General features: G+C 38.9%; 1 protein-coding gene across 4 annotated transcripts; it reads right to left on the reverse strand.

Moving 5' to 3' along the window:
- Positions 1–20,653: 20,653 nt before the first annotated feature.
- Fam204a (family with sequence similarity 204 member A) lies at positions 20,654–52,863 on the reverse strand. 4 transcript variants are annotated; one of them, XM_026384291.1, is made up of 8 exons: positions 52,818–52,863; positions 46,827–47,060; positions 46,231–46,318; positions 46,051–46,081; positions 45,783–45,882; positions 35,682–35,771; positions 21,782–21,888; positions 20,654–21,468 (listed from the first exon to the last, which is right to left on the reverse strand). In XM_026384291.1, the coding sequence occupies exons 2-8, from the start codon at positions 47,058–47,060 to the stop codon at positions 21,417–21,419; spliced, it is 702 nt and encodes a 233-aa protein (XP_026240076.1). In that variant the 5' UTR covers positions 52,818–52,863; the 3' UTR covers positions 20,654–21,416. The 4 variants fall into 4 exon arrangements, with proteins under 4 accessions (XP_026240076.1, XP_026240075.1, XP_026240078.1 ...); XM_026384290.1 differs by having other exon boundaries at positions 46,827–47,063; XM_026384293.2 differs by lacking the exon at positions 52,818–52,863 and adding an exon at positions 52,375–52,716.
- Positions 52,864–72,089: the final 19,226 nt, after the last annotated feature.

Below are 72,089 nucleotides of genomic sequence, written 5' to 3' on the forward strand. Positions count from 1 at the left end.
TATAATCTGCCATTGGTTAAATACAAAGCTGTTCAAGGCATTGTAGAATTGTAAGCATGTTATTTAATTCATCAAGGAATACCTACTCAAAGCACCTGCAAGTCAAGAGGCCCCACGCTGAATGCTGTGGGCAGGGAAGGGCTCTGAGCACCGAGCACCGTACCATGACTCTGGGAAAATAGATTTCACCTTTACTTTCCACCTCTCCCTCTCCCAAAGATGCATGTGCACACGTTCTCACACACAGAGGCATATGAACACGCATACATGGACACACATAGAGCAGGACTGTCACTGAAGAGTCAGTCCAGGGCCTTTGAGCTAGATTTCTGTTGGAATAACCTCCACGGCTTTCTGGAGCATCCATAAATCACACATAAACCGATGTGCCTTTTTTAGATTATTACAACAAACCATGATTTCCCAAAGCTCAACTGTACTCAGAAAGTGACTTAAGATACCCTTCTCGATTTGGGGTGTGCTATAGTATAGTTGATGTCTGTTCTAACACTAAGGTGACAGGCAATGCTACAGTGCACAAATTAAAAAGAGGGAAGCAAGTCCTTTCTCTTACAGTGTCCTCTGAGCACCAATGAGGGTCGCTCATTTGACATCAGCTCTCAGGGGTTCAGAGTTGGATCTGCAGGCTCTAGACTGCTTTGGCATCAGGGTTGAACATTTCTGCCATAGAGTGGAAAAAAACAGGAACGAGGAACCAAATCTGAAGGCTGATTTCGCCACCTTCCACGAGCTGGGAGCTGTTCTCTAACTTAACCTCCCTCAGATCCCTTCATGCATCTTAGCATCTCGATTCACCTGTCTGCAAAATTAAAACACCTGCCTCACAGACCCCCTGTGAACACTAAATAAATCATGAAAAATGTTAAAGGTCTATCTAGAACAGCCCATGGTAAGTACTCAGTTGGTCTGGCACATTTAGCAGGTATCTAATTAGGTATTCTCTATTCCTCCACTTTTGTTTTTCATGTAGAAAAAAAACAATTTGCATACACTCCTAGAGGGATTTTTTAAAATTTATTTTCTTTTGTTTTTGTCTTTTAATTCAGAAGTAGTAAAAGCACAGAGGTGCTCCATGACATCTGTGTCACCCGTCTGCTTTCCCTGGCCTTTGACCAAAGCAAAAAGGGGCAACTACAGAAAAGGGGGAAAAAAAAATCCAGACTCAAACTGCAAGAAAAAAGCCCGAACCCCAATGTTTCATCAGCTGCCTTCATGTGGAGTTTGGCTAATTCAACAAGACTATTTCATTTTTTTTTTAAAACATTCTCATTCCTAGGAGCACAATTCCATTCAAAAGCACAGTTCACTTGGGAAGTTCACCAACCTGTCACTCAATCCATCTCACGCCTTCTTTTTGGAAGGGCCTTTGCAGCCAGGCTGTGAGGGCTGGAGCGACAGTCACACATCAAGCTCACCTGCATGCTCTTCTCCCAGGCGGGCTCTGCATACACCTTGAGGAGCCCCACCTGGACACCCTGCCTGCTACCAGGCTGGAGACCCAGAGCGGGCTGTCCTTCCAGAGCTGCATTCCAGTGAGTGGGACAGAGACCCAGCAAGGAACGATGGCAGAGATGCCAAGGTTTGTAACAGAGGGGTGCAAGACCATGAGGGTACCCAGAAGGGGACACCCAGTCAGGAGGTAAAATCAGGGATGGATTCCTGGAGGAAGATCAGCAGGAGCGGGCAAAGCCCCTGGGCCTCTTGTAAGAAGGTGTCTTCTTCGGCAGCCTTTTCACTGCTGCAACCAAAAGACCCACCAGAACAACTGTAGAGGAGGGAAAGGTTTTAGGAGCTCACGGTTTCAGAGGTCTCACTCCCCAGACAGCAGGCTCCATTCCTCAGGGCTTGAGGTGAGGCAGGACATCACGGGGGAAGAGTGGGAAGACAAGCAGCTCACGTGATGATCAGGAAGCAGAGCAACTCCCCTCTCTAGATACAAAATATATACCCCATGGCCATGCTCCCAGTGAACCACTCCTCCAGCCACACCCACCTGCCTCCAGTTACCACTCAGTTAATCCCACCAGGATCAATTCACTGATTAGGATGAGTCTATAACCCCATCATTTCTCCTCCAAACCTTCTTGCATTGTCTCACACGTGAGCTTTTGGGAGACGCCTCACATTCAAGCCATTATGGAAGGGGAAAAGCAGAGATGTCCACCAGGCGATGGGCTACAGGCCTGAGCTGGAGGAGCGGGGTCTGGGCTGGCGGGCAGGCTCCTGACGCAGAAAGCTGCTATTACTCTGCAGCTTCCTATCTGGCCAGTCCCCAGAGGATCTGGCAGGGCTCTCCCCACGCATGCCCACCAGCATCCAAGGTGGCATATCCAAGAGCCTTCTGGCTTGGGGACAGAGCCATGCTTAGAGACCCATATAGGCAAGTAGGGACCATGGTAGTAGCTGTTCTATAGGCCCCATAGCCCAGGAACCCCGGGTGTGGGAGGCCGCCTGCCCATGAGCTAAGCATCCCCTCTCAGTCTTGAGTAAAGGGGGTGTTGGTCTGGCATCACATGCCACATGCTGTGCAAAGCAGTGACCTTCACCTTTGCTCCGCAGAGAAGATTGATCTAGCCCTGGACTTGGGTGTTACTCGATGGGATTGGACAAACCCCTCTCCCCTGAAACCTTATCCCTGTCTTATTTGGTGAAGAACATCCTATGGAAACTCCTTTGTGTGTCCCCCTCCATAAAAATAAAGAGATTCCAGGTGCAGGCTCTCTTTTCCAGCGCCTTCCAGCATGGAAGCTGACCCTTAAGGTCGCAGAGCCATCAAGCCTTGATATGAAAATGACTTCTGTGTCCGGTGCTTTCTTAGCTTAATGTTGCAGCTAGCTCTTTTGAACCCAGTTCATCTTCAGCGTGGGTCCCTGGTGAGACCAGGGAGTTACAGAGAGTAGCAGGGTCACCTGATGAGACTCACACTGTCACTCCTACTCTAGGCACAGGTAGCGATGTTGGAAGTGCCCATAGCTCCAGAGGCCCGAGGAGGGAAGCATGTCCCCCAGCTGTGAGAGCAGGCCCCGAGCCAAGCCAGTCCTGACCAGCTGCAGAAGCCCTTGCACTCCTGACCCCAAACTTCCCATGAAGAGCGTCTGTCTCGGGGAGGAGGGGTCGGGGAGGTGCAGAGGGCTCTGCAGCATTCCCAGGTTGGAGTACTTGCCTCCAACAGCACTGGGAAAGGAAAGGCCCTGAGAGCTCTGTCCCTGGGGGGAAGTCAGCTTCTAGAGACACAGAACTGAAGAGAGCAGATGGGGAAAACCGGCCGGGGAAGATAGAGGAAATGCTTTGCTGAACCGTTTCTAGAAAATATACTAGAAACCACATGCTATGCTTTGTTAAATATAGTTTATTAAACATATATTTTAAAATAGGAGAACTCTTTTTTTTTTTTTTTTGGCGGGGGGTGGGGGTGGGTCTTGAACCCAGGGGTGTTCAACCACTGAGCCATTCCCTCGTCCTTTTTTATATTCAGAGAGGGTCTTGTTCAGTTGCTTAGGGTCTTGTTAAGTTCCTGAGGCTGGCTTTGAACTTGTGATCCTCCTGTCTCAGCCTCCTGAGCTGCTGGGATTACAGGCGTGCACCTCAGTGCCCAGCTAGGAGAACTCTGAATGTGATATATTTTTTTTCACAAGAGAAGATACTAGACCATACTTTGGGAGTTCTATTTGTAAAGTTAGATATTAGTCCATGGTTGGCAATATGTTGGGATCCCCCATGAGGGCTATTTCACTTTAAACTCTGTTCAGGAAGTCCCTAATTCCCAGGGTTAGTCTTTGAGATTCATAACTTCAATTTTGCATTCTGCTTTGGCTTAGCCCCTTGAACACAAGCCAGATTGTGCTGTACAGAGCCTGGACATCCTGTCTGTAGTCTTCTTCCCTAGTAACAACTCTCTGGCTGCCTGATTGAGGCTGCTTCTCTGAAGAGTGGAATTGACATATCTCTGACCCACAGCCTGCCAAGTGCACCCGTAGCATCTGCCCAGGAGTACAGAACTTCCCTTGGAAATCAGGCCCCTGCTCTCAAAGTCCATCTAATGAGAGCAAAATTTGTAGACTGTGCACCAAAAGAGACATTGTAACAAATTAATTGCAAAAAGCACTCTGAAAAGTAATTTGGGATGGTCTCTATTATACACCCTATCTTTAAAACTTTTCAAACAAGTATCTTTTTCGAAAGTTTCCAAGAATACCAGAAAACCTAGCCAATGCTGTTGCAAACCTACAAGGATCCATTTACTTCATGCAGCAAGCCGTCTAGAAGGAAATTCCTGGTGTGACCACCTAAAGAATGCAAAAAGGAGCCAGGGCGGTGATGCATGCCTGTAATCCCAGCATCTCAGGAGGCTGAGACAGGAGGATCGTGAGTTCAAAGCCAGCCTCAGCAAAAAGAGGGGCACTAAGTGAATCAGTTTGGGGATGTAGCTCAGTGGTCGAGTGCCTCTGCATTCAAATCCCAGTACTGCCCCGCCCCCCCCCAAAAAAATGCAAGAAGGACTTAGATCCTCTGAATTCTTGTGTCACATGTCCTGTGCAAGCCCAAACAGCCTCCACAGTCACAAGATGGGTACAGCAATTTCCAGACTTGCAAGAGGAGAAGGGTGAAGGGCAAAAGGGCCAAAATGCCTTTTCCACAGGAGCTGTACTTCCTAACACTTTATTTTCACAATATCTTAAATGTATAGTTGAAAGTAATTTATAGGAAACATTTGTATACCCAACACCTGGATTCTATTAATATTTCGACATATCTGTTGAATCACACATCTGTCCAGCTATCCATCATCAATTGTCAGAGACGTTTCAACATAAATTACAGAATCGGTACACTTTCCCCTTACTTAAGCATCCTCATGAGTTTTGCTCTGTCTGAGACACTCTCACATCTCATTGGTCAGAAATGTATCCAATGGCCATCTTGCTGCAAGGAAGGCTGTGAGATCATGTGTTTTAAGTCGTCTTGGCATTCCAAATAAAACCAGGGTTGTGTGAGTTAAGAAAGAGATGGGCAATGGACATTGGTTGGGCAGCCAGCAGGGTCTGCACAAAACGGGCAGCTCTTTATAAAGTTTAGCCTTACTGGAATTTTTATCGTTCTTAATCTGAAAATGTGCCTAGAGCAGAGAACCAACCCAGCAGCACTGGTATGCAGCTCTGGAGGCTGAGGCCACATTTGCGATGGCTTAGTTTCACTGGCTGACTTTTACTGGCTGGCTCCTCTGGGGACAGGAGCAAACCCGGAACTGGCCCTTTCTCCCTTCCTGCTGCTGGTATAGTTTTTGGTCTCTCTCAAAATTTCAACAGAAGACCCAGTTAATGAATATTTATATAGTAAAACATATCAATCTGTCAGCTATGCTTCCAGAAACTCAGGTGCTCAAAAGGTAGCCATGAACTGAGTACCACTGTGTGTTTCTACTTTCTGAAAATAAGTTTTTCGGGGAAAGGAAGTCCTGGGGTCCAGATTGGGGAATTTAGGTTCTGGTCTTTGTTCTGCTCCCAACTAGCTCACTCCTTTTTGGGGCCTTCTTTTCCTCATTTGGGATATAATCTTTGCACGCTAACAAACAGCCTTTGATGTGCAATTCTACACATGGAGTCTGAAATGATTTCATTAAATATTACATGGTCCCCACCTTTGAGAATGTGATGTCTACTCTCTCTATAGGGCAGGTGGCAGCAACCAGGCACCGTGCAGCAAGAACTGACAGCCCGAGGAGAAAGGAAATCAAAGTACATAAGCCCAGCTACAGAGGGGCATTTGGTGGGGTGGGGGGTGGGGTGGGGTAAAAGCTCTGCACCCTCAACAGCCCATGGACAGAGCACACCTATACTTGATGATTACGGTGAGTACCCTGACCCATGAAAAGGTCCAAATTAGCTTCAGGTAAGTCTGGGTAAGAAAGCAGAGGTATTTGAAACTCATTTTAGAAATATTTCATAAAATGGTTTAATATTTTAAATGCTATTACATTTATGTTACCGGATGACTCACACGTTTTATCGTATATACCAACATCACAGGGTCAGGCCGTGGTCTACTGAATGTGTCCCGGACACAGACTCATAACCACTCTGGCTCAACTATTTAACAGGAGGCGTGTCTCGTCTCCTCTGTGCAAAAGCACTGGGTCCATGAGGGGCACAAAGGGTGACAGGAAACTGGAGGAGGGTCAGAGGGCCACCTTGAACTTCAAGGAGAAAATGGCCCTTTTTCTACACCTTCTTAAACATCAGGTGCAGAGCATCCAATGGGGAGGCTTTCTAAAACAACAGGCAGAGGGTCCAGGAAAGGGCAACATGCAGGAGAGTGGGATTTGTGGAGACAGAGGAAAGGTGCCAAGTGTTTATTAAGTGATATAGAAAAAAACCTGGATGCTCTTGGCAACTAAGAATCTGACCTTTACTCACAGACTATGAACTACCACTGAAGGTCTGATAGGATCAGAGCTGTGCCTTTGGAAGAATGTTCTGGAAGCAATGTGTAGGCTGTATTAGTGCAGGGTGAGGCTAGAGACAGCAAGATCCAGCAAGAGGCTACCAAAATCGTCTCTTAAAATCACTAAAATGAGCCAGGTGCAGTGGCACACCCCTGTAATCCCAGTGGCTTGGGAGGCTGAGGAGAAAGGATCATAGGTTCAAGTTAAGCTTTGCCTGCTCGTAGCCTTTGCCCAATTTTCTGTTGGGGTGTTTGCAGTTTTTTTTTTTTTTTGATGCCCTATGTTTTATGTTCTATGTTTTTACATGTTCTGTGTACAAATAATTTATTAGTTTTATGCTGTACATGTGTCCTTGTAAAGACCACGACTGCTTCTAAGCTGCTTATGGTATCTTGTACAGAATTTTGATCTGGTCAAAATTACCAATATTTTCCTTTGTGAAAAAAAAACTAAAGTAAAAGATTAAATAATGAAAATATAATAAGGGCTGGGGTTGTGGCTCAGTGATTGAGCATCCCTGAGTTCAATTCCTGGTATTTTTTCAATAATAAAAAATTATTGAAATTAATAACTAATGAAAAGGTTCTTGTAAAGACTGATACACAAATGTTTACAACAACATTAGTCACAATAACCCAAACTGGATATGACCAAATGTGCTTCAAAAGAAGAATGGTTAAACAAATCGTGGTATATCTACACAACAGAATACTACTCAGTAATATAAAGAAATGAACTACCGGTACATGCAACAACATGTCTGAATATCAAGATCATTATGATGGTGTAATAAAGAGGCTAGGCCATTCCCCTCCCCGCCCCAAAAGTATATATTGTTTGATACCATTTGTGCAAAATTACAGAGTTACAAAGTAATCTGTAATGATTAAAAAGGATATCAGTGGTTGGAGAATAGGAGCGGGAGATGGATGGCCAATGGGGTCACAAGGAATCTTTTGGGGCTCATGGAAATTCTTAGGAGGTTTTACAGTATATAATTCTATCTAAACTAACCAAATTGCTTATTTTAAATGGATGTGTCTTGCTCTATATGAATTATACCAAAATAAAATTTATTTAAAAAGTTAGGATTTTTGGATAAAGATGGTGGGTAGAACTTAACTGTTCTATTCTTTCCTTGCAATAATAAAAGTGTTGTTTTTAAAAGGCACATATCTAAAAGGGCAATAAAATGGAAAGAGAGTCATTAGCAGCAAAGTTAGTAGAAGCTAGAAAGGAGCCCAAATAGAGCAGACCTGAGATGATGGGATCCAGATGAAATCTGGTGGAAGATTTTCTTTCCCATTAAGTCTCAGGTTTTCTTAATTTTTCTTTCTTTCTTTCTTTTTTTTTAAAGGCTAGTCATTTTACTACAATTTGTTTTACTGATGGGAAAGACCAATAATTGTCAGGCAGTATGTCCTGAAGCTGATGATTCTGGGTCAGTATTCTCAGCCACACAAGATAGGTCTTCAATATGTTTTCGAATATTTTTCTTTCCAGCTTTTGAAAACATTGCTTGAGTGCAGGGCTTTTAATAGTTATTTTGTTCCTTGTATTGATTTTCCTCTTCTATTATCTATATCTTGTGTCTTCTTCTCTTAATTTCCAAAATTTGTCACTTTTTTTCCTCACAAATTCTTTTGTCATCACTTGCAAAACTGTTTTGAAATTTTCTTCCTTTTCACTTCCTCTTCATTCCTTCTAGTTTACTCCTCATTTCTGAAATTGTCTTTTATTTCTAATTCCTTCTTGCTTTTTGTCACCTCATCCCTGAGTTTTTCTAACTTTGGGTTGGTTGTTTTCATATCATATGTCATTGTCTCTTATCTTTTAACCTGTCTTGAAATGGTACATTACAACTTTTGTGAGCTTTTATTTTTTGGGTAAAAGTTTCATTCTTTGTCATTACTTATAGGGATGTTATCCTGTTTCTTATTCTTAAAAAAAATTTTTTTTTTTAGTTGTTGATGGACCTTCATTTTATTTATTTATGTGTGGTGCTGAGAATCAAACCCAGTGCTTCTTACTCTTGCTGTTTTTTTAATAAGTTCAAACATTCGACCCCAATGTTTCTGATGTTTAATTATATATAACTTTAGTTTTCCTAAACTTTTAGAGAAAAGATTGAGTCAAAGTGTTTTTCTAACTTGATAGCACCAATAACGTGTGTGTGTGTGTGTGTGTTAAAAAATATGGTGGCTTGGGCTGGGACATAGTTTAGTGGTAGAGTGCTTATTTGTGCCAGGAATGAGTGAAGCCCTGGTTTCCATCCCTGCTGCATTTTACACACACACACACACACACACACACAATTAATATATACAACATATATAGCATTACATATATAATCTCACACACACACACATTAATATATACAGCATATATAATCTCACACATACACACACACATGCACGTGCATGCATATGGTGGCTTGCTTTCCAAGATTTCCAGGCTCTGCCCCCTCAGCAACTTTAATCTGAACCTTCTCTTTCCCTCTTCGTCCCTATTGCCCCTGCCTACCCACCTGGATTTCAGCCCCAACACTTTTCCTCTGCTGGGCCCTGACTTGACAGGGAGCCTCACAGGTTCAGTTTTGAGTTCACAGTGGCCAGACTGCAGTGGCCCCTTCAGTGTTATTGCAGTCTCCTGGCTTCCACCTTCCCTGTCCCACCTGTTCAAAATGTCTTGCTGTGCTTTCCTGTGCACACCTGGTGACTCTGTCAAGCTGACTTGGGTCCCTCAGATGCTCTATTGATTTCCGCTGTGAAGATGCTAATAGCATTCAGGTCTTGAAGTTGTTGAGTTTCCCCAACCTTTTGAATGTTGGAGTTCATGGTTTAGCTATCTAGTTGCTGGGGAGTTTTGTTTTTGTTTTGTTTCATCTGAGAAGTATGTTGCCCAAATCACAATCGCCTTGTGGATTTCACTAACTTAATGGGTAGTTTAGGGAGATAACAAATACAGCTAAGGAGAGAAGGAGTAGGACAGACACAATGAACAAATTGGTCAACTCTTTCTTTTAACATTTTTTAGTTGTTGATAGACCTTTATTTTATTTATTTATACGCAGTGCTGAGAATTGAACCCAGTACCTCACACATGCCAGGTGAGTGCTCTACCACTGAGCCCCAGCCCCAGCCCCAGCTTTGCTGACTCTTTACGTGTGACAGCAAACGAAAAATATTAGTCCTCTAATTTTTTTTTCTATGTAATCCTCACCTCAAGGTCAAATCTGTCAAAATTTAAAAAGTGAGAATTCTTTTGTACAAAGCTAGGTCTTTGGTTCTTAAAATAAAACATCTGTCAAGACTAGACCTCCACACCAACTCTCCCTACTCCACCCTTGTTATCAGCCTGAAGTTCAGAACCCTACAGTCCAGAGAGAGACAGAGACAGGGTCAAAGAGACAGAGAGGAGCTGGGGACAAAATATAATCCCCAAGGGCACAGATGAATTAATCCCCTGATGAGATTACAGCTCATCTATAATCATCTCACTTTGAACACTGCTGTGTTGGATAGCATGTCTCCCACACATGAGCTCTTTGGAGGGCATTTCACAACCAAACCATAGCCCAGGTTCTTTTCATGTGCCAAAAAGCGTTCCTTATACAAATAGGTGTTAATTCCATGGGTTTATGCTCCAGTTCTGTGAATGATTTGCTATTAGGTATCTGCAAAATTAACCAGAGTCAGAACTCCATTGTTACCTCCCCTTGACCACCATTGCTTGCCAATAGAGGCACCCCATTAGGACAAGCTCCAGCTTGGGGCAATGAACAGCAGAGGACAGAGATTATTCAAACTATATCAATGTGAAGATTGCAAGCTTTACATTTTACAACATCAGATACTGTCATTATTTCACCAGGGACATTATTTTTGGCATCATGAAACATGAAGATAAGTGATGAAATGCATGGGGAAGAGGTTTCAGTAAACAGTCACTATCTTTAACATCCCGCACAAGAGTGATCTAACCTTTGCAAAGCATTCACTGATTTGAGAAGCTCGAACACATTTTCATTGTTAGGTCTCACTGGTAATTCTCTGTTGCATTACCTTTTCTGTTTAAAAAATAAATTAAAACAATCTAAGAAGGCAGATAATGTTTAATGGAAAAGGGCAGAGATGGACTAATGGTTGCTTAGCAACCACTAGACATTGTTTTGCTGCTTCACTTTACAGAAGCCAAAATGGCGGCTGTAATCCTTCTGCAGCCCCCTGGATTGTGTATGTGTGATAATTCCCTCTGGGTCAAAATCATTTTATTTTTTTGTCTTGGGCTCTGGATCTTTCCTTTTTTCAACCTCCAAATGGAGAAAACTCACTGCCTAATATTTGGACATGCTAATGCTTTCATGAACTTCTTTGGGTGACAGTGTTGTTTTCAGACCTTCCCCACTTGTTGAGTCCCCCTTCCTGCCACTCTTGATGGGTGATTGGATGAATAACCGGACCCTGGTTACATATATTTTGAGGTGAAGAAAGTTACTTGGTATGGTTTAGTTTTGGAAAGTACCCTCTTGTCTCACCCTCCCTTCTGTTTCCAGAGAGTCTTGACTGCTCAGTTCCCAAAGGCCAAGGAAAGATGCTAATTCTTTGACAATGGGATTTTTTCTCACAACTAGAGGATGGAAGGGTGGACAAATATGGCTACAAAAAGTATATTTAGGATTTTCAGGATTATAATTATGTCCAATAAGACTTAATGAACCTATTTTTAAAAAATAACATTTCTATTAGCTTGTCTTGAAATACAATAAGAAAACCCAAAATACCTGAATTTCTTTAACTTTTTGCTATCCTTATCTCACAAGTAGACTGGAAGTAGGTCTTTTGTGGCCTTGGCTATTATGAAATAGCAACCATGTTGGGGGTTGTTCATGTTGGCTTGCTGATTTGGGGCAGATACAGGGGAGGTGATTTCTCAGCCACCTCATGGTGGGAATTGTAGTAAAGCAGGCTGGAAATTGGAGTATTTAAGAGGTAGGAAAGTTTTAAGAGGTTTGTGGCCTACTGAAACTGTGCTTAGAATGCAGTGTATATGTTCACATGTACATCTTTCTAGAAAGAGGGTCTGTAACCTTCAACAGTTAAAAACCAGGAGCAGAGAGGGAGATGAGGAAATGAAGAGTTTTGTGAAGAATCTTTGCTCTCAGAACAATACGTTGAGGACAAGCTAGAGCAGAAATATCTTCAAAGGAAAGATGAGAGAAAAGGAGGAATTGTCTAGTTTTTTAGTTCATTAATTTAGTCAACAGACACCTTTTGGACATTTACCATGTATGAGTCATTGAGAAAGGTCCCAGGAACACATCATGAAAGACAAGGCCTATGGTATGCAGCCTAGGGCACTGAACATTGGCTGAACACATACTGTATGCTGGAGCGTTTGTGCACATTAATAAAATCTTCATGAACAACCATATAAACTTCAAATTATTATATGACCATATTAAACCTCAAAGTGTATATGAACAAAGATCTGACTCCAAAGCCAGTCCTTTACTAACCCCACCCATAGACTCTTAGCTTTGGGGAATTCTTTGGGCAAAATCCAGGAATATATCAAGCTGGGATTTGGGTGATTCCAAAGACAGCAGCTTCCACCTGGAATGTGCACTGTATTGGGGCCTGACTTCCCTAAAGGTCCAGGAAGAGAACAGAAATGTTCCGACTGTGTGCTAAGCACCAAAGGAAAACCAGTGCTAATAACTGAGGCCCTGACTGCATGCCTGGCCCCTTGCTAAACTCTCCACCTGCGTCATTGGAACATCCACCATACGTTGAGGCTTAAAGGGTTTCTGTCACTCTGAAATTCTTTGAAAACGGGAGTTAATCAATTACACTTTTGTTTCTTCACACAGACTATAGTAATAACTCCAGTCAAGCCAACATTTACACGGACACGGGACGCTCAAGAATTGTGAAGGAGCTTAGATTTCGCCCTCCTTGCAAGTTATCCTGCACTGTTACATGGATGCTGGTAGAAGCCCCTAGATTCTTGGGTCCAAGAGATAAAGGACAGTTTACTACTCACCATGGTAGAAGTAGCTAAGGTTTCAGTGTTTTGCACTGATTCCCAAAGTGTGATCTTAGGAGGGCCGATGTCACACTGGAGAAGGGCTCTGACATTAGGGAATATCCTGGTGGAAGCACTGCTGCTCTTGCCCGAGTGAGACACCATCTCAATCTTCCAAGGTTGTTTATTTACAAACACCCTTGCAAAGATAGTTTGGAACAAAAGGGTAAAGCGCTTCCTGCTTTGCTTTTCAAGATGTGAAAAAAGTCCAAGAATTGTCTGGAGAATCATCTCCTAACAGGCATTTTGTGTGCTCCATGTCACAGTCTATTGTAAGTACTTTCATGTTCATTAATTTCTTTAATTCTCACAACCCTATTATCATCTTCATTTTTTTCAGAATAACCTAAGGTACAGGAAGATTAAGCCATCTGCCTGATATTACACATTCTGCAAGTGTCAGGGCTGAGATTTAAATCTGGGTTGTCCCATAGCCCACTGTGATGCGACTTCACCACTTGCATATCTTCTGGAGTTGGCAACATGTCCCTCTGGGCCCCTTGTTATCCATAGCTTATCACCATTGAGAGCACAGTGCTTCTCAACCTGGAGTGCACATCAGAATCCCCGGGGTCTTGTTACAACAGTTCCCGATTCAGGTCCCGTGTGGGGCCTGAGCACTTGCATTTGTCTTTCCCAGGTGATGTCACAATTTTATTATCTGTTCTCCCCACTATAATACAAGCTCTACAAAGTCCAGTATTTTTGTTTTATGCACAGTATCCTCAGTGCTTGCCACAGTACCCAGAACATCACAAGCCTTCAAAATGTATTTATTCAAAGAATGAGGAAAGAAAATGGGTATGTGTGTGTGGCGTTTCTTCCAGATTCTGTTATCTGACCTTGAGTTTGGAAAATCTTCTAGTGCCATCCTGGCAGACCATGGAGCAGTCCTCATTGCCTCAAGGCTACAGAGGTAAAGGGACCAGGGCACTGAATCTTGAAGAAGGCAGCCTGCTCCTGAGAGCTGTACAACTGACAAGGTTTTAGACAGCAAGGATTGTTGAAGCTACTTTGGGTAATATATGAATTTCACAAACACACCTTCTGAGGTGCAGAGAAACATCTGAGGACTTTAATTAAGCCCTCCACCGTTGGGAATGGAACTTTCATGTGTGTGGACTTTGGATTTTCTTTTTGAACACTGCTGGCAAGAAAGCAAGTATCAAGCAAGGATTCCAATTGAGTTCTTTGACACAGACCCTTTCTTTTCTGCTCTTTTTTGAAAATGAAAAGTGGTTTACCAAGTAGAGCCAGCCTGTTTGGGGCTGTGAGCATTATATTAATGCAGTTACTCAGTATTCATACTATACGGTACTCCACCTCCCTATGGTTCGTGGAAAGATGTATGAGTCTCGTTAGCTTGCCTTTCTTTCCTTCTCCATATAGGAAGGAGGTGTTACTCTACAACAACATGCCATTGTTAGGATGCACTAACCACAAAGAAGTGTATTAAAATACAGACTCCCAGGCCCAGTTCCCCAAGTGGGACCACGAAGTTTATATTTTAGCAAATGATTCTGCTTGCAGGTGGGCATTAATCACACTTTGAGAATCACTTGTGTCTTACTCAATTTTATGTTACTATAACAAACTATCAGAGACCAGGTTATTAACAAAGCACAGAAGTTTATTTGGCACACAGTTCAGGAGCTGAGAAGTCCCAGAACATGGCACCAGTGATTGCTTGGCATTTGGTGAGGGCTTTCTTGCTACAGCCTAACATGGAAGGTATCACATGATGAGACACAGCAAGTGTTAGCCAGTGTGGGTCTCTCTTCCTACAAAGCCACTAATGCCATCATGAGGATTCACCCTCATGAATCCTAATACCTCTCAAAGGTCCCACCTTCAAATATCATTAACATAAGACTTTGGGGATTAAGTTCCCAATACAGGAACTTTCAGGGGACACTTCATAGCAGAATAGGGGGAAAGGGCAAAGGCCTAGCCTTGGTTCTAATGCTGGAGCTTTAATGCTCGATGTATAGCTCTTAAATCTCCTAGCACCTCACTGTCCTCATTTTACAGAACAAAATATAATGCTTGTTGGGCCTCCTTAGAGAGGTGGTGCAAGAGCACTGTATGCAAACAGTAAAAAAAGAGTCTTCAATTTTTGATTACTAGACATTTACACAATGTTTGTATAAGTAAGGTGTCTCTTTAAGGCAGGAGCATAAATAACAATAAACTCTCAGTGTTTAAAAAATTTTCAGTTGAGGGGCTGGGGTTGTGGCTCAGTGGTAGAACGCCTGCCTACTACTGAGGCACTGGATTCGATCCATAGCACCGAATTAAAAAATAAATGTCCATCCATCCATCCTTTCATCCCATGTAAAACACTGGCCTGCGATCCTGTACTGGGTAGCTGAATAGGAATCACTCAAGAGGTAGAAAGCAAAGAAGAACAAATCAAGATGGCATGCTTGGAGGCTCAGCAGATCTGGCTGGGTTGGGCTCAGAAATCTGTATGAGGGTTTTGAGGATGTGATTTCCAACCTAAAGGTCAAGAAAAACCTAGAGGAGTAGGGGATTGTAAATGATCCTTGAATAGTTTCATTTATCCTGGAAGTCAGTAGTCACAATACTTATGACTTCAGCTCCAGCATGCTTCATCCAGCGTATGATTCCACTGAATCATAACCACCAGCTAGAGTGTGCACTATTTAATCCCTTTGACTTCAATTCCCCACCCCATGCTGCCTTGTTTAAACAGATCTCAGCAGAAGAACAGCGACGAGGATGGCTTGTCCTGGCGCACACTGCACTGCCCTCTTCTGTAGTAGGTGCCCAGCTCATGGCTGCCAACTGTTCCCAGCTGTCCCTTTTCTGGATAACTACCCTCCACTGGAGAAAGTCTCTAGGTAGAGGCCCCCTTGCTCTAGGCACTGACAGACTGATTCTAGGTGTAAGGATTGTTCCCTCCATGCAAACAGGAGCCCCCCCACCCCCATGCACTGGCTTTATCCTGTTCTGCTATTCCCTTCCCTTGCGGGTTTTTCCTGAAGTGCATTCCTTTATAAATTACTTTCACAAGAGATCTGAGGCACTGCTTCTAGGAAACCCATCTAAGGCATCCTCTACTGTGATTCTGGCTTACATGTTGATTTGGCCATGATCCCCAGCACCGCTGGGTGCTCACGGTCACCTCTCTGCCATTCTCTTGCTTGACATCTCAGATATTGCTGTTGAAGTGTCACCTTTTAAAACTCTCCTCTTCAACCTGTCTTCTGCACAATCTTCCCTTCTGGAAGATTTTGACTCAGCTTTGTCAACACATGCGAGTAAGTCTGACTACACCAAGTTACAAGAAGCAGTTTCTGCTAGTTAAAATCAGAAAAACTTACAGGTACTACTTCAAGGTCATATGTGATTAAGGCACTGTGGCAGGTTTGCTGTTTACTAAAGCTTACTTCCTCTTCTTTCTGGAAGCAGCCAGTCTACATTTCCCAGCCTCCCCTGCAGTTAGGTGTAAAGTGATGGAAGTTCTAGCCAGCGCAGTAAGGAGTACCGAGTTCCACTTCTAGGCCAGGCCTGTAACTTCCAGGAGTACTCTTTCCCCGCCAGTGTACTGGAGCAGGGACACCTGGCACAACTAGGAAAAGGTGGCCACAGTGCCAACAGCCCAGGTCTGAATGAGTGTCCAGGGCAAAGGCTCCAGTTGGTAGGATCATCCCTTGTCCCCTGTCTCATAAGCAAGCAACAAACTTCTGTGCTTGAGTCATTATATTTTGGGGACACACATTTGGCAGGAGCTAGCATTACGCTAACATGGGCAGGCACTGACACCACCTACCTGAAGGACATATTGACACAGTCTAACAAAAGCTCCAGCTTAAGTTACTAGGTGGTGAACAGAACCCAATGTTAATGTTCATTCCTGAGTCACACTCCACCGGCAATCCTCACCTCTAGAGTGAGCACAGGAAGTGAGGCAGAAGTCAGGGTGTCATCCACCCACTCTAACACAAGCACCATGGATCAGTCCCAAGCTTGAGAACAACTGCAGGCAACGGCTCAGCTAGGCAATTCAACATCCTGCACGCACACGTGCAGGTGACTAAAGCTGTTAATTTACTGCATGTGAATTATTTCTTTGTATTCAGCAAAGAAAAACTCACTGATTTTCTTAATAACCCATCTAAAAATCCAGTTGTCCAAAACTTGGTTTATATATATTTTCCATTAGACTGTGCTTATTTATCTTTGGGTGTGCCAGAGTTAGCTCAGTAAATACCACATGGTTAAAGCTGTTCAGTAAACGCTCCTCAGATATCATGTGGGGAGGAATTCAAAGAAACTCAAAGCTTCATTGTTGTTTCATTATTTCTTGTGACATTCATAATTACTTCTCCTGGTATCACCCACTTTACAAATGAAAACACCTTTTTTCCTGGGCAGTCATAATTGTATGCTATCCATCAAACAATAAAATTTTGATAGCTGAGACACATTCAGCCTGAAGATGAAGTGATATATTAACTTCTTGACCAAATGCCAGAACTTACAGATGAATATGAAACAGACATCAATAATTACAGCTTGTACTGTAGCTGTTGGTTTCTAAAGCTCTCGGTTCAATGAACAAGTAATGACTGGATGGACACACCCTTCAGAAATGAGAGGTGGGAAAAGATTACCTCATTCCATACCTGTCACCAAGCAGGCCCCCTGCAGCAATTCAGCAAGAAGCAGCCCACGGGCCCATGAGGTGGCACTGGCTGCAGCTGCTAGGGTGGTGCTCAGGAATGGGCACAGAAGGCAAGCTGGCATAGGACCAATAGGAGCCAAGTTTCTCTCAGGCACTGCCCTCCCTCCTTTTTGTTCCTGGGCATTTGTTTCCTTAAAAAACAGTCCTGGGCATAAAACTAAAAATCGATTTCTTAAAAATGTCATCTCATTTGGGATATTTTTCATGTTTTTCTACTTGAATTTAGAAAAGGATTACTAATACCAATAAAAATATAATTATGCCTCAGATAATTCTTGATTTTACAAGCAGCTCTAGAAACACAGTATACTGCAATGGCATTTCATAAACTGTTCCACCAGAGCCTGTCGCTGTGTTCCAGGGATCAAAATCACCAGAGCCAGCGTAACAGGAAGCTTTCCAGAAGGCACCACTGTACTTGAAGACATCCTGGCAAAATGAACACCCACCAAAGAGCAGGAGGAAGTGCCACTAAGGAAACACTCCACTCCACTCCCACACCATGGCAAAACTGTGACTCCTTTCTAAGTTCCCTTACAGCCACCCTGAGCTGCCACACGCTGCTCTGTTCCTGACCAAAGAAGCCCTTCCCCTAAGTGGGTGCTGATGATTGCCACCATGCTAAAGTGTGTGTGTGGGGGTGGGTGGGGGGAGTAGTGTGGAGAGAAAAATAAAATAATAAAGTAAAAAAAACCGCAGTTCTGCTCACTTGATTAAAAATCTACAGAGAACCTCAACCTCAGAAATATAAAATGGGTCTCACTAAGTGTGCTACAACGGCCAAGAACCACATATCTTCATAAAATGTATCTTGACAGTTCACTGAAAATTATTCTATTGTATTCTGCTTTACAGCATAAGTCTCTCACTTAAGTTTGAAAACTTGGAAACACGTTCTGATTGTTTCACAATAAAACTACTTGAACTGTGTTGCTATGAGTTTTACCTTCAACCTTTAAAAGTACTTTCAAGATCTGTTACCAGGTTAGAAGGCACCGATGCCATAGATACCAACCTATGCTCGGTTTGAGAAAAAGATTTTCATATACACATTTTGTCCAAATATTACTATTTGTTTCATGAAAGTCAGAGCTAAGACTTTAGTAGAGTGTAAATTTTAAGCCAATGAATAAACAGTTGGCTTGACAAAATATTAAATTGACATGCAAAGCACTTGCAACCCTGCCAGATACTAAAAATAAAAGTGACTTCTGCCAACACTGAAAAACTTCAATCGTCCCAGTTGGTTCTGAGTTAGATGACTAGGTTTCACTGAGTTAATTTTCCAAAATGGTACTAAACAAAACATCGGCTTGTTTCCCCAAACTTTATTCTCTCTTAAAAAAAATGTTTAATGGGCATTTTATTGAAATATCAGATTCATACAATATTTTTTATAAAACTAAAAAAGTAATAATCTTTAACAAATGAGAATTTAGACATTCTGTAAATTACATCTTCATATTTTGAGTTAAATTCAAACTTCTCTAAGTTGTTAATAAGCTGAGTTATTAAAATATTTTAAAAAGAACACTTTAGACAAAAGGCATAAAGGAAATCAGTAGATTTCAACTGTGAGGTTCTAAGTTGTTAACTTGAGATAACATTTTATTCCTGTCCTTGGTCTGCCCCTCCTTAATCTGTCTGCCCCCAAAAATAAGTGTTTAAAATATGGAGTCTGAGATTTATGATCAGTTGCAGAAACCTGTTTAACTACTGATTTACAGTCTTGGCTGAGGTATTTAACTCTGTCATCAGAACTAATTATAGCAAGCCTGAGATTATATATTCAAACTCTCCTTTTGGTGAAGGAAGTAGAATGTTCTGCTGAAAATCAGAAACATCCTGAGGGCTCCTACACAAGAATGCACTACCAACTTTACTTCTCAAAACCAGGGCTGTAAAGCTCCAAATTACTGTTCTTTAGTAAGCTGTTTTAGCCTAAAGTACTTAAACAATAAATCATAGTTACATTAATGCCATACCAATGGCTTAAAACATATTAATCTCAGTTAACAATAACTGACATTTACATTACTAATCTAATTCAAGCATTCTGGTAGTAGTACATGCACATGTTGAAGCTTCAGGAACTGAAGTTATTACTGATCCATAAAGAATCCTTATTTTAATGTGATCGAAATGGAGAGCCCTTGGGCAATGGGGGTACTCTAGGAATAATGCTCCCATTTCACTTTATAATGAGTAAAATGTCTAATTTGTATCAAGGCTGATCAAACAAAACTGGTCCCAAATAAGGTGCAGGCAGGGCCAACATAAGACACCAGTTCCTTCCTCTCTTGAAAATCCTTCCTTTCCACCCACTCTTTGGCTGAACCAGTGTTTTGAAGCTTTTCACAGCTCATACCCTTAAACGAGTAGGGACATCATAGGAGATAGGGTTCCCTTGTCAAGTGAGTCCCCTATTGCATCTGACCCCACCAACACTGTATTCCACTCAGTTAAAATGCTGCCACAGACATAACCATGAACTGGGGGGCACTGTAGGAGCAGTTGCTAGCACCAAACAGGGGTGAAGAAGGGCTTTTGGAGGCCAGCCTTCATTCAGAGACTCTCAGATCCAACCCTACAGGAAGCCATTCTGGTGAGGCCTCAGCAGGAGAAGCAAGGTGTGAAGCACCTGCAGGGGTCACTAAATGCCAAAGGAAGCACATATTGGGGTGGGGGAGGCAGGGACAAGGCAGAGGTCAAAGAGAAATCTTGTCCCTGGGACCTATGTATGAGAATACCTACACCACCCAGTGCTCAAAGACAGTATTTTTCATACTGCAGCAAAACCAGTGGATTATGTCATGGATACCTCTTCCACAATGGTTTTGTAGAAGAAAGGTTCCTGTGCTCTAAGTTTGTATTGTCTCTTTAGGAGTCTAAAATGAATGTTGTAGGTAACTAGTACTTGATAATATCTATAAAATGGAACAAGGAATATTATGTTATAAAATATACAGCTTCCCAATATCTGGTCTGAATACTTGTTCATGATAAATTACTAGATGCACAATCTCCTAAATCTTGCTTTCTCTACATCAGCTTTCCTCAACTATACAGAAGCAAGATATGACTTTTGGACTCTTTAATAACAAGTAATTATTCACTTATTCTAGAACATAAAAAAGTTAAATGCAACACCATAAATGAATAAAGTTTTATTATTATTTATAACCTAGGTTCAACTGTGGACTTCCTTACCAGCTTATTGTATGATTTCTCAAAGCCCCTTCCCATTAGGACTATGAAACACACATCTAATGAAAACTACTTCCTGTGGGACCATTCCTCTTCTCAGCCTTATTCATTCATTCATTCATTCATTCTGTTAAGGAGAAATGGGGAAGAGAATAAAAACAAACCAGTTCTTAGACAATTCAAAGTTATGTTATCTTGGAGTTATAATTGTCTGCTTAATGTAATTTTACCACTTTCTATACCAAGAATCATCTCACAATTTAAAGAATGACAAGGTCACGAGATATTTAGGAAAACATTTCTAGGCCATGCTGAATTTAAACCATCCTCCAAACACTACATTCTATAGTATTTGCATACCTTCTGATTGAAGGTATGCAAAAATAATCAGAAGGTATGCAAAATATATCAATTGCTTTTAATATGTGACTTTGAAATATCAACTCTAGTGCCTCCAATAAAGAATAAAAAAGTTGTTTTGATGACATCAGGGTAATTAAAGTCATTTGTAAAGACAGCATCAATTGAGACTTACTTGCACTTATAACTAATCCATTATAAACAAAAGCCAATCTTAAAAACACAATTCTAGAAAAAGTGTAGTTATGCCAAGAACAGATAAGCAAGTACAAGGACCTCACAAGCTATGCTATAACAAACATATGAAAAGCAAAATTGATTTTATACTGTAGGTCTATACAAATAAATAAATAAAATCCCATTTCTTTTCTCGTATGTATGCTTAGATTCCTTACATAAATAATAAAATGCTTCATTTCATCCACTTCAATAGAAAGAACTCCTTATGAAAAGGCTGAAAAGAGTTGATAATCAACTCCATAGTTTTATGCTTATTTTTTCTACTTCTAACAATTTCCTGATATATTTAACCTAAGTAGGAAAATCTTTTCAGTAAATTCTGCAAGTGTCTTGAAGAACTCTGACAAATTACATATATCCCATGTTGCTTTTGGTTTCCCATCTCTTCTTTGCTTCAAATCTAAAATGAAGAACATAAAAATTTCAATTTATTTCTAAAATAGAATAATTTGTTAAAGTAACATGTTTATTAAGTGATCAAAGTCAAAACAAATGTAAAAACGACACATACTCCACTGCTTACAAAACAAACATCAAACAGGGTAAAAAAAAAATGCCTCCATATTTATAATCTGATAAACATTCAGCAAAGATACAAACAATAAAGTAAGGAACAGTTCTGTACAAATTGGATTCACAAAATGTATTAGCAGGCTTTCTACAATTCCTATGAGATCAGTAGAATAACTACTAAAAATCTGAAGTGAACTCACCCCCATGCAAGTTTCTTCTTTTTTCGAGCAGCCTGAGAGTTTTCAGCCTCCTTTTTGGCTTTTACAAACTTGTGACAGGCAATTGCTTTGGCAATTTTTACACCAAGCTAAGAATCACAAAGAAGGAAAAAAATGTGAAAATAAATATTCTAGCTAATACAAGAATTATAATACCAATAACTGAAAATGTGTGGGTAAGAAAGCTACATTTTAGAACTGAGAAATCCTATGCTCAGGCCCCTTGAATACAGAAGAATGAATACATAGATATGGCCCATATCTCCCTTCCCTCCCAACATTCAACCCTAGCTGCGCCGTCTCCTGGATGGAAATCCTTCCCAAACAGAGGCCCCTTGAGGGTCCACAAAGGTAGTAATGAGGCTCTTCAAGCTACCCTAGCATTTTAGTCAGCTGAACAGGAATTTGTCCTGATAAGGCTGCACAGACTGACAGAGACATCAACTTTCTTTGCTCTGGGCTAGAATTACAGCAACTCAGTACGGTCACACCAGTTATCTCATGCTGATCAGAAGCGCTGATTGGCAGTCACAGATGGGATTAATAAAACATGGGAAAGCTAATTACTACTTCATAAATGCACTCTGCATGATGGGCAACAGCTTTTAAGTATCTGAGAGAGAAAAGAATATAAGGGGTACTAGGAAGTGAAAAGGCTGGACCCCAGGACCCAGGTATTCCCTGGGCAGGGCCCTCTGCGTACCTCCCTAATGTCCAACTGCCAGTCCCACAAGAGTTATTCAAAATTAACCTCCCACCCCCCAAAGTCTTCTCTAATTCATTCTATCACCGTTCTTGCTTCTGCATTTCTCCAGCCCTTTTCTGGTTTCAGAGCTTTTCCCCACAAAGTATCTCCAGGTCAGGGATGCTGATTTTAAAATGCCCAGCATACACGGAGGGCTCAATCAGATCTGTTGAGAGCCCAGATTAACAATGAAGGTTAAACCTTTCCAGTGTTTGTTTTTTTGTATTCCTTCACTCAACCTAATGCTTATTGGTAGACATGCAGACTAGTGGATGAGAAGAAAGGACCCGGAAGCCACCCTAAAGACAACACATCAAAGCCTAAAACTTTAGGGATCTTCTTGCCAACAGGAAGGCATTGTAAGAGGTTAAGAGCACATGTGTAAGGAAAGAAGCCAAGTTAGGAAAGCAAGGTCTGGCATGCTTGACATGTCTTTCAGCTTATCTTGGAGAACAGTTTCCTTTAGGGCAAAACAGACAAGTGGTAATCAAGCACTGGCTGGCGCTTATAAATGGGAGAAAAAGAGTTTCAGTTAAGAATATGTATATAAAACATACGCAAATGGAAGGAAGCTAACAATCAAGCCAAGGTGCTGAACCGGTCAACACCAATAGAACAGCCACTGAAGAAGGAATGACTAATCATGACTTGAGAGCTCACTTGAGAAAGCAGACCAAACTTAGTATACACTCAGAACTCAAACCAATGTTAACACTGCCGTTGTCATCTTTTCTACAAGAACACACTTTATGACAGCACAAATGCACAATTTTGCCAGGCATGTTCTAGGTGCTGGAGACACAGCACTGAACCAACAAGGCTTGCTTTCAAGTTGCGGGCGAGGAGAGCAAGCGGCCTCAATGAAGACTTTGTTCAGCTGGTTCTTTTACTCCCAGCTCTTTATTATAGAAAAATTCACCTAAGTCAACCAAAAGAAGGCTAAGAATCAAAGGGTTGTAGCATCATTGTTGAAACTTTGGAAGGATGCTGTGTGACATTTTTCATTAAGATGGAATTCCTACCCACTGAAAAACCTTCTACTTGTGACACCAGTAAAACCTCAAGTTAGCACCCACTGGGTTAGGCTGGTCACCACTGCAGTACCAAACAAATTCTCAATCTCACTGGCCAAGCTTTTATTGTTTTGCTTGAAGTCCTTGTGGACCGGCAGGCCTTTCCATCTTGTGCTGCCAGCCCCTCCACACCTGGCCTTCACAGTCAACATGGCACAAGAAGAGGTAGAGGGTCTCATACCGGCTCTTAAATACTTTCATCCCAAAGTGACACACATCATTTCTGCTCACACAGAAATATAAAAGCACAATAGGACACTAGGGGAGCAGTCTGCACACCTAAAAAGCCATCTTCTGCCAGAAAATACAGCTTTCAGCTTGAGTTTATGATGCACAAGAGGCTACCCACATTCACACAGAACCTACAAAGGTAAAACATAAAAATCTATACTTTGGGGGCTGGAGTGTGGTTCAGTAGTAGAGCATGGGCCTACCATGTGAAAGCCCTGAGCTCTATTCCCAGCATGGAGGGGGAAAATAATCTGTATTTTTCCATTAACTCCATTCGTATGTATTTATATACCAAATGCAAATGTGATATATATAATACAGTTTTTCCATCCGCTCAAAGGGACTCAGCTAATTTATCTTATATTTAAATTAAGCCTAGACTTTGGGTAAGAAATAAAAACAATACAAACCATCTCTGCTATACGCCACTAGCCATTTAAGAAAATCATTTTCTAAAACTGTTTTAAATTAAACTTTATATTTTAAACTTATTGCAATTTCCCAGTATGGGTTTTCTGGATTCAAAAAGACGAACCAAGGTGGATCTCAGTGTGTGGACAGCAGCCACTTGACTCCTGTGGGCTCTCCACCTTAACACACTCACCCACTCTGAGAATGGAAACCCCTCATGTCCCAGCAAGGCCATAGCTAAACCCAACACAGTACAGGCTCAGTGCATACAATCTTAACACATAGTATAAACTTGTTTAAAATGACTCATTAGAATGCATTAGAAAGCGTTCACACGAGATGGGTCCATCATTTTGTGAACTAAATAAATACAAGCAGTTATCAGGTGCATAGAAACACTTTCAGACAAACCGACTTGTTCCTGTAAAAAGTATACTCTCTAACTGTACCTTATTACCATGGGTTACGTTAAATGGAATGTTCTTCAACTGATAAACATTAAATAGAAAACTGTTTCAGCTTGTAATGATGGTGAAAAGTCATAGTCCCTCATGTGCTTAAAAATTAGTGTTTCACTTATTTCTGTGAGGAAAGAAAAAAGAACAAGAACTATCTGGAAACGTAAAAGGATAATAAGGCCTTCAATGGAAAAGACGGTTGAGGGAAAAATGTAGTTTTCCCAGCAAGATGACTACCTCGAGTTCCAGAATTATAAAAGAATACTGCGCTATTTCAGTATTACAAACAAATAAAACAGGCCGACAAGAAGCCCCCTTTTGCTTCCATAAAAAGAAAAATGCATCTTCCTGCCTAATGTAAACATCACAAAAGCTTGGTCAATGGTTTTTATATTAAAAAACTGTTTTAGGTCATCAGATAACTACAGCAACACAATGTGGAAAGACATTTTTTTAAATGAATAAAAAAATATACAGAGTTTCTTGTATGTGTAGCCAAAGTATCAGCATTTTCCATATAGAACATCCAATATTTTGCTGCATTTTAATTAAGGTGTCTAAACATTATCACAAAGAACTGCAAATTGGTCAGAGCATGCGGTAAGGAAAATTAAGCTCTAAAGGCTTTTTATCACCATATTTCAGGAACCAAGGGTGTAAAATGTTCTAATTTGGGATATATTAAAAGCCATAAAAGGTCTTTCAAAAAGATTAATGGTACTTTGCTTGGATTTAAGATAAGGGCTTTAGCTGGTTGGAAAAGCAGGGCCCTGGCTGGACCCTTGAGGCATTCATCTTTACAGCCACTTGGAAGATTTGTAAAAGCGTCTGCATAACCTCAAGCAAATGCACGGCGACATTTTTTTAATTCCTTTCAATTTTACAGGTTTAGCATGTGTAAATCATATTGAGTTGTAAAATAGATATAATGGCACATCCTTATAGCACAGTACAGATATTTTAAAGACAAACTTCAAAATAAAGTTAGTTTTGTTCAGAAAATATTATCATTATAAAGTTTGCTGATAATCATTTGAAGCATCTGATTCAAACAGCTTAATCTAGCACAACTATAAACTTCTTATCCATTTCATAAAATATTTTACTCATCTCAAAATTACTAGCTTGTAACAGATTTATGAAGTTTTCCTCCCTTTTGAACACTTTCAAGGCACTTATTTAAAAATACCAATTATCATACTTTAACTTTTTATGGAATAATAGGTCTCTATGAAAAATATTTATGCCATTCTCTTTTGTTCTTTAATTAAATGAAAACAGATGTTTTCTGAAGTAAAGCGGAACCATTACTGGAGTACTTAAAGTGTTAAGGTCTTTAATTTTTATATCAGTTTGGTCGACAATTCCTGATTGTCTTTACTCAAGCTCAACATTAATGTCAAGCAAGTTACCTAGGAGACGAAAGAGATCAAAGAGACAAAAAACCCTCCAATGTCTGATTAATCAAGCCTGCAAACAGCTTATTTCTTTTAGCCTGCATGCAAGTATGAAAATGAGATTCTGGGAGCCGAACATTGTGCAGATTTGTTCATTCTTATCAGAACAAAGCCAGCAGCAGCTTATTTCATGGATCATTGGCACTGTCATCAGTGCTACACAGAACGGGTGACAGCTCCTCATTTTGAGGCTTGAACAAAATTAGCAAAAAGTCGGCACAAATTAGCCTCTCATCTTTTTAGTAATATGACATTATTCATTTACTTTTTATCCAATTTTTAATTTTTTCCTTGTCAGCTATCCCTTTCTAGTGTCTCTCGCATGGCATCGTGAAATGCCTTCTAAAAAATAAGCAAACAGTCAACGTTGAAATCACATGCAAAGTTCATGAAGCAAATAAGAACAAGCACTTCGAATAACTGGGAATGCTATGTTTTTAAAAACTTAAAAAAAAAACTTTGCAGTAATAATTGATTTTTGGAATGCCAAGCAGTTAAGGAGTTTTATAAAATTGGTAGTATACTTCAAGAATACAACGTTGACTAATGGGTTTCACTCATTCCACAACTGAACATGGGATGTGCTCCAGTAAACTCAGATGTCCACATCTGGATCGGGACCTTTCTTCCCAGGATCATACCTGAGATGCCAAACCTCTGATGACAGCAAATAAGCTATAGCACACCTAGTCATTTAACGCTGATTCTAAATCAAGTCATTTTCTCTGTCAGAGGGAATAACTGAATTTCACTGTCATCTTAAAAGGTGCAGAGACTGGCGTATGTTTGCATCTGTTTGTGCATAACATGAGTCTACATGTGTGTACAACTGTGCACAATCCTGACTTTAAAACACATCAAATATATACACATACACACAAACCAAATCTTATATATGGTATAAGCAGATATACACATCCACACATGATATAATTCACATATTCAACTATGATTTAATAGTGAAATAGTTTATATAACACCTGTTTTAATGATGACTATTAAGGCTTCAAGTTATATATAGATTACAGCATTCCAAAAGACAGAGAAAAGATGCTATACTGTTGAAATTACTCTTGTACACAGACATTTATATTCAAGCAACTTATTCCATTCATAAGAGAAAAAAAGCATTAAAAAATTAACCATAAGCTGTTAGATGCTTTACACAGCCCCCATAAGAAAGACAGTTTTTTAAAAGAACTGTAGTACTGTTTTCAGCAATTTCTTTATCTCTGTTCTTCTAAGTAAGAAAGCCTATTAACAAGCTTTGAACTTAAAATCACATTTACAATAATGTGCCATCAACAGTTTTATAAGCTAATTAGAAAAAAGATTAATTAATGACTGGCTGCTAATAAAATGGCAATCATGAAGAAAGAAACCAAGGGTGCTAAGCTTCAACTACCACCAATTAAGAGCTAATTACAAACAAATTATATATGTGTTTTGCTGTGGGCTTTAATTTACTAAAATGGTTTTAATTAAAAGAGAAAACATGCTGATTAATTGAACTGCAGAAAAAATCTACAGTATAAACTGTGCTTTGTCTGTCTCTTTAATTAGACTTGTAACATCTGAAATCTTTTTTTTTTTTAAGGTTAGTTAAAAGCACAGATAAACATAATTAAAAGAGAGCATAAGGCGTGCCATTCGAGGTGATCACCCAATCGGACCCCAAAGGTCAGAAGAAAACATCTACAGTGCAATGAGATCTGAGTAAGCAAACCTAAAATCCCGAGAGAAAAGGCCTGTCACTGAGCACCACTCTTACTTTTCTGATGTTAAAATGCTCCAACTTCAAGGCAATGTTTTATGAGAATGAACATATCTTCAGAGTAGATGTGAAGGAATGCACCAGGCCTCCTATGCTGGATAGACACAGCGTTATTTTCTATATATTTTGTTAAGTGTTCACCTTTAGGTAATGAATGAATTGCTTACAAGAAGTAAGGAGAACAAGGCTTCAAAGAATTAAAATAACCATTTAAGCCCCAGACTATATACCCTGAGTACAAAATGATACATGGAGGAACACTGAAATTAAAAAGCAGTGAGAGATGACCAAAGTTAATGAAAAGGAATCAGCTCTCAGGATCCCTAGCAGACACACCCGCCTCCGGAAGGCAGGCAACAGCCCCCACTCCATAGGTGGCTGATGGAGCTGAGGAGGAGGAGGAGGAGGAGGAACAACCTATTCAGTGAGAGGGCTTTTCCTCCCCAGTGTCCTATATTCTTTCCCGTTGCAAATCAGTGAAAATTTATCCAAAACAAAATGGTCCTGACCTCTACTGCCTAATTGGAAAGAGAAATAAACAAAAGAAAAGAAAGAAATCAAAAGCAGAGTAGTAAAATTTGAAAGAGACATAAAATATATTTTTCCAGAGTATCTGCAGACATTAGTTGAATCTGTATGAAGTAATTTAAGTAGAAAACAAACATGTGCTTTTAAAGCAAACCTATAGTTGGACTGTATTCACCATGCATACTCCAGTAATCACAGCAAAATAATCTCCATTCCATAAAAATAAAATACTGAGGTTGAGCTGTTTAAATTCTTAATATATACAAATAAATGATATTCAGTACATTTTTACTGTGTTTAACCAGTCTTCAGTGGCTAGAAATCACAATAATTAAGACAGCAGAAAGGACCTGCCCTTCTTCAGAAAGGTTACAGGTTCCAGTGATAAATTTTTATAACAGCTAATTGGAATATGCTGTTCAGCTTTGTATCTGAGCAAATTGTTTTATTTCAGAAACATGGTTTGTCAAGATTATTTCTATACAAAGAAAGTATTCACAAAAATGGGAACAATGTTGCTCTCTGGCCTATAGAATGAAGGGTTTAGAATTAAAACTTGCTTTAATTCAGCTTTTTAAAGTTTTTGTTGTTTTGGTGCAAACATAACCACCATGACTAGAAGTAAATTTAAACTTCTAGTCAGTCTGATAGCATTTCTAGTTTAAACATTTACACAAATGCTTCACGTTAAAACTTTAGATGTGACAACAATCCAGGTGTTTGATAGTCTCTCTCTCAAAATCATATTATTTGAGGGGGGGGGCGTTGGGTTCAAGCTCCTATTCCATAAATCTTACATCTATATCAAACAACTGAAATTAAAGGAATAATTAGTCAAACCCTCTCACAGTAAGCCAAAGCCTAGTAACAAACTGATTTGGAAAACCCCTAATGCTAGAACAAGCGCTACAGTATGCAGAACACTTGAGAAAGGACTACTTTTTGGATGTTAACATAAAATGTAGAACCTTCTCAAATGTACATTCATAGCTCTGGTTAATGAAAATGCTTTCAGAAAATTACTAGGAAATTACTCTAAAAATAAAATATAAGCTACAAATTAACACTCTGCCCAAATAGAGAGCATTTAATTCACTCATCTATGGAAGAAGACAACTCAATCAATTTAAACTTTAGTTTTTTTAAAAAGCCATTCTTATCTTATTTAAATATTAACAAGCTATTAGTACTTTGTTAACTTTAACTGCTTTGCAATCCAAAAATGTAAGTTGTCTATTGATAATAAAATTAAATTCCTGGTTTAACTCATCCTAGCCATGTAATATTTACTTACATACATAAAGATAATATTAAAATTATATATAGACAGATAGATAGATAAAAAGCATATCTACCTGTGGTACTTCAATAAGATTCTAAATGACTATTGTGTTCAACAGCAAGTCATTGATTTGGGTCTTCAGTTGTTAAATTCAAGAAAATGAACTTTAAAATATGAAATATTTTATCATATCATTTATCTAAATGAAAGGTTTTGGCTTTTGGCCTTGGCCAAAGACGGCAGGGGATTATAACCAAAGTATCCCAGATGTGAATATTAATAAGTTGCAAATCATCAAAAACAACTTGATTCTTTCCAGTTTGCAAAAAACAGTTTAATGCTACAACATGACGTACTGGTGTTTTCAAGGAGTAAATTTACTCGGTGTGGCCTAAGATCATTGTATTTTAGTTACTTTAAGGACATACAATACAAAGCTCAAACAAAATTTATAGGAACCCCTGCTCATTCCTGCCCTGACATTGTACAGGTAAAAGTGACACTCACCTGGGTAGTATAGCTAATGTAGGTGTGACAAATTTGATGGTAAGAACACCTTGTTCTGCCAAACCAATTGTTTATCTCCAGGAGCCAAAACAAAGATCTAAGAGAAAAGTTTTCTTTACAAAATGTGACGTTCAACCTAACTGCTACCTACTTAATTAAATTTAGGCTTTAGCACTTAATTGCAGAATACTAGTTTCTACTGGTTTCTATAAATTGGTATAGATAGTGTGATGAAGACATCAGAAAAGACATTACCAAAGGACCATATCAATAAACAGAATGTACTTCCAAGTCTAAGGTTAAAAAAGCCACAAATACAATACTTGTGTTCATACACTTAACAAGAAATCAAGACATTTTATTCAAATTAGAACAGTTTTATCAGTATGACACAACATTAAGTGTATGTCTCCACTCCATTTTTCCTACAAGACTGTTAACAGAAACAAAGTATTCAACCAACAGGAGGGACAGTCTCAAAGCAGCCCAATAAGACACAAAAAACCAAGGATTGACAGACAAGTCAGGCTTCAAACACATGAACTCAGGCCATTCCCCCAAACCAAACTCTGTATCATCCTTAATGTCATCATTAATTTAAGGGAATGTGTTTCTGGAAAATTATGTGCTTGCTGTGACACAATGATAGCACACTGACAGGCTTATTCTGACACACTGTTGTTTTTTTTTTTTTCTTTGTTTCATTTTGTTTTTTAAGAACTGTTTTCAAGGACTATTCTCTACTTTTGGCTTCATTTTTCTCAAAACTAATGCTGCCCTATTGGTTTCACAGGCTTATAAATGTTAAACATCAAAAATTAGCTTCCCTTATTATGGCTGGAAAAGGCTTTAAGAACTCTGGGATCTGTGCCTCTGAGCAAAGGCTTTATCAGCAGGTCCCAGTCGCCACTTCTTGAAAAAAGAAAATGGTACTGATTAAAAACCAACATACCTGATTTCCAAAAGGACACCTACCAGGCATGCGGACACTTAGATTCATAACGAGTTTCTATCCTAAACTTACACTTACTTCTCAAAATCCTATCTCCTGTATCCACAGTGATAGCACCACCAAGATGAATAAGAAAATTTAAAGCTCAAACTAAACTATTCATTCAGGAATTCCATCTTCATCAGTTATTCTTCATGGGTGCTTAATTAATGTGCCCTCAGTATCTTTCTAGTATCTAGGTCTGAATGCCATTTTTCAGATGTCTTGATGTCTTTCCACTTATCCAGGAGAAAGTACAGGGCCTAAATTATTGTTTATCTTATAATCAGAATTATTTAACACTACACTAAATAACTTTAATTTGACACAACAAAGCATTACATTTTTATGGAAGTAAAACGAATAATGTTTCCCATCTTTACAAGTGCTGAAAATATGTATTTTTTTAAAAAAACTCATTTATATTTATATTTAAGTGCACCTTTAAATGAAAAACACCTTGTTGATATTATTTATAAAAGTTCCATTTCTAAAACAGGATAACAAAATACCAAAAATCCTCAAATAAACACTCCTTCCTGAAGCCTTCAGTACTGCTTCCAGGTATTTTTCCAGGCAGCTTTATACTGTACTCAGCAAGGCCAGTTCACCTGGATGAGTACAGCAGGTGGGGGAGGTCAGTAATGCAATCCAGGTGCGCATAGTGTCAATGGGCAACCCCTTCCCAACCCAGAACATCATATGTAGGAAACTGTCTACATTTACTGATTTAACATGGACACAGAAAAGATTCTATAATTAAATATCTCACTTCAGCCAAATTTTAGATTTGGTTTGCCAAGTAAAAGCAAACCAAATCTAAAAGATCTAAAGTCATTTGGTAATCATCATCAAGCAAGAAAGGAATCAGCAATGGATGTTAAAACTAGAAGGTAAGGGCTGGGGATGTGGCTCAAGCGGTAGTGCGCTCGCCTGGCATGCGTGCAACCCGGGTTCGATCCTCAGCACCACATACCAACAAAGATGTTGTGTCCCCCGAATACTAAAAAATAAATATTAAAAAATTCTCTCTCTCCTCTCTCACTCTCTCTTAAAAAAAAAGAAAACAAAAAACTAGAAGGTACAAGAATGAGAAAGAAGATGGCTACAGTCTCAGACTACCTCCTGTCTCTCCACAGATACTGATTACAAAACGGATTCACCACCCCAATCAAATAATCAAATTAACACCATCAATAAATGGGACAAAGAGATAGCAGGTGCCTCTGAGTAGCTCACATTGAGAAGGACACATGGCCAACTGCTTGATTTTTCTGCCCAAAATACACAGCCTGAAATTAACCTGAGGAAGCATCAGGCAGACCAAAGTTGAGGGGCATGCCATTGGACAAGTGGCCTCCATTCTTCGAAATTACCAAGTTCCTAAGAAACAGACAGAGTGAGGAACTGCTCCAGATTAAAGACAAAGGAAATCCAACCAAATGCAGGAAACCAAAATTGTATTTTGTTATTAAGGAAATTAGTAAGACACCTGGTAAGTTTAAAGTATGCAGAAAAGAGAGAAAAACATACAAATTTCCAACCTTCTCAAAGTCTGAATAAATTTTTTTAACAAATTAAGTAAGGGCTGGGGATGTGGCTCAAGCGGTAACACGCTCGCCTGGCATGCGTGGGGTGCTGGGTTTGATCCTCAGCACCATATTAAAAAAAAAATAAAGATGTTGTGTCCACAGAAAACTGAAAAATAAATATTAAAAAATTCTCTCTCTTCTCTCCCTCTCTTTAAAAAAAATTAAGTAAAACATGTTCAACTCAAAGTTTTAGCATTACTAACTCTACTAAAAGGAACCCAATCTACAGTGGGGGTGCCACTGTTAAACAGAAAGAGACCACAAGGAATGGACAGCCATCAGTGGGTCACATGGAGCTCCTATTTTAATGCTGTAGTGTAGGCTTGACTTTATCCTTTTCCTTTCTTCCTTTACCAAGGCCAAAATCTAAGGCCACTGACTGGCCTGGGCACTCTGCTGTCACAGTTGCCATGGTATTTGGAAGAGATTAGATAATATGCAACTCTTGGGTCTTAGAAAAGGAAGGCTGGACAAAGAATGAGGATGGGAGACCAGTTGGCTGAGTCCTATGCTCTTGAACAGACCAGAGAAGAGACAGAAACCCACAATACTTACAGCTGCAGTAGTGCAGCCATACTCTACAGCCCTGCTTGTTTTTTTCACATGCCTGTATTATGCTTTATTGGAACTATCTAGCTAACTCAAAGACCAACCAGCATCAGAGAGCAACCAGTAACACATTTCTGGAATTTTTAAAGGGATTCAAGAGAAACTTGCTCAACACATAGCCCAACATGCAACATGTCATCATCAGTGATGTATTTAAGTACCAGTTCTCTGATTCTCTGATGAGTTTTGTTCCTGATTCAAAGGACACTGCCACCAGCTTCCATAAATCCCTACTTAACTGTGAAATAGTTAAGTGACTGATTATTCTGCCTGTGCTTTCCAGTCCCTGAAAGCCCCCTCAGATATTGAGCCACTCCTCCCTATCCCAACAGGATGCCTTACTATACTGCCCATTGTCGGAGCCACGAACAATATCTACCTACTGGAGTCTCTTCCAGCCACACAAGCATTGCCCCTCCCCACCATTCCCTAATGGTCAGCACTACAAAATTTGGAGATCAGATATATCACTGGTGTAACCTGGCTATCTCATGAGTTATCTACACTCTCAAGCTGACCAAGAAACTAAGCCACTGTTTCTAACAGCACTTCTATGGAAATATAAGTTCCAAGTGCCAAATAGTTTACTTGCTAACAAATAAAAGATGCTATGTTTGTTGAGTGGAATTTTTAAAAGGATATCTTAGGCACACAGTTTTCCAAGTAGGGACGAGGTCCCCTAGCTTACCCATATTGAAGAAGAACAGGATTCAAACAGATATTAGTACACTCATGTTCATAGCAACATCGTTCAGCTGAATGCACAAACAAAACATAACACCCAGAATCTAACAAATACCCGCAGAGTATTGATAAGTCTGAAAAAGGAAGGAAATTCTGACAAATACTGGGATATGGATAGATTCTGAAGATGTTACATCACAAGGACAAGCATGATTCCACTTGTAAGAGGTACCTATGAGTGAGAGTCCCATTCAAAGAGAGGGGTGTCCAGGGCTGCATGAAGGGGAGAATGGGGAGCCACTGTTTAATGGGTTCAGAGTTTCAGTTCTGCAAGATGAAGAGAGTTCTGGAGATGGACAATGGTGATGGGCTGCACAACAGAGTAGATGTATTTAATGCCAAGGTAAATTTATGTATGTTTTGCTGCAATAAAAATACTTTTTAAAAATGTCAGCTTAGTTTTTGAAAAGCCACGTACCTATGATTTATGCTGCTTCTTGTCAGTGCCCCTAAATGAAGTCCACAGCTTTATAATTTCCATGATATTAGACATTAACACATACATATATGCACACAAACTATACAATGGAAGTATTTAATGTAACATATTTTTAAAGGGATTAAAGAAAAAACATATTTTTGGAATCTCTAAGGCTCTCTTTTGAACTTTTCTACCTACATGAAAATATAAAACTCACAAGATTCAGCCAAAATTATGAGGAGAAAACACAAAAATCATAATGATTATTAATGGCAGACTTTTTTGTCATCTGATGATGGAAGAGTACAATAGTATTTCCATAGAATAGTACACCGAAATAGTAAGTTTATCCCTAGAGTCTCAGTTTAGAAGCAAATACCACCTGCAAGTGAGCTAGAATCTGAGCCTGGCCAGCAGTTCACTACAGATGGCCCAATAATGCCCAATAATGCCTAAGCACAGGAGCAGTTAGGCTAAGAACGAGTAAGGTTCCAGGCACTAAAAATAAAAACTAGGGTAGAGATTTCTTTTCTAGAAAAAAAAAAAAAAAAAAAAAATGCATGCCTCCCTGAGCTCTTTAGTCTATATATGAAGTTAATTTTCAGTGGGAGGAATCCCCTTATCCCCAGGGAGTAGGAGTCAGAATTTTCCTGTTGCCTTCTGTAGTTGGAAAACGAATATTCAAAGTACCTGTTCTTTTATACTATAGACTACAGGGGAAAAAGGTAAACATTTCTACAGGGCTGAGGGGGCTGTGCAGAGTAAGCAGTAAAAAGGCTATAACAAGGTTTAAGAAAAGGTTGAGGGGTGTGACTTTAGAAGTATGGATGCCCTCAGGAAGAGTTTAAACTTAAAGACACAAGTGGAAAAAGAAAGCTAGTCTTTTAATCATACCTGGGGAAAAACTCTCTAAGTAAGTAAATGTAGGGTTTGGATATCAATTTATGGATTATTTCCAGCATAAGTTTCAGTTAATACTGAGCTTATTAAAAATCGCAAAAACAATGCAGATTCATTTTAGAAAACATTGAAGTGCAATTTGTAATCAGTCTGACTCACCTCTCGAGTAGCAAGCTGGTTGCTGAGTTCTTCAGCCTTCTCAACATCCCATTCCTCCACAGCCTGGTCTATCCTCTTTTCAAGACCTGACTAGAAAAGAAAGAAACCTAAAATTAAGAATACAAATGAAAAGAGTGCATTTGATAGCCAATATTATGTAACAGGACTACACCAAATATATCAGACATGCAGACCACTTAACTCTCACAATAACTTAAGGTAGTTGTTACTACCCCATTCATGATTGGAAAGTCTAAGAAACATTACATGACTTATCCAAGATTATATAATTCTTAACTAACAATAAAAAGGAGAATCAAATCGGATTCTTGTGACTCCAAAAACTATACTTTCCCTTAATAACAACATTATTAATAGTAATAACAGTTAAAAATTATGAAGAGATTATTATGTGGTAGACTCTGGGTTTAGTACTGGGAAGAAAGCTCATTAAACTTTGTAACAACTCCATCGAATAATGCTACCCTTTTTTAAAGATGAAGAAACAGAGTTCCGGACTCCTTAATTTAGCCAAACTTAAGTTATATGAATAAAAGGTTTATTCAGACCCTGCAAGGCCTACACTTCTAGCTCAAAATTTTCACTCAACAGCCCTTCATCATATTTGACAAAGAAGATTTAAGTTGAATATTAAATATGGGAGTTAATCACATTTTATTTGCTTATGGCAATGTCTTAATTTACTAAAGATGCTACAAAAATTTGTAATTATAATTTTCATGGGATTACCTGACTAGGTAGGACTCAGCATACATTTATGGAAAAATGTCTTGACATAAATGAGTTCTGAGTTGTGAAAATAATTACTAAAAAAAATAATTTTTTTTTAAAGAAATGGTCTAACACCTTAAATTATACTACAGAGCCACAGTAATAAAAACAGTGTGGAACTGGCACAAAAACAGATATGTAGACCAATGGTACAGAACAGAAGACACAGAGTCAAACACCCACATAAATACAGTATCTCATACTAGACAAAGGTGCCCAAATCATACATTGGAGAAAAGTTAGCCTCTTCAACAAGTGGTGCTGGGGAAACTGAAAAACCCATATGTAGCAAAATGAAATCAAACCCCTCTCTCTCACCCTGCACAGGAATCAATTAAAATGGATCAAGGACTTACGCATTAGAACAGAGACCCTACACCTAATAGAAGAAAAAGTAGGCCCAAATATGCACCACGTTGGCTTAGGAACTGACTTCTAAAGTGTAAAAAGTAACATCAAGAATCAATAAATGGAATGGAATCAAACTAAAAAGCTTCCTCACTGCAAAGGAAACAATCAGTAGCGTGAAGAGAGAGAGCCTACAGAATAGGAGAAAATCTTTACCACACACTCCTCAGATAGAGCATTAATCTCCAGGACATATAAAGAACTCAAAAATCAACGTCAAAAAAACAAATAACCCAATCAATAAATGGGTAAGGAACTAAGTTGTATTTCACAGAAGAAGAAATACAATTGATCATCAAATACATGAAAAAAATGTTCAACATCTCTAGCAATTAGAGAAATGCAAATCCATCTGGAGAGTGAGATTCCATCTCACTCCAGTCAGAATGGCAACTGTCAAGAATACAAGCAAAAATAAATGTTGGTGAGAATGTGGGGGAAAAGGTACACTCATACATAGCTGGTGGGACTACAAGTTGGTGTAACCACTCTGGAAAGCAGTATAAAGATTCCTCAGAAAACTTGGAATGGACCAAGCTATCATTTGACCCAGCTATCCCAATCCTTGGTATATACTCAAAGGACTTAAAGGCAACATACTACAGTGACACAGCCACATCCATGTTTATAGCAGCTCAATTCACAATAGCTAAACTATGGAACCAACCTAGGTGCCCTTCAACAGATGAATGGATAAAGAAATTATGATTGATACACACACACACACACACACACACACACACACACACAATGGAATATTACTCAGCCTTACAGAAGAACGAAATTATGGCATTTACCAGTAAAAGTATGGAACTGGAGAATATCATGCTAAGTGAAATAAGCCAATCTCAAAGGTCCAACGTTTTCTTTGACATGTCCAATGTTTACTTATGATATGCTAATTCACATTAAGGGGTTGGGGGTATAGGGGAGAACAGACATACTTTGGATTAGACAGAGGGGAGTGAAAGAAGGGGAGGGGATATGGGATAAGAAAGATAGTAGAATGAATCAGACATTATTAATATATAAAATATAATTATTCCTTAAAAATGTGCATATATGATTACATGACCTGTGTAACTCTATATCATGTACAACCAGAAATAAGAAGTTAGACTCCATTGATGTATGATGTATCAAAATGTGTTCTACTGTCATGTGTAGAACTAATTAGTACCCCCAAAATGGTCTAACATATGCTTCTTGTAAGAAAATCTTATTCTAACGATGATTTCCCTACTGTATCCTTAAACAAGCACATATTCAGTTATATTACCTTATAGACTTCTCCCTCTTTATGTAACAACAGAAGTCACATCTCTTCCATCAGTATACTGCTTGATTATTCCAGTTAACCGAGAGAAAATTTGTTCCTATGCAGCCTTGTTGAAATGAGTCTTTTTTTTTTTTTTTAACATTTATTTATTTTTTCTTAGTTCTCGGCGAACACAACATCTTCGTTTGTATGTGGTGCTGAGGATCGAACCCGGGCCGCACGCATGCCAGGCGAGCGCGCTACCGCTTGAGCCACATCCCCAGCCCCTGAAATGAGTCTTTAAAAACAACATAATTTGTTTAAAAAGTCTGGAGAAACAGCCCAATGAGGTCATCACCAATGTCTATCACTGAGTGAAGACTGTCCTTTCTCACAAACCCTTCCAAAGGATTGGGAGCCAACAGACTTTCTCACTTGCTCCAAACAGGAGTTAGAGACCTTCATCAATGACCCTTCATAATCTTTGACCCTAAAAAGGCCACATGGCTCTAATGCCCTCTTCCGAACTCTTCCATGACTCAGACACCCTGGACTCACTTTTTCAGAATCCTTCTTTTTCAGGAAGCTCTAACCCTGCTCACCTCAGAAGCCCAGGGCAGTGCCACTCCAACTGTGGTCTATGTTGTGGTCCACTTGTGGTCTGTGAATAGTGTCAATCCACGAACTGTTTCAGTCCAAGCAAAGCTAAGGAACTTGTGTTAGAATGCAAATCAACTTCACGACTAACACAACTTTGTCTGGATGACTTAAGTTTTCTCAGCCTATCTTTGGTAATGCTATGCTTCCTAATCTATGGCCACATTTACCATTTGATCAATGTTCTCATGCCTCTGATGTGCTTCCCTTTGAACATTCTTAATCATTCTTTCAAGCTTACATCAAATGTTACCTTTTCTATGCCCTACATAACTTCTGAGTCTCCCATCCTGTCCCTGTACCCCCGCCAGCTGGCTCATCACTCTGCTGCGGATGCACCTCCTCCCTTCAGCATGTACTCATCTCACATGCTGTCTTCCTTTCTTGGGCTCTATGCTCAGTAAGGACAGACTCTGTGTGTCACTGGCTTGGTGTGTCCCCAAATCCAGCCAGTTCCTCCCATGTAAGAGGCACTCACTCACTGACAGAATATTCATAGTGAAGTAATCAAAACTTTGCATCCATACTGTAGGACCCACCCATGCTGGAGACATGCTTTGAGTCGGCCACTGCTTTGAGACGGCCCCAAGAGAATTTTGCAATAGTAATACTGAAGTAATAATGCCCCTATGATTAAAATAAGGTGTGTGTGGGTCACATGTTATAACATTTGTTTATACAAAAATCTATCTAGCTATTAAAATATATATTCCCTGAGGACATGTAAAATATGCCCATCTTGGGCTCTAGGAGTTTAGTTTACCTGCATCTAGAACTTCATATTTATATTTAACTTAGAATGGAAATAAAGTCATTTTAAAAATGTTGACCGCTTCTCCTTCCTGTGCAGAATAGTAATTATCTCCTCAAATGCCACTTAGATAGATGAAACAAAACATCAATATCAAATCCAATCATCCTTGCATCACAAATTCTAGGTAATCTGACACCTCAACTCAGAATTCACCCAGGTTTGCTCCAATCTTTCACCTCAGTAACCTGGTTAGGAATCCATTCTTAAACCTGCCTTGCTTGTTCTTTTTAGTTCCTTTAAGTTTTTTTTTTTTTTTTTTTTTTAAAGAGAGAGTGAGAGAGACAGAGAGAGAGAGAGAATTTTAATATTTATTTATTTTTTCTTAGTTCTCTGCAGACACAACATCTTCGTTTGTATGTGGTGCTGAGGATGGAACCCGGGCCGCACGCACGCTAGGCGAGCGCGCTACTGCTTGAGCCACATCCCCAGCCCTCCTTTAAGTTTTTGTTTTTGATTTTTCTTAATTTCAACCAAGTTTTGCTAGATAAAACTTGTTTCTTCCTTTCTTCCTTTCCTTTTGTCTGATTAATTTATTAAAGTAAAATATAATTACTCCTTAAAAAATTTCTAGTTCCACGTGGACGCCCAAGTTTTCTGTTTGTGTAATAATACAGCAACATTCCAAATACATTCAAAATGTTTATATTAATAAAAAATACATTCATCTGTAAAATATCTTCTTAAGACTCTAAGTTCACAGTAGTTTACAAAGAGCACAGATCAGGAGGTGAGACCTAGGCTCAGATATCAGCTCCTCCACCTATGAACTGAGCAATCCTGGGTGAGTTTCTAACCTGTGTGAGCTGTAGCTGCTTTATACACATAAAATGAGAATAAAACCACTCTCTCTGAAAGGTTACGGTCAGCATCAAAGAAGATACATGTAAAATATCTAGCCACACCTGTAATCTCATTGGCTCGGGAGGTTAAGACAGGAAGATTCTGAGTCCAAAGCCAGCCTCAGCAAAATCAAGGCACTAAGCAACTCAGTTTTATTTAGAGACCCTGTCTCTAAATAAAAGAGAAAACAGGCTGGGGATGTGGCTCAGTGGTGGAGTGCCCCTGAGTTTAATCCCAAGTAACCACCCCCCCAAATATCTAGCCACATTTTCAAAATATAAATGATCACTATTCATTCAATAAGTTGCTCCTATATCTAAATATCCAGATACCACAATGCAAAGAGAGGGCTTTTCTTTCTATGACCATAGACCTAGTCATAGTTCTTCAAGCACTCACATCCAATCAGAGACCCAAGAATTCAATTTTGAGTCAGTAAACAGTCCCATGAAATAAGATTTCAGCATTAAAGCTTTTTAAAAAAGTCTTAAACTGGACCTAAGAGGAACCTATATTATTTAACTTGTTCAGGGCATCTTCCACACCAGAGATCAGACAAGAAGTAGAGCACTGCTGGTAATGGTGATGCTTGGTGGGCTTCTAACCTTGCCTTTTGGCAAGAATGAAAATTCAGATCAAGATATATATCAACACAGATAGATCAACTTAGGAATGGCAATTTGGCCACAGACGGAAAATTCATCTAAGGGCAATACCTAACAGGTTCCCATGAGGCAACAACCAACCTCTAATTAATAAAGTTTTGCTGCAGATGCCAAGAAGGTATGGCTACGCACACAAGAAATTTATGGGTACCAAAATGCCCAAATATGCATTTGCAGAATATCTTTTATTGTATGATTAAAGGTTGTTAAGTCAAACTGTATCACAATATATTTCTATGAATTTTTTTTACTAGATATTTATTTTGATACTACATTTAATTTCTGAAGCATGATAACAAATGAATTTCATGATTTATTATGACGGGACTCAAATATCTAGAAAAAATGAGGTAATTTCTCCATAAACAAGGGGGGGGACAACCTTTATATATAAACATATATCATATAATTACAAATGATACTTATGATTTTATTGTCTTTATATCTAAATTATATTCACTTAAATCAGTTGAATCAAGAAAAGCAAAAACTAAATTCAGCTCTTATTTCAGAAAAATCTAGATTTGTGACCAAATGATTTGGTTTTAAACTCATTTCACTAAAAAGTTTCTGCTTTGTTTGTTTTGTAGGCAAATTATATTGTGCTTCAGTTTCTTCATCTGTATTAGGAGAATAACACTGGCCCTGCCTACCTACCCAACAGGGATCACACAGGGATCAAGAGAGAATGCTTTGTAATTGATACCAGGGGAGCTTCCTGGTACCACCACAATACTCCCACACCCTTCCTGCTCCCTCCTGCCCAACAGAGGCAGCCCAAGCTGTTATATGATCTATGCACTACAGTTCCACATAAGAGCCGGGATGCAAAAGTGTGAAAAAGCTCTACTACACTATAGCAGTTTCCTCTCACGGACACCTTTAAAAAACCATCAGACATTGTACAATTACTATAAAAATTATTAAAAAAGTATCCATAGACACATAGAAAACTACTTCAATAATGACTGCTGGCTGATCAAATTGATTCAACTAGAATACTTGAGACATTTTTAATGAAATTGATGAGTGAAATTATTCTATAGAAATTCCCACATAGATTGAAAATAATTATGTTACAATTACATAATTATTAGCAAGTCTGAAACACAATTATAGCTGTGTTTAATACAAAGAATATTTTGAAACAGCTTTGGATATTAGGAAGATTGCATTTAAAAAATACAAGCCTCCTTGTATAGTCTGGCAAGTAGGTGACAGCAGTGCTGTAGACACACATTCTAGGCTGAGCAACAGTATCAGCTTGGCAAAATTCCAAAAACAAAACACTGTGGGATAGATGCAAGATTAAGAAATTTGTTTTGCTTTACTGTTACTGAGGGCTGAGTGAATATAAAATTAAAAGACTCTCTGAGATACGGTAACAGATCAGCTTCTGCTCCAGAGAAATAAAATAATGGACTGAAAATCCATGCTGGTCTGTCCATGCTACATCAGGTTTTCATGATCCTCAAGAGATTTCATGAGCAGCAGTTACTATCTCCTGCACTTACATTTTACTCATAGCTTTTATCTTGGTGCTTCCAATGTGGACATTCTCTAAAGTTTATTTACTCTGTTGGATTCACAGCAGAGACTTCAGCACCACAGCAAAGGGGGTGACACGTAAAACCACAATCCCAAATCAAAGAACGAGCATGGACTTACTGGCATGCAATTACACTGAACTCCCAAGAGAACATGAAATAATTTGGCTTCACTAAATCCTTCCTTCCCTTTTATGTTTGCATTTATTTGTAGAATATAAAGTGCTGGCAAAATCCTGGCCAGCATCAGTTTCCTTGTTTAGAAAATTGTCATAACTTTCTTAGCCAGCTGCCACACAGAGGAATGTCTGCATTAAGAAAACCCAGATTTATAAAATAGATCAACGGGTAATTACAACAGGATTTACAGCAATTTCCCTTAAACAGAAGATCTCATTTTTAAAATGGTGTTTGACTTATAATTTTCTTCTAGAACACAGCTAATGCATAATGTGAAATAGAACACCAGTCCCTGAAACTGAATTATTTAAAAGATTTTTGTACAAAGAATTTTAGAATCCTATACTAAAGTAACTTCACATAAATTACAAATTCTAGACGATGAATAAGAGCTAGTATACCTAACCAGGATTAAGATGGTACAATCTCATATGTAATTCCTAAGATAAATTCTAGAAAATATCTCGAAATTTCTATTTTTTAAGAATGCCTAAAAAGTTCATTTTGTGGCTTTAATTCCACTAAAACAATTTAGATAACCTAATCAATAATTGTAAGGAAACATAACATACACTTTCAATTGCAAATCACATCATTCATTAGTAAAACTTCAAAAAAAAATGCCTAGTAGAACCAATATTTAACCATTTATTTCTTAATGAACAATCCAATCATCAGCTGGGACTCCAAATCTGCCAGAGATGGCATTTAGACCAAAGTGCTCAGTACCATTCTCCTCCCTTACACTTTAAAATACATCTGGTACAATCAAGAGCATCCCTCTTTACATAGCCCCTTCTCCAAGTCCTCCAGAATTTCAAGGGTCAGAGGCATGGCAATGACACTGGCAAACAGTCACAATCAGTTCTAGAGTGAACCCAAGGAACTAAGAATGGGTCATGAAACCTGAGTTTTACTTTTAAAACTAGTAGTGATCTTTCTTTGCCAGAAATTTTAGCATTTTTGCATCATGGTTAAAGGAGACTGCTCAGTAACAAAAAGTAATCTTAGTTTCAATTACCCAGTGTTCTAGGGACTATTTTTGGATAATAAAAAATTCTTTACAAAGTTGAAATAAAAAATTCACACGTAAAATTCTGTTCTGACAGTTGCTTGATGTATGTGCTCTCAATGACACAAAACCACCCAATGATGGATTTAAATCAGAGGATTTTTCACAAGAAATACCAATTGATCAAAATGGCAAAGGTTTCCAAGTACACGCAGTAGCCTGCACAGGAATGATTCATGTAAGAGGCATCTATCTACACTGTATACAGGAGACATTGCACTTGGGCTTCAACTACTAGCTCCCTATCATTCAGTACTTGATTTTTATATTCCTAGAGCCTGCCAACATCCCCCTATGTGAATATGTGAGTTACTTTCATTCAAGCCTTTACTAAGTTCTATAGACTGACAACTCAAAATGTGTACTTCAATCTCAGGCTCTTCTCCAAGCCTCCTATCTCATTTTTTTAGTCACCTACTCTATTCCTGTTTCCCAGTTAATACCCATGCTCCAAACTGAATTCTGAATAGGCTCCACTGTAAATCTTTTCCCCTCCAAACTTTCTCATCTTCAAAACTAGCATTACTGTGCACACTGCTGCATAAGGCAAAACCTTGAATGGTTTCCTCTTCCTCCTTATTCTTCAGCACCTTACGAGCAATGCAGAGGCAAACACTGTCAATTCTACTTCTATACTATGCCTCAGATACTATACCCACCCACTTTTCTCCATCCTCAGCAGCACCATTCTTGTTCAATTCACCACCACCTCATGCCTAGAAATTTCTGAACTATTCTGTTCTTGTCTACTTTTGTTGCCTCATAATTGATTCTCCAATAAGAGTTGGGGCAATCTTTTTAAACTAAAATTAGATCACATCACACTTTTGACTTAAAACCCTTTAAGGAGGCTCAACTGCACTGTAAATAAAACCCATTTCATGACATGCTCTCTGAGGTCCTACCCAGTTTGATCCCTGTCCATCAGTCTATAATCTTATCTTAGGCCACTGTTCTCCATGCTGACAACACTTCAGCCAGGCTGGTGTTCTTACAGTTACTTAACAGTCTCTGATGACCCTTCCCTAGATCTTTACCCACATTGTTGCTTCTGCATGATCACTCTTTGATCTTTTCAGACTCTTCAGGTCTTGCTGAAATGGCATCTTCTAAGAAAGGCTTTTCCATCAGGCACAGTGGAACATGATTATAATCCCAGTGGCTTGGGAGGCTGAGACAGGAGGACCTTGAGTTCAAAGCCAGTCTCATCACAAAGTGAGGCAGTAAGCAACTCAGTGAGACCCTGTCTCTAAATAAAATACGAAAAATAGGGCCAGGGATGTGGCTCAGTAGTGGAGTGCCCCTGAGTTCAATCCCTGGTACTGCTCCCCTCAAAAAAAATACACAAAAAAGGACTTTCCCCACCTCTAAAGCTCTGTTTTAATATTTGTTACTATAGTCTGTTCTTTTCCTTCTTAACACTTATTAAAAAATGATTTTATAATTATATCTACTTGTTTATATATGTCTTTTTGGTAGAAAATAGGCACACATTTTTAAAATTTATTCTAATCTGTTATATTATGACAGCAGAATGTAATTCAATTCATATTGTACATACAGAGCACAACTTTTCATGTCTCTGGTTGTACACAAAGTAGAGTCACACCATTTGGATATTTGTTTTTTGGGGGGGAATGGCTTACTTCACTTAGCATTATGTTCTCCAACTCCATCCATTTACCTGAAAATGCCATCATTTTATTCTCTTTCAATGCTGAGTAATATTCCATTGTGTATATATACCACATTTTCTTTGTCCATTCATCTGGCACATCCACTTTTTAACTGGATGAACTAATGGACAAGTACCTTAGACAGGTTAATAAAAAATATGTCCTGGTAGCTAACATAATAAAAGATCTTACCTTTTCAACTTTTTTCTTTTTAACAGGGGGTTCAAATCTATCATTGGCTCCAAAGTACTGAGTAAGCTCCTTCCATTGGGTTTCATTTAAAGGCTGTTCACTACAAAAAGACAAAAAATCCTTTTAATCATTTTTATTTTTTCTATTTTTTAATTGGTTACTACAATTACTAGATTTTATGTTTCATCAAGATCACAGATTAGTAGTTGAGCTATTTGGACAAGTTCTACAAATACTGCCTAGAATAATTATTTTAAATCCTACTTACCTATGAGATTCTTTTTCATTCTTCAATTTATCTGAAAAGAATTTACAAAGCATTAATACTTAAGTATTTGGCTATTATTTCAAAATCATGTTTTCAAAAAATTATTTAACTGAATTAGTCACAATTTAGCACTGACACTATGGACAATGTGAACATAAATCAAAAAACAAAACAAAAAACCTTTTCTGGAGCGTTTTCTCTTTTTCCCTCTGAATCTTGAAGTTGAGATTTTCTGTTCAGAATGTTTTTTATGCAATTCTTGAAATTTCTATATGAAAATGAAAATAAGAAAAAAAAAAGAAACTGAGAAACAAATATATTTTGAAGAAAAACATGCATTTAAAAATCTAAATGAGTTAAGTAATAAAAATATTTATATTCAGGCATTTATAAAGATGCCAACTCAATGAAAACAGAGCTCTTGAGATACTGTACTCCCTGAAGATATAACCTGAGTTTTGAAGTTCATTTGTTTTGATAAAAACTGTTTAATATTGAGACTGAAGCTTGATAACTCATAGATAAAGAGATTAAAATGAAGTTAGAAACTCCTCATATACCACATCAGGCAAAATAGTTAATTCCTTCCTCTTTTTATGAAAAACAAAGTAAAAATGAAAAGCACCTAAGTGGCTGATTACTCAAAGGACAGTCAAAGCACTCAGAGCCCACCTTCCCTGTCTGCTTCATCACAACATTCACACTGACCAGGCAGAGACACTGAACACACTCGTGCACACACAGGCTTTCACGTGAGCACATTAGGAAAAACCTACATTCCACAAATTTAAGGGAATTCCAGAAGGGCATTCTTCATATGCATCTGTATTGGCCTCTGTTTCTATTTTTGGTCCATCTGCTGGGAAACTTGAGATTTCTGTGTCTCTATTAGTCCCATCCTCTTTATTTTCCTGTAAGTCGAGTTCAGACTTCTCCAGTGTGGCTTCATCTTCAGAATTTGACTCAACATCACTTTCATTTAGGCCAGGAGGCAGCAGTCCACTCCACATCTTCTAGAAGAAAAAAAAATAAATTTAGAAATAAGAAGTAGCCATGGAAACAATTATAAAATCATTTTAAAAGACACTCCTGAAGCCTAAGAAGTCTACCAATGGTCAGAGAACAGTCCGCCTAAACTTTTTTAAAATCTAAAATGTAATGCACCTTCCATATTAAAATAACTAAAACCTTCACTTGGGTAAGTTAAAAGAAAAGTTTTAAAAGTATTTGAAACTAGTTTGTTACAGCATACATTTAAAGGAAATAAGACCTCGATTTGCTAATATATAGATAATTGTATCTTGAAAAATGAAATTCAGGAAAGAAATAATTGCTCAAGAATGTGAAAAGTCCAATGACATATATTCTACAGGAAATTTAAGAATTCAAGTATTATATACCAAACTATATAGATAAACTATAGTAAAATAAAGATGGAAGTTTCACCCATGTTTGAATGCACAAAACTTTTAGGGGAATTACTGATTAAGGACCAGGGAAAAAATAATTTAAAGGATTATTTAATATGATTAAGCAGTTTGAAGAAGGTATAATAGAAAAAGAACACCAGAGTTTTCCATTTTAAAGCACTTGCTAAACTGACAATAAATGAAATATAATTCTAACTGCTTAACAAAACATAACAGCTTTTTTGAGTAACAATACTATATTTGGAAAACTAAAGTTAAAGTTCAGGATAATATTTAGCATTAGTTGTCTACTAATTGGTAGAGAGAATCACTCGTAGAGAGAACATATGCCATTGATAGAGAGAATCATTATCTAAGTTTAATAAACATCATTTCTTAAAAAAATCAGAGTTGTAATCATTTGCTAAAATCATGATAATTGAGTACATTTTCATCATTCATTTCCATGACAGACTATTTTTACGTATGTTCTGAGCCAAAACCGGTACACTCAAAATAAGTCTAAAATAGAGAAGCTGATTATACTGTTCATAATTTACTATAAATCAAAATAAATAAAATAGAAGGGCAGAAATCTGTTTTGCTGAGTTTTCTGTCAATTGTCATTAACCTAGCAAGATAATCAAAAAGACATCAGGGGATTTGGCATTAATCTCAAAAATTTTCTTTAAAGGATCTCCTCTTGGACCCAAAGAATCAGATCTTATTTGTGTGTGTGGGGGGGGGGGCGGGGGTTGGTACAGACTCATCAGTTTCTGTTTTTCTGAAACATCCTCACTAAAATACTCTTGGTTTTTTAAGAGGAAGGACTCTATTATCTAACTGCTCCAACTAGAATCCTAACTCTACCACTCACTAGTGGTACAAGCAAATCATTTACTATCTCTGACCATCAGTTTCTTTATCTGTAACACAAGGATAATTATACTGCTTATAAGGTTATTCTGAGGATTAAATGAGATAAGCCACTCAACATAGTATTTAAGAGGTTCTGGGGCTTAATAAATAGTAAGTTCCTTTTGCTATTATTATTTCTGCAGCTATGTATTACATTTTTATCATTTCTATAAATGGAAGGATTCAGAAGATAGTTTTGAAGTTTCTAATGTTTGTGGTACATTCACTTAGCAATGAATGCAAATTGTTTATTTGTGATTTCCACAGTATTGCAAAGTTTTAAATTAAAAAATATGGCATTTTGTTTTTTTGAATGGAGAACAAGAGGCAAATTATCAGGAAGTCAACAGAGCTTAAGTTTCAAGGCTCCTCATTTGCATAGGTCTTTCCAAAGCATTGAATTTAAATTTTCTATTCAGAATTTACATTCTTTGTTGTTGTTGTTGTTTTAGCAGGCCCTTAAGGCCTGTATCCATCTATTAACGGGGCCTATGGATGTTAAAGGCTGGGATTGAGTACTCTTGAGATACTTTAATAGCACAAAGGATATCATGCAAAAATATCACAATATTGGAAAACAGCTGTTATATTATTAATAAAAATATCTCTACTACTCTGAGGAGCAAGGAGAGAAAAGCAATAATAAACTCCAGCAAACTTTTTTGTCCCTGGCATAAAATAAACCTGTAGGCTCGATATCCATTTAAGAAGAGTAACAGATTTCAGATTTAGATTTCTTAGCAGCTTATGTTAGAAAGCACTGTTTCTTTTCTAGTCCACAGAATCTTTTGCATACTCATCTTGTGCCAGGTACTCCTCCAGACCTTGAAAACACAAGTATTCAAAACAAGCCAAGAATCCTAAACTTATGGAGCAACATATCTATATAAATGGCAAGTTTCTATAGATCCGCAGCCAAGTGTCACTCAGCTTGGCACCTTAAATGGTATGTGCCTCCCCAAGAAACAGTGGCAAGGTCTCCCACTAAACCTCTGTTGTAGCAGGTAAGCAGGAGCGTACATGCTTTTCCTCAACAGATTTTCAAACAGCTATCCATTTTTTATGACTCTAGGTCCTTCTGATATGGCATTAAGAACTGTCTTCACAGTTATTTATTTATTATGTTAGATATTTACCTAACATAATCTGAGTGTACCTAAAGAAAATCAACTTTAAAAAAATGCAAATCTGGGGCTGAGGTCTAGTTCAGTGGTAGAGCGCTTGCCTAGCGTATGTGAGGTACTGGGTTCGACTCTCAGCACCACATATAAATAAATGAAATAAAGACCCATTGACAACTAAAGAATATTTTTTTAAAAAGTGCAAATCTACCTGCAAATCCATAAAATAAGGCAAAATTCAAAAAAGGTATGTTTTTAAGATAGTTCTTTAAACTCTTTAACATCACATGCCCTTTTCCTGTGACTTAAAAAAAAAAAAAAAAAAAAAAAAAGCAAGTATGTTCTGATAAACACAGAAAACTGCTGCCCCTCACTATGAAGCCTGTAATAGGGAATTGCTTCTGTGAGATGCAGCTCAACTAACTGTAAATCAGCCAATATGAAGTGGCTGCTCAGTAACTTCTGCTGTGGGCTCATGTTTGAAAACACCATCTTCTATTCATAACACAAATGTCAGTCATGCAGTTTCTAACTGGCACCATGTCTGGCCTCCTATTATTCCCATTGTGGCTGTTCTGGAGGATGACTCTCTCTTCACTAAAGTATCTCTTACCCATGCCTTTCAAAGTATATTTCTTTATTTTAAGGCAGACCATTCCAAATTTCCCTTTAACTGAGAAAATTCACTTGGCCATTCTCAAGAGATGTGGAGTACCAGAGAAGTAGAAATTTAATTTTTTTTTTCCACGTACATTGTAGCCAGGTCGATCTAATAGCCAATGCATTCATTAATAAGCTTTTAGTTTTCAGCCCAAAACCCATATAATTTTAAATTTAATCATTTTGGTCCCAAGGAAACTGAAACAGAATCAGAATCTCCTTTTTCTCAATGGGTTTGAATATCATCTTCAACATTTCATACTTCTGGAGTTAATATTTATGCCATCCACAATTATTCTACAAAACATTCTGTGTATACTATGCCAAATACATCTTATTCTTGCTGACACAATTTACTATGAACTGATAATATTTCTGTATTGCTCTAGTTTGAGCAGCTGAGTTTTCTTTTGCCCTTGAGAATCAACCATAGATAATATCTTATTTACTACATTTGGGCAGAAAACAATGTATCAAGAACAGGCAGAATTTAGTGATTCCCAATCTATGTTTTTTTATCTGAGTTTTATCATGACAGTAAAAGGGGTTATTAAATTATTTTCAATATTTTAAAAAACCCAAGATATCAGCCACCTTTAGGTAAGTAATCTTAAAACTCAGGAAGCCCACGTTCACCAGAAATGCTGATTGATAGCTATTGAGCTGAATTTTATTAGAAAAACAATGAATGGGTATAGTTTAATATACATAATCTTTCAAAAATAGAGAACTCACAGAGATATCAAAACATAGTAAGAAGGAGTTCTAGACTGTGCAAAGATTGAGAACTACTGGTTATAGGGGCAAAAACACTGTCTTAAAAGTCAGAAAATTATTTCTAGTCCTGAGCAGGCCACTGTATTTGTCTGGGTCCCCATTTTTAAGTCTTAAAATGAAGGTTTGATCAGATAATCTTTGAGATGTCTTGCAGCTCTAAAATGTTTCCCTCTGATCTTAATATTATAAATGGCACAAATGCCCAGAGCCCACCTCTCTCACTCCTCACTCCTTGGTATAATACTCCATTCTCAACCAGTCATATCCAATCCTGATTAAAACCAAGTAGATAAGATTTCTATCTGCAAACTGGCCACCAAGATTACAAGCTTTCAGAGAGACTCTGCACCTCAGGTTGCTAATAAAGGAAACCCCAATTAAAACAGAAAACAGAACAGAAAGAAAGAGGCATACAAGCAAAGTGGCAGGTGCTGGTTTACCATTAATCTTCACAACTCTTCCAGAAGGAATTACTACCCAGGCCCTTTTTACAGATGAGGAAACTGACTTCCCTCATGCATTGAGATCCACTTATTTTACAAAATGATAAACTCTTAAATTATAAACTTTCAGAGAGCAGAGTTGATTGGTGTAACATATTCTTAGAGGCAAAGATTTGAGAGTAGGTGTGAAGAATGATTGTAAATACAGACTTGCTAAAATTTGGTTAGGAAGAATTATTTTTCTGTAGTTTTTAAACACAAAAAGCTATATAAAATGTTATACTAAACCACATACATGAAAGTCACAGAGATTAGAATAATTCAAATATATTATTAAAACTAATATAAAAGTTAATAATATTATTCAAATTAATATTTCTTGAAAGACCAGGCAGCTGCTTAAAAATCAAAACCCAAAAGACATAACTGCTGAGAAGCTCAACGAATGTTTCCTGTCTAATAATCCTGAATTTAAATTCCATTCTCACCAAATAAAGCTCTTATGTTCTATATTTTGTATTCAATTGGAAATAATCACAGAAATCTAAATCCTTTCTAAATTTAATCATACTTGTTAAATAGCCATGAACCATCATCCACTAATCCAAAAGATCTTGTTAAATAACTACATAATAATCAGTTACTCTGTTTTAAAATTAGTTGCCTGTTAAAATATTTGTACGCAGGTAATACTGACTTCAATGTACAAGTATTATACACTTTTCTAAAATAAATGTGTTCCCTTTTCTCAAAAAGTTACAGAAAGTGCAACTGAATCATAGGCCCGAGCTCAGATTAAAGTTGCCAATCCGCTTATCCAGATAAACTATTTACTTAACAGGGTTTTGCATGTATGCGTGTGTTAATTAACGAGGGTGTGTGTTTAGTGGGGACCTGGAAAACACTTCCCCAGACCTTTGACCTTGCACTGAAATATTACCAATGAACCAGTCACTTTGAGGCTCATTTTAAGGCGACGCCGGGGAAAATACTTACAGGGCTGGAGACAGCACGGAGCTCCGCGGGCTCACGGGCGGCGGTGTCACGGCCGGGTCCCCAAGCCGGCAGAACCCCGTCCGGTCACGGAACTGACCGCCGCGGGCTCCGGCGCACAAGTCCAGCCTGCCGGCGTTCGCACTACCTGGCGCTGTTTTCCGGGACACTGCAGTGCAAACAGGAACCTGCCTCCTCCTCCGAAAGCCCCCTCACCCCTTCTCACTTTGACCCTGCTGGGACCGAGAAACCCACTAACAGGCTGAGGAAGGCGCCGCAATGACCCCCCCCCCCAGGGCTCCCGTGGGCCTGTTCCAGGTGCCCCGGGCAAGGAACCGTCGGGCCGCACAGCCTGGCTCCTCCGCTGCCATCCCGCGGCCCTCTCGGACCCGTCGCCGCAGAGCCCGAGCCAGCCAGGAACCAGCCCAGCGATGAGCCCTACTCACCGGTCAGGAAGCGGCTGCCCGGCGTCCATCTTAAGACCCCGCCAACATCGCGCCTTCTCATTGGCTCCTGCGCCTCAGCCAATGGGCTGCGGCCGTTCTGGCTCCAAGGTCGCCATGGCAACGGCTTCGCCTAGCTTCCCTCTGCGTTCGGCCTGAAAGAGGCAATTGGCGTCTTTCGTCTCTTCCCCACCCCCCTCCTTTTTCTCACCGTTTTTCTTTCTCTCGAGTGTTCTTTAAGGCTTTGTTCTCTCCATTCCCTGCCTGACGCCGATGCTTCTGGGTGAGGAAAGTGCTGACTTCGACACCAAACGGAGTTCGCTCCCGGAGAGAGAAGGGTCTCGGATGCTCTGTGCTTTCTGGGACGTTTTCATTCATCCATCCTTTCCCCTTCCCTCTCTTTCCTTCCTCCCTTTTCTTTTCCCCTCTTTATCTGTGTGTGCGGTGTTCCAGGCACCACGCCACTCGGTGGCTAGCGGAAAACCGCCCAGCTCCTGCTTTGGGGCGCTCCCCAGCTGGGGCTGGGCGCCGAGCCGCGCCACCCGCCCTCGGCGGCCAAAAGTTTAGGAACTCCTTTGGGTGGAGAACACCGTGTTGGCCCTGAAGAGGGGCTCTCGGAGGAGCATAGGAAACAAGGAAAAAGCAAACGAGAAAAAAAGGCACTGTGACGAAAATAGAAAGGGCAATGTGACTGCGACCGGAGTAGGGCTGTTTTAGAAATGCTTCTAGTTTTCGAAATAGTGTTGTGTGGTAATATTAAGAATGCCTTCCTATTTTCTAGTGTTGTGTGATGGCTATATAATAAAATACACACACAGCCTTCAACCCGTTAAAAGAAAAACTTTAGACAAATTAAATTTAGCAGTTTCTTTGAGCAAATAATTGATTCATGAATGGAATAGCTCCTGAACCAGTAAAGGTTAAGAGAGCTTCATCCCTGGACGGGTAGTCATTATAGACTTTCTTTTCTTTTCTTTCTTTTTTTAAGAAGGAGGAAGAAAAGGAGGTGAAGGTGATGCAGGGAAACAGCTTGATTGATTATAGCTGAGCATTTGCCTTATAAATGGACATGGTCTGATCGGTTGGCAGACATTGAAACTCAGAGGTTGTGATTCACTGAGACTTTATATAAAATTATACTCAAGTTATGTTGCAGTTGAAGCTATATAGTTATTCAAATTAAGGAGTCTACTTTAGTCCAAATTTAAATTAAAAAACACATTACTTGTCCCAGAGTAATTTTTATTCTTAGCTATTTGTTGTTAACAATAATGCCTTTTTAAAAAAGCATTCTAAAGATGCATAAAAATTTTGCATTGCACTCAGTAATATATCTCAAGTTAACATAAAGAGACAGTTAAGCCTATTACTTTTAGAACGATTTGGAAGTTATAGAAACTACTCCTTAACTTGGCCTATCTTTTGGAAGATCTTGGAGGTCAGATGGGATATTGGTGTGTTTTTGTGGCTATGGTCCATTGTTATGCTCACATTCCCTGATTCTAGAGTACAAGCAAAGCTGAATAAGTTAAGGATCTGTATGAAACTCTTCTGGACAAACATATCCATCTTCTCTATGGGGTTCTTCTTTGATTCCAAACTCTTAAAATATTAAGCAGTTAAAAATATGTATATGAAACTGCTGTTGTAACTGTTCACATTGAGCCTCTTAATTGCCAAGTCTGCTTGGGCTGCTATAACAAAATACTACAGACAGGGTAACTTAAATAACAAATTTATTTCTCAGGTTCTAGATGCTGGAAGGGTTTACCAGAAAAAAAATATTTTATTCTGAAGCCTCTCTTTTTGGCTTGTGGGTAGCTGCCATATCTCTGTGCTCATATGATCTCTTTATGAGCTCAGGTCAGGGAAACTCTCTGGTGTCTCTTCTTGCTACTTACAAGGATACTAATTCTACAGGATCAGGGTTCATTAATTGACTTTATTTAACCTTAATTACTTCTAGGTCCCATCTTCGAATACAGCCACATTGTGGATTAAAACTTCCACATAAGAGTTTTGAGGGTACCCAACCATTCAATCCATAACAATTGCCAATGGTAGAGATGTGAGCAGAACAGGGAGAGAAAGGGCAGAGGGAGAAAAACTGTGGCCTGGCTGGGAATGTAGTAATGTTGGCGTATGGAAGAATTATTTGGATTACTTCTAGATCTTTTCCATTAACAAGTTCTCATTATTTACTTTTTATAAGTATGCAATGGATATAGGTAGAATAAGTACTCCAAAGATTTATGAACACCTAATTTCATATCAAAGGTTTTGGAAAGCCAAATATATGTATCTAAATATTAAGCTCCTCAGTGTTAATTTGAGATTTCTCAAGGATCTGATTGTGAGATGATTGGGTTCCTATAATAAAGGTAAATAATAGCTTAGATTTTTCTTCTGGTTTGAGTTGTAAGACTTTCAGTTTCTGAATTTTTTTTGCCAGTTTTCTAAGGGAAATATTGGTCATTTGATTTATTTTGATCAATAAATTTACCTTCTCTCCAGCAAATTCCTGTCCTGGAGACCTGCCAAGCCATGCATTTTGTGAATGAAATATTTGTATTTTTGAGATTTCCATGAAACAGAATTGTTGAATGCCTTTTACTAAATCATAGTGAAATACCTGATGCAGCTAGTGATTTGTGCTTGAATTGTGTTGCATCTGGCACTAATTTGAAACATGTAAGTTTCATTTAAATTATCCACCATATCTTTAAAAACACAAAGCAGTTTTTCTTTGCCAAGAAATATGAAAGTCTATGAATAGTTTTCCCTTATATTTAATAATTTTTCACAGTGTAGAGATTATAATTCACACCCATGTTGTAAAAAATTAATCAATCGTGGAATTCTTTTTGGTGGCTGCTAAATCTGATTGATGAAAAATTTCTCCAAATATAATGAAATCCTTTAAAATATTTCTCAGTTGGAAAAAAATGAATACAGTTTCATTGAACATATAATAAATGTGCTTCTTATTGAAACTGAGAAAGAGTATAATTAATTTCCTTCCATACAAAATGCCTCTTTTTCAACATTGAAGTAAAAAATGGTCTAGTCACTTGGCTAAAAGAATTGAAACCAGAGAGCTCTGACTTTCAGAAATTGTGTTGATGCTCTTCACAACAAAGGAAGGATAGTTTATCTAGAGTAATTTTTTAGGTTCACAGCCTGAAATATCCATACACAATGTTAGTCTTCCAGGAATATGTTGAATAACTAACATTATGACAAAAGAGTTGACATTTAAGGAAAGAAAATTTTAGTATAGGATGTTGCCAAGCATATATTATTTTTGTACCTTATTACATCTATATCATTGGCCATGTCTAGTATTTTCAAATTCTTCAGATCCAATGAATTGTATGTAGAGAGAAGTAGCTATTGTGCATCCATTTCACAGATAAGGAAATCAAGAGTTTAAGGAACTTAACCTAATGTGTCACATGTAGCGACGTGCAGAACCAGGGTGGGAAGTTCACTGGATTTGAAAGCTACTGGTCCCCCCACGGGACCTCGTAAGAAGAGGCAGTACAGTGCCATCAAAGTAGAGCACCATTACTGCCACATGGAATGGGACATCCAGTGGAAGCGCATGAAAAGAGCGGTTATGAAGCAAAATGTCTTTTCCCTCCCTCCTCAGTACCAAGGGAGGGATCAGATCCCATCAGAGCCCTCCTTTTCAATCATTCCTGTTTGCTACTTTGAAATCTTTGCTAGTCTCCCTTTTCCTAATACCTTTATTTTTCAACACCCCCACCCCATGTCACGCCCCCACCACTGTCTGCTTATTCCCTCTAAATGAAGGGACACATGTAACCTTTAATACAGAGCATGGCAAAAAAGAAAAAAAAAAAACAAATCAGAGCATGGCATAAAGGTCGATAGTAAATATTAGTGTCTCTTTTCCTGACATGTAAAAAATAAAGAAGCAGATGAATATTGATAGATTGCCAGATTGATCCGCCAGTATCTTTGTGGTCTTTACTGTATGTCCAGTGCTTAGCGCTGTGCTAAGGTTTAAGGATTCAAAACAGTATATAACTGGTCTGTCAAGAAGTTTATAGTCTGAGATACGTAATGTGTTTATAAATGATATACTCTATCCATATATACTAAAATTGTGAGGTTCATAAAACAAGTATGAATATGGAAGTCCCAAGAATAGAAAAGTAAACTAGATGGAATTTGGCACATATTATTTTCTTTGCTTAGCATGCCTTTTTTTTTTTTAAATACCTGCAGAACTTCTTTATATCCTTCAAAACCTAGGTCAAGTATTACCTCCTGGCTTAAACCTTTCCAATCCATGAAGTTCACGCCTTTCTTCTCTGTGCCTTTATGACAGTTGGTACATAGCACTGTGGGATTTTTCAGATTGAGATACAGTTAGTTGCCATGGGTTGGTCTCCTCTGATAGATTTCGAGTTCCTCTTTGTCAGGTCGTATGTAGTGTTTATGGAGAGAATGGCAGGATGGCAGAAGTGGAAGATGCCAAGGCATGGGGTGAAAAGAAATGGGGAATGTGGTTCCCAAGCATCCTGTGAACAGACCAGAGAGGGAGGAATGCCATGGTTTAAGGAAGACACGAGAAATCAGCTTGGGCCAGACTATGGAGCCTCCCTAAGGCAAGCGGACAAGTTCTAATTGATATAGTGGAAGGAATTATAGGATTTTGATCAAGAGGGTGACATGATGAAGCAGGTGCTTCAGGGAGATTAATGGTATAGTCATGTGAATTTGAAAGATGGATTTGGAGATAGTTGAACCAATGTAAAAGCCAGAAAGCCATTGTGGAATAAATGATTAGCATCTAGACAAAGGCAATGGGAATACGGGATAAGGGGCAGTTCTGAGGATCAAGCCTGATATTTCCCCCATTCATTTATTCATCCCCACCTCGTCTGGTCCTCATGCTATTGCTCTTATCATTGCTCCCTGCTTTCCACCCACTCATGTTCTGTGTTCAGTTTTATGAATTCAGCCCAGCCTTCAGGGTTGCCTCCTTTGCTATGGACTTTTATAAAACATCTTTAATTAACTCTTTCAGATTCTCTCCACAAACAGCCTCCTTTCTACCCTCAGCGCCACATCCTCAATTTATTCTAAACACCAACGAAGTTGATCCAGACCCTGCAGGTGGCCTCCTGTTGTTCCTCTTGGGACTGAACCAACACTTTTCCTCTAGGTGTAGAGAGAACCTTAAAAGTGCTCCCTGCCTCTCCTGGGATTCTTATAGCTCAGAATATAATGTCAGCTAACCTCCTCCTACAGGTATGGGATGGCACCTGGAAACCTCTTTGCTAGCCAAGGAACCTCAGTGTCTTGTTGTCCATCTTTTTATGACCCACAAAACAATAGTACCTACCCCATGAATCCTAACTGCCAAGCACAGAGGATGGAGGACCTGTGAAGAAAAGGAAAGGTGAAAGTTTAAAGTGAAAGGAAGGACTCATTTAAGTATTAGCATCTCCCCTCCAAAGTGACCAGAAGACTCCTTCAAAATCTTTTCCAAAGTTTCCTTTCCCCACATAGAGAAGAATAATTTCCTATTCAGTGTTATTTAATGTTTGGTTTGTATTGCAGTGTGGCCTTATCTTCTTTGGCCTGGAAATCTAATCATCACCCAGAACATGGTCTTTAATGAAATCACTATTTTGAATGTCCTATAATTATTTAGAAATACATATTTTAAATATTTGCTATATTGAGGACATCTTGATGATCTGTCTCACACCATCTAAACCTTACTATGTTCTGTCTTTGAAATTTCTTCAAATTGCCTTCTGTGTTAGTCAGCTTCCTGTCACTATAACAAAATGCCTGAGGTAATTACCTTATAAAGGTTTATTTTGGTTCACAGTTATAGAGGTTTCAATCCATGACTGGTTGGCCCCATTGCTTTGGGTCAACAGCAAGGCAGCAGGACATCAAGGCAGGAGCATGAGGCAAAGCAAAACCACTCACCTCCTCATAAGCAAGGGAGTAAAAGAAGGAATGAGGAAGGAGCTGGGATTCACTGTCCCCTCCATGGGCACACTTCCAGTGACCTATTGACCTCACATAAGGTACCATCTCCAACAGGCTTCACCACCTCTCAAAAGCACTAACCTGGGGACCAAATCTTTAACATATGGTCCTTTGGGGGACATTCAATATCCAAAATACAGCACTTTCTAGATTTAAAGCTCCACACACCCCAGCTCCTGGAAGTCACTGAGACAGTCTCTGCCCTCACAGTTTTGACATGTCCTGAATGGAATCATGTACGTGAAGTCTATTAGCACGTGGACTTTTGAGTCTAGCCTAATTTATTCAGTGACTAAAAGACCTGGTAAGAATAATTTTAGGGAAGAAAAATGTTTATTTAGAGGCTCATGGTTTCAGAGGTCTCAGTCCATAGTCAGCCAGCTCCATTCCTTGGGGCTCAAGGTGAGGCAGAACATCATGGCAGAAGAGTGTGGCAAAGGGAACCAGCTCACAGGATGATCAGAAAACAGACTCCACACACCAGATACCAAATAAATACCCCAAAGCTACGCCCCTAGTGACCCACCTTCTCCAGCCACACCCCACCTGCCTTCAGTTACCACTCAATCCCATCAGGGGACTCGTTCACTGGTTGGGTTAAATCAGAGCCCAGTCATTTGTCCTCCAAACCTTCTTGAATTGTCTCACCTCACATCCAAACCATAACAGGTGAGTTTATTTAAAAATGAATTTCAGTTAAGAAAAGCACAGGCCACTTTATGATCTTGAATTCCTGAATTGTAGATATGTGCTCAGCCTTCACCACCTTGCCCTCCACGCTCCCAGCCCTGAGCCTTTGCCCTCCCTTAGAGCACTGGCTTCCCAGGCTCACTCACTGGCCCTTTCTAGAATTTCACTTCGATTTATACATTGGGTGTATAAATATACAAAGGTTCTATACCCCTTGGGTTTATTTTTTATGGTCACCCCAGGGATTACACTGTCCAGCTGAACTTTTTACAGTTTACTTAGAGTTAATATCTTAACAGTTCTTGGAAAATGGAGAAATCTTAGAACCAAACTGGCTCTTGACCCATCCTTGGTGGTGTTGTATATTACTACATCCACACTGTAACGCTCACATGAAAGTGGTTTTTGCATTAATATATATGCTTTTCAAGAAGAAAAAGACTTTTACATTCACCAACATAGATACTCCTTCCAATGCTTTTCATTCTACTCCATATCATTCTATGAGTTTACATCTGCCTTAATTTATCTTTATTCTAGAAAATTCCTTCAGCATGTCATGTAGTATAGGTTTACTGGCAACAGAGTTTTCAATTTTTCTTTTATCTGAAAGCATATTCTATCTTCTTTTTTAAAAATCAGACACCAGGATATGATGTACACATGAATTCATGCCTTATAATGTGTATACTATGAGACTTATATAGTCATGTAAACCCTACCACAATCAACATACAGAAGATTGTCATCAGCTGGAGTTGACTTGGCCACACACCCTGGAAGTCACTAAGATGGTCTCTGCCCTCATAGTTTTGACATGTCCTGAATGGAATCATGTACATAAAATACATTAGCACGTGGACTTTTGAGTCTAGCCTAATTTATTCAGCTTAATGTATGTAAGGATCATTCCTGTTACGTGCATCAGCAGTCTATTGCTCAGCAGCTTTGCCTTGTGAAGCTGTAACATAGCCTATTCACCATTGAAGGCTACTTGGATTGTTTTTAATTTGTAGCAATTATAAATTATTTGAACAGAGATGCTAAAAATATTCACATACAGGTTTTTGCAAAATGACTTAATTTCTCTTGGATGAACACCCACGTGTGGGATAGCTAGGTTGTATCTAGTTTATATTTAACTAGATAAGAAAATACTAAAATGTTTTCCAAAGTGGTTGTACCATTGTGCATTCCCAATGGCAATTCATAAGAGTTCCAGTTGCTTCACATTCTTTGTATGGCCATAAAAATTTTTAAAAAATAAACGGTTTAAATTACATGTATTTGTAGCTAATTATGGTGTCAATTTTAATTTCTCTGATCATTTTTGACATTTCTACCTTGTCTTTTGACTTTCACACTGTCTTTCAAAGAGCAGAGGTTTTTTATTTTTATGAAGTTCAATTTTTCTTTGATGGTTTTTCCTTTTTGTATTAGGTCTAGGAAATGTTTGCCTTATCCAAGTTCATAAGGTTTTTTTTTCTGTTTTATTCTGAACCTTTTTTTATAGTTTTAAGTTTTAGGTCTGTGTTTCATTTGGGGCCAATTATTTTCATGGTATAAAGTATAAGTCAAATTTTATCTTTTGGCACCTGATGCCTAATTGTTCCACATAATTTGTTGAAACTCCTTCTTCTATTGAATCAGTTTTGTATCTTTTTTGCAAAGCAAATTGACCATATAGTTGTAAATATGTGTTCTGAACCCCTCGGTTCTCTTCTGTTGGTCTATGTGTATATCCTTTCTCTATATCACACTGTCTTAATGATAGTGCTTTTATGATACATTTTTAAATCATGTAGATGAGTCTTCCAACCAAATTATTTTTGTTTTCAAAATAGTTTTATGGTTCTAGCTTGTCTCTTTTTATGCAAATGTTTAGTTTTTCAACTTCTAAAAAATACTGCAAGACTTTGAGAATACATTATAGATTAGAAAGAACTGATACCTTAACCTTATTGAGTCTTATACTAGATTTTTTTCCTAGATTTACTTAGCTCTTCTTTTATTTCTTTCATGAGCATTTCATGCTTTTCGGCATATAGATAAAGCCCACATTTAGATACCATTTGTGCTCACCTTCTCTGTCTCTTCTTTCTAAAATTTTCTCTCACTTTCTATCAATTGCTATGGACCAGACTCCTTCCCAAGTAAAACTCGATTTCTATCCACTTTCTGCCTCCTTCTGCAAGTGGCTGGCTATGGCTCTCCCTCAGCATGAGAACCGAAAGCCCATGTTAATCATGTCCCTTACTGTCCCCTTCTTCAAGTATCAGGACTCTGCAGGCCTGCCTGCTTTAGTTTCTTCTCCATGTTTTTGCATAGTTACTTTGCTTCTTTTACGCTCTACAGTTATTATCTGGAAAGTCTGGATCAGATAGGAGTTTATTTGGCTATGAAAGTAAAATATATGATATGGAAATATTTTTAAATTCAGGCAGGTGCATACATATCTTCTTAAACATCCCTTGTGTTTCTCATGAAATCATTTTGTTGTTATTGTTTGAATTTATTCCTTTTAGCTTATATTTTAAGATTGAGGACTGATTACCTTTTATATTCAGTAACACCTGGACAGTTGCATTATCCATAGTGCTGGACACTGGGAATTGATAAATCTCTAAGTGATAAATAATGAGTAAAACTATCCAAAGTTTTCCATACTGTGCATATTTTTGTTGAGAAAAATTATTCCATGCAAGATCTCCTAGTTAATAATGGCTATTCTTCATACAAATTGCCACTAGAACTAAATAAAGCCTCAAATTTCTTACAAAAATGCAGAATTCTTCTTCTCTTTTAAAAGAGAATTTTAATTCAATTTATTCAACATTGATTTCATATCTATTAGATGCAAAACACTGAGAAGCACTGTTTGGGGATGAAAGGGAAGGATGATCAAATAAGACAGATAAGACATAGTTCCTGCTGCCCAAGAATCCAGGTAGATGCAAATATTCCCAATGAGGCAGACAATGGTAAATGCTGTGTTGAGATCGGAGCAAAATGTCGTAATTGCAGCAAATAAAGAGCAAGGAAATCAGACTGGGTTTTCAGGAGAGCCTCTTAATAAAGGTGGATATACACTGGCCATAGGAGGAGGTAAAGAGTTTAATAGGTACATATGATACAGAAATTCATTATAGGAAAATTTGGGAATTATAGGCTATGTTTCAAGAAGAGCTGTGTGATTTAATGATAAGATCTTGAACTTTGAAGTCACAAAGGCATGTCTGACTATATTCAACTACCTGAAGTTCCCTAAACCCGAGTTTCATCATCATAAGTGGAGCCCCTCAAGAGAGGTTTTTAGAGGCATATAGATTGCAGTGAGGAAGCCTCTTAGTTGGCTGTTGTGATATTCTAAGTGAAAAGTATTGGCCATAGAGCTGAATCCATTTCAATCACAGATTCGAGGTGAGGGACTTTAGGAGAGGGCACAGATACAAAGGACTTGGCAATTGATCCTATGGAGGAAGGAAAGCTGTAAAACTCAGTTTAGAAACAAATCTTTTAAAAACATACTCTAAAATGATCATTGTAAAGATTATATATTATTATTTTAGTATGGCATATACCCAGGGTTCATTCTTTTCTGACATAAAGGCAACTGTCTGATATATTTTAATATAATCATAAACTGTTGTAGACTCAAAAGATACTGAGAAAAATAATTTTCAAAGTTAGTTCATTTTTTAATTAAATAGAAACTCAAGGAATTTTTATAGAATTTCTATATTTTCTATTTCTGTTAGTCTTCTTAACATGTACTTCACATTTTCCAAATATTAAATTTTCTTAATAGCAACAACCCACTCACTAGCATCTGCTTAGTACTTCATTGAAATTCTTCTGCAAATGATGCCACTGTGTTTTTTTATTTCTTTATTTGTTCTGATGGTAGGAAAACATTTAAACCAAGGAAATGGCATTTAAATTTCAGAAAGTTGGAAACTTACTACTTAAATGCGAAGAAGCTGACATCCATATTTAGTTAAGTAACTGTAACAGACTATTTAATATGTAGAAAATTGTACAGCTGCATTTAAACCTATGTATATGTTTTGCCTTTACTAACCTCAATAATAGTAATTCACTAATCGTTCATTAATGTGTCTGCTAAGCCTAACAGACACATTCTCTTCTTAATTTTCACAAAAATATGAGGTAGTTTTCTATCCCCTTTTTCATGCTAATGGAAGTTAAGTTCAGGAAGGTTTGTGCACAGGATCAAGTGGTAGCAAATGAATTTGTCCAGGAACACCCGACCCCCAGGCACATTTCTGCTCTTCCATGCTACATTGTCTTCTCCCAGAAATGAGAAGAAAATCCGAAAAATGAACTGAGTGATCTGAGTCATTCCTACATGTCAGCACTGTTCCAACTGCTTCTACACATATTAGCTAATTTAATCCTCACAGCAATCATTGTGTGTGGGGGGGTTTCTCATTGTCTCCATTTCGTACATGAGTAAACTATATGGAGGAGGAAGAGAGAGAGGAGGAAAAGTAGGAAGAGAAGAAAAAGAAAAAGATGGAGGAAAAGGAGGAGGGGAGACGAAGGAAAGAAGAAGTGCCACAGGGACCAGGAAAGGAGCCTGATCTTGCACAAGACACTCAACAATTCTCCAAGGCCTGGAACAATCGAGAGCAGTGACTGAGTCCCATCACTGGATGGCCCTGGGAACATTTTCCTGGACTCTAAATGTTTTCTCTCAGATTTGTCCCTGGCAAAAGGAAATCAATGCTGGGATAAGACCAAACAGCCAACGCCACAGCAATGCCACCAAAGGCCAGCTGGGGTCAGGAAGGAGGGTTTTAGGGTTGAGGGATGAACTAGAGGACTAGCAGGCCATAGCACCCAAGAAGGGGTGCTGGAAAGAGGAAGGAAGGAGACACCCCTGAGACTGGTTGAGGTCCAGAAAGCCGACCTCACCTACTTCACCTTGTTCTGGGCTTGGTCTTGCTAGAATCCAACTCACACTTGAGATTCACACCTGGAGATGAGACAATTGGATAAACACACTGTGTTCCACAGCGGAGGCTGAGTCAAAGGATATTTAATTCCTATTTCAGAACATATTGCACTTTGAGGGAGGTTATGTGTCACGAGCTGTCCATCTGGCCCTGCCAAACATTAACTCAGGTTAATTATAGGCTGCTAGATCTGTCATCCACATGATGGTTTCAGATTTTAAGATGATGGATTACTTTGTGTGTCTAATATCCTATCATATATCAAATGCCATTTGCCATCCTAACTGCATGGGTGTGTACCACTGTGAGTGACCCTGAGGCAAAAAAGGAAGAGCCAACCTACTGCAAAGGAGGGGGTGGGGTGGGGGGGTGGGGGGGGGGTTCCAACCCCACTGTCCTCAGCGTGATGCTGAATTAAGGGAATCCACGGGTATTTTCCTAACCGTGGACTGAAAAATCTCATTCCCAAGAAGTTGTTTTGACTTCTAAGCAGAGGATACTCTGAAAGGTAGACTATTATAAACTCTTCTGAAGCAAAATATTTGCTTTATGTAAATAGCCTTCTCAAAGTAATAAATAATTAAGGAACCTCAAAATAAAATAATGTATGAAGCTCTGAATTTCTAACCAAAAAGGTTTCCAGAGATTTACCTTTGAAATGATCTGCCTTTAAGAAGAAATACAGAAAACACAACCAAGTGCCCAGAGCTCCAAAGTCATAAGCGACAATTAAGGGCAAGAATTCAAATGGAGAGGGTGAGTCCAGGAGCCACAAAGACCTGTGTGCTAATCCTTCTCTCCAGGCAGGCTTGTCACCCGCTGGACCTTAGATGATCACAGCAGTGGAGCAGGAACAACAGCACCTGCTAGGCGTTTCAAATAGAAATTCCCACCAAGGAACCAACACCATTAAAAAGGGTTAAGTGGGAGACTCAGGGGCAAACGGGGCAGGCACCCTATGTGAGCTCCAGTTGGTATGGTTAAGAGAGACCAGTGATTTTGTTGTCATCTTATGAGAGTTTCTAAATAGAAAACTAGTCCGTGAAAATAGATGCCAGACCCATGGGGGCTATCACTGGGTGGTAGGACTCTTGGTGGGAATACGTGCAATATGTATTTATATTTTTAATCTATATTTTCTTATTCTCCTATAAGGAGAATGTGTCACTTTCACAATAAAAATGTTATGTCTGTAAAAAGTAAATGCAGGTTTTAAATTTCACATTCAATGTTAAAGAGCAACCCTAGATTTGTTTTTCAATTACGAGGCTCATTATTTAATGGGGAGCTTCTTTAAGATGGAAACAGTGCTTCTTGCTCATCTGCAATAGTTTAGAGTAACCAGTCTTTCCACTCTCTTTTAGTAGTTCCCCGGGCCCTACTCTTGCCAACTGGGGCCTGTTGTGCTAAGATCGGGATCGGCTGTGTGATGGGGTGTGGCCCAAGTGACCCTCAGGAATACAGGCCACAGAGCTAATGAAGAGCCCCAAGGAGAGGAAGACCCACCCATCAGCTATGAATCCTCTCCCCCCATGCCACAGACCTGAGGGCACGTGACCTAGGAATGTGCACCCAAAGATAATACTACCTTCAGAGAACTCTACTTATAGGTAAGTAACTCTCCTTTATAGGAGGTATCTTTGTGTGGCAGACTGTTTATGGGAGCAATTTGAATTGAACTTTAAATGAAAAAGGCATATCTCTGTAAGTGGTAATAATTTTAGTCATCTCGCTGTGGCTAGGGGTTGTGGAATTCATTAGCACAGATTAACATATAAAGTGGGTGAGATATCTAATAGCAAACGGAGAGGTTTAGGGGCCTTAATTCATCACTGAATGAACAGCGTGTACAGTATTAGGGACTATGAAATTTTTAATTTACACAAAGTGTCCAAGAATATAGGGAATAAATTTAAACCCAAAACAGATAATGGAGCTATGCCCTGCCTGGCTGGCAAGTTGAATTGTTTTTACACTGAGTGAAGAAAGCTAATTATCCCAAGCACAAGGAGACTGCTAAAAATAATAAGATTATAAGGAATAATTTGCTGATATAATTACAACAAAATTGGGTACACACAATCGTCAGATACATGTATTGCTTGACCTGGGTGAGAAAGTGAAATAAATCCTCCTTCTATAGCCTTCGTAAATTTGTTTTTATCATCTCCAAGTGGTGTTTGCACAGGCAGCACAATTTGCATGTGTAATGTGGCTGTACAAATTGACAACAAGTAAATTATTCAAGGAAATAGGCTGGTCGCGGGTCTGAACTATCTTGCAAAGCCTATTCATTTTGAAGAATCACTGAGACGTGAAGCTCATACATCAACCGTTTTCTGACAATCCTCAGACTTATTGTCTCCTAAAATGTCATTATGGCTATTATTTATGAAGCTAATTCATTTATTAATATATATTTAACTCTGACTTGTCATGCACCTTAGCAGACATTCTGTGCACTGCATATTTTTGAATAGATGAAAGACTTTTGCATGCTTTAATGATTACTGTAAGCTGCTATAGATTTATAGAATGCAGCTTTATTATCTACTTGCATTAATACCTTTTATAACTTTTTTTTTTTGCTTAAGGCCATCAAATATAAATGGCAAATGACATATTCAAAAGATTGTGTGGAATAAGATTTTCTGAGAGTTTGTTGAATTTTAGAACAAAATAGGTTATCTGTCAGTTAAGGCCTAATTCACCTAAAAAGATGGGTATATACCAATTATGTTGAATTTTCCTGCAAAATATAGGCTGCAGTTTTTCAAGAAAAAAGAAAAGATGCATGATTCTTTGAGCTTTTTTCCTTGTGAGAAGACAGCCCACCCTTTCCTGTGCTGGAGTTGGGAGACACTTTCCACAGAAGCTGAATTTGGGCTCTGCATTGTTCTACTGGGCCCCTGCATGGGGCCTTTTACACTGTCATCAATCAGTAGATGTGTGTTGGATGAAGGAGCAAACGGACGAATGGACCGGGTTTTCTAATAATGCCATGAATGGAATCGGTAGAATCAAGCATCTACCTAGAATAGGATTTAGGATTTTGTTTTCTGTGTTCGCACTTCCAACCTCTAGGAAATGTTTTGTGACTCCCAGTATGATTTAGAAATAAACCATAGGTATATGCAATCCAAATGCATATGTATACATATATATAATACACATATATGCATATTATATACTTGTATGTGTGCATAGGAATATCTCAGTACTGGACATGTAGTGCTGCTGCTTCTTGTCACTGCATGAAGCCTGCTCACTATAAGTGACTGTGACTTCTGTGTTTGGGGGGGGGGAGTGAGGATTGGTGAGGGAGAAGGTCCTGAGAAATAAAAATAGTATTGATATGGTTGTCTGAGTGAGGCTCAGGCTGACCATTCAAATATTCACAATCTTTCTATGTAACATTTCTGGATTTGTGTAGGAATAAATTTAAATCCTTACAGAAATAACCAAGAAGAGGGGCAACACAGGCAACTTAATACAACGGCAATTCACCAGTGGATTTGTAATTGTCATAAGCCAGATGCTTCACTTCAAAGGTAAATATCCTAAGAAGTTGAAAGATGCCATTACCTGACTATTGTGTTGAATGTATTAGTTTTAATAAAGTAATAAAATCACCAAAACTTTGACATAATTAAAATCTGCTTTAAAATGCTGCCTGATCTAGGCAGACAAAAAGTAGATTAGTGGTGCTGAGGGCTGGTGGAGTAGGGAGAACGGGCAGTGACCACCAATGGGCATGGGGTCTCTTTTTAGAGTAACTCAAACTTTTTAAAGTTCGCTGGTGGTGGTATTTGGACAACTGTGTGAATAAACTAAACACCATTGAATTATACACTCTAAGTTGGCAAACTACATGGTATGTGAATTATATCTCAATAAAGCTATTTACCCAGTAGTGCTTGATCTATGCCAAAATTAAATATTTTACTATATTTAGCCAACCCCTGTACTATGAATAATCGTTAAGGAAATAGCTACCTAAGAAAGTAACTTATGAATGGAACTAAATTCAAATAGAAAATGTGATCTAAGGGGCTGGGGATATAGCTTAGTTGGTAAAGTACTTGCCTCACATGCACAAGGACCTGGGTTCAATCTCCAGCACCACAAAAAAAGAAAAAAGAAAATAAAGAAAGAAAATGTATCTAGTCCCAAAAGTATAAAAAGGACACCCACTCCCTCAAAACTCAGCCTTCAACAAGAGAGGTCTTTGTGTTGTGGGATCAGATGAGAGAGAAGAAGAAAAAAAATCCCTGTGTCAAACACTGATTGATATAAGTTACCAATCAGAAGATGGATTTTTTAAGTCAAGCTAAATCTTTACCAAATGCATAGGAAGATACTATTTTTCATGTAGAATTTTATTGTATGAAACCATCAAGAATCTATTTTGAAAGAAATGTAATATTAAGCAGTCTCCCCAAATGTCCCATTAGGTATGGAAAGCAAGCCACACGCATGCATACAAAATGTGTTTCCAACTGCATCACGCCGGCAGGGAAGGCTGATGACATTTTTATTAGTAATATTAATCACAGGCTTAAAGGGAAAAACGTCTCGCTTTTCCAAGAACCATAATATTTACCTATTTACACCTTTTAAAATTTCAATAACTTCAACTTAGAACCCTTAACCCCCATAACCTTCAAAAAACAAGTAAAATGAAAATTAATAAATGTTCCCTAGTGTGCCATGAACCATTAATTGTATAGACTGAAAAGCTTTTGCCTAATAAGAAACACGCCTTTGGCAGAAATGGAAAGTCACCTGATGCTCATGATTTAATGATAAAAATGTGCAGTCAATTTTCAATGAAGTGAAGACCTATAACCCAGGAATATTTTAACTCACAAATTCGTGCAGATATCTGAGGAACTTTAAAAGGTGAACAAACTGAAGGACTGAAATGTTCTCAGCATGAATTAAATAATTCATTCGAAAGTGGTCTGAAGGTAGAGGCAACGGAATTTCCAGCAGGGACAGGTGTTCAGAGATGGATGTGACTGAACACTCCAAAGGAAACACAGGCATTTCATTAATCTAGCCATGAAATGATTTTATTTGTTGATTTTTTAGAGGAGAGATATTATAACATTAGAAATAAAGACATGCTAATAAAATTAGTGACCATAAATCCCAGATAAGTTTTTAAAATCAGCTCTAGGCTTCACTATAAAAGACCTGAGCATAATTCATTCATTCAAATAATTACTTACTTAGTTCTCAAGCCTGAACTAAACATTCTGGCACTAACGGTAGGCAGATTTGGGGCAGGGAGATATAAAGATTATGTAAAAATCACTAAAATAAGGTCTTGTCCTTGAGGAATTTAAAATCATGAAAGGTGTGTGATGTGTTTACAAAAACTTTGCCATTTTTGTTTGAGTTATTTACAGTGAGCAGTGTTTATAATCAGAGACGAGAGCATTAGGATGGTTTTTTTTTTTTTGGAAAGGTATTTAAACAGCATTGAGTGAGGTGCACAGTTTAGGTGTTTAGAATAGAGATTCACACCATTTTGAGGGAAGAGTTGGCCTGAGAGCTGGGCCTGATGGACGGGGTATAGGACAGATTGAATTAGAGAAGGAGCCAGGTGGAAGGTGGCAAACAGGGCCGGGTGGCTGTGGAGCAGGGAGCACACAGAGCAGAAAGAACTAGAAGGTGATGCTGGGCTCGATCCTGGGAGGCCTGCCTGGTCACACGTGGGAATTCAGATCCAGTCTGCTAGGTTGTGTGTATGGAACTTAGCACATCGTCCTGGGCATGTCTGTCATGCTCAGGAGTTAGGAGCCATCTTCATTACTGTTCCAGGCACCTGAAGGAGATGAAGCAGGGCAAGGGCTGGCCATCTCCTCGATGGTCAGTTCAGTGTCCCTCCTTCTGTTGCATAGGGGGGCCCTGGGTGCCGCAACCCGGCTGGGCACAAAAACACGAACCGTTCAAGCTGGGAACAAAGCTTTATTTTAAAAAAGCCGCCAGCGTCCCGAGTGCGTCAAGCCGGTCGACCCACGAGTGTCACCGGAACCGGGTGCCCGGACCTCCCCCCCCCCCCAAGTTTCCTCCTACTATCCTTCCCCAACCAATGGGAACTCTCCCATTACATGAGTGACATGAGTAACCTGAGTCCCGTAACAGGCTGAGGTGAACAGCAGGAGTCCAATTACCATATGAATGTAAAGCTTAACATAATCATCTCAATGGCTAGTTGGCAGTCACCTAAACCAAAGGTACCATGTATCAATACTTTTACTGTGGCTCCTAGCACCTGGGTGAGTGTTCCCCAGCAGGTAGGTCTAGATAAGGGTGGGACCCATCTTTCAGATGGCCCCTGATCTGTCCCCACACTCATCACTCAGCAAATCCCTCGAGGCACACAGTGACCAATCCAAGAGTTCTTTCAATGGAAGGATCAGCACCTCTTCTGCACCTTATTCCCAAAGCCATAGCATGTTTTGGGATTTCAGAAAATACTTGTCAAGCCCTTTCCACAGTAGGTATGAAAACTCCTAAATGGATAAATTGATATTCTGGTGCATGCTTCAGAACCTATGGCCTATTACTTTGTGACAAGTTGATCATCATGGACTGCCTAATGATAGCTCCTTTCTGGATCTGCCATGTTTCCAAAAGAAACATCCTGAGATGTCCCTGCCTGCAACCCCCTGGATATTAATATACTCTCAGTTCTCCTCTTCAACCCCAAAGTACCAGGCCTACCCCCCTGGGGTATTGTGAAAGGAATAAGGGTTATTGAGTACCTGGCACTGTGCCTTTTGCAGACTAAAATTCACTATGCATGCTCTTTTTCCTGAACAGAATTTTCAAACAAACCACCACTAGCTACGGCATGATCCACTATGTGATGTACTGTTTTGGTGACGAGTGAATAAGAGAGGGCTCTTTCACAATTTTCATTTGAATGTCTCCTTTCGACAGATTCTGCTGCTCATATGAACATTAACATATGCTTTCCTTTTCTATGACTGACTGCAACTCCTTCTGTCTAAGCTTAATTCTTGAGAACTCAGAATCATAGAGTTCAGAGTGGCAATGTAAGTCAAGTTTCTGTCTCCACCAGTATCTAATGGATTGAAGTCCAGAGTGATCAAAGAATAAAAGATGGATTGAGACCCAGACTGGCCAAGTGAGTTGCCTCTAACGAGCACTATTATAAAGTGGGAGACAGAAAGAGTTTTTGCCTTTAGCCTTTGTCATCATGGAGGCAGTGGACCCTAGTGATTAAGAGCAGGAGTAGGTGAACCATGATACCTGGGCCAACCCCAGCCCACCAATCATGCTATGGTTTGAATGGGAATAGTGTGCCCCAAAGGTATTAAAGGTTACAATTAGAAGGTGATTTGGACTTTAGGAGGTGGGGCCTCATGGGAGGTGTTTAGGTCATTGGGGTGTGCCCTTGAAAGGGACTATGGGTCCTCACAGGTCCTCTCTCTCAGCTTCCTGGTTCACGACGGGCATGGTTTGCTCCGGCACATTCTCCCCACCATTGCCATGTGGCTCCCTCACCAGAGGTCCAAAGCAATGGAGCTGT

This window comes from Urocitellus parryii, chromosome 5 (genome assembly GCF_045843805.1).
Source record: "Urocitellus parryii isolate mUroPar1 chromosome 5, mUroPar1.hap1, whole genome shotgun sequence".
Classification (NCBI taxonomy): Eukaryota; Metazoa; Chordata; class Mammalia; order Rodentia; family Sciuridae; genus Urocitellus; species Urocitellus parryii.

Bases quoted from the DNA above. Each gene is read 5' to 3' on its own strand.
- Fam204a (XM_026384291.1), bottom strand. From the start codon at position 47,060: ATGTGGAGTGGACTGCTGCCTCCTGGCCTAAATGAAAGTGATGTTGAG. The intron at 46,319-46,826 runs GTAGGTTTTTCC...ATTTTCATATAG, and splicing joins TTCCCTTAAATTTGTGGAAT to AAATTTCAAGAATTGCATAA. The intron at 21,889-35,681 runs GTGAGTCAGACT...TGTGATTCTTAG, and splicing joins ACCAGCTTGCTACTCGAGAG to CTTGGTGTAAAAATTGCCAA.